This window comes from Ochlerotatus camptorhynchus, unplaced genomic scaffold (genome assembly GCF_037179485.1).
Source record: "Ochlerotatus camptorhynchus isolate MF236.1 unplaced genomic scaffold, CSIRO-AGI_Acam_v1.1 ptg000257l, whole genome shotgun sequence".
In the NCBI taxonomy this organism is placed as follows: Eukaryota; Metazoa; Arthropoda; class Insecta; order Diptera; family Culicidae; genus Ochlerotatus; species Ochlerotatus camptorhynchus.
In genome coordinates, this window is record NW_027040747.1 from 1,190,592 (window position 1) to 1,262,680 (window position 72,089).

The window sequence follows — 72,089 nt, forward strand, 5'->3', positions numbered from 1 at the left end:
TGCAGCTTCAACTTTCAACATGCACGATAAGTGGGAGAATGAATGAATTGAAAAATCGGCTTCCACCGAGTTGCTGCAGCAAACAGCACACAAGCAATCGACAAAAGGCAGAACGACTGCGCCATTTTGCCAGTCAAACCAACGTGCTTGCTTTGCACATTGAATGCAGAAAACGTACGCGATCACGCAGTCACAGTCGATATGCGATCCCCTTTCAAGCCCTGGTCCCTACACATCACCCTGATTTCAAAAATACCCATATTGTGGGGTATAAGACAGAATTTCCAAGTTTTTCTGTAACCGGAAATCACCATCTTGGATTTCAAAATGGGGCCAGACATCGATTTTCGGTCCTTTCACGTCACTCAGATTCCAAAAATTCCCATATTGTGGGGTATTTGACAGAATTTCCAAGTTTTTATGTAACCGGAAGCCGCCATCTTGGATTTCAAAATGGCGTCAGACATCGATATCCGGTCCCTACACGACACTCCGATTCCAAAAATACCCATTTTGTGTTGTATTTGGCAGAATGTCCAAGTTTTCTGTAACTGGAAGCCGCCATCTTGGATTGCAAAATGACGTCAAACATAGATTTCCAGTTCCTACACGTCACCCTGATTTCAAAAAAATACCTATATTGTGGGGTATTGAAAGTATTTTCCTGTTTTTCGTGAACCGGATGCCGCCATCTTGGATTTCAAAATGGCGTCAGACATGGATTTCCAGTTCTTACACGTCACCCTGATTCCAAAAATACCCATATTGTGGGGTATTTGACATTATTTTCCAGGTTTTCTGTAACCGGATGCCACCATCTTGGATTTCAAAATAGCATCAGGCATGGATTTCCGGCCCTACACGTCACTCCGATTCCAAAAATACCCATATTGTGGGGTATTGAAAGTATCTTCCAGTTTTTCATGAACCGGATGCCGCCATCTTGGATTTCAAAATGGCGTCAGACATGGGTTTCCGGTTCCTACATCTCACTCCGATTCCAAAGATGCCCATATTGTGGGATATTTCATAGTTTTTCCCAGATTCGCATAATCGCAAAAAAAAACTCGTTATTTGGAATTTACTTCGTAAAAAGAAAACTCGTTTATTTGGGATTTGCTTCGTAAAAAAAAAAACTTGTTATTTGGGATTTACTTCATAAAAAGAGGGACGTAAATTGAATACTGCGTAAAAAAAGACTTCGTAAACGGAGGTTTCAGTGTACCAGATTTGAAATTGATTGAGCTTGGTGGAGCAAAGTCGAACCACTGTAAAGTTTACTTACCTTACCATTCAGGGTAAGACCTGAGTATCCTCCTACACATCTCCATTCAAGTCGATCCGTGGCTGCACTCAGCGTTTATAAAGTACGCGATATTACACGTAGTTCAACAAGGGAAAACTTCGTGAGTCACATTAAATTTTTGGGAATTTTTCCATCACTGGAGGCACATCTCAGGTGCTGTCTGCAAAGGCTCTGCAGACTGCAGGTCGCCTTGCACCTGATCGATCCACTTTACACGCTGCGCACCTCTTCATCTTGTTCAAGTTCGGTCGCTATCGAGAATCATTTCCACCGGGCTGTCGTCCGACATTCTTACGACGTGCCCAGCCCACCATAGTCTTCCAATTTGCACGGTTTACGGTAGCTGGTTTGTCTAGTAGCTGGTGCAATGTAATATCCACTATTAGTATACAATTCCTCCTAAATATTGCGTGGAATAGGTTCAAAAATAATAAATCTATTAAAAACTCATTAAAAATTTAAAATTCATTCCGTCAGTTACGAAACTGAGAAACTCCAAATTGAGTTTTTTTTGTTCTATGCCAAAGTTGCCAATAACTGTCACGTGAAATTAGCTTTTATTAGGTTATGATTTTATTGCATTTATTAAAGCATCATTAATTTTTGAGTTCGCAAGCACATCTGTTTGCCATTTTCCCACAACCTTGAAATGAAAAGTTAATCAATATTCAGTTAACCATAAACATCCTCCAACGCCAAGGCAAATAACCTGCGGCGGAAGTCGATTTCAGATCGTATTATTCTTCCTGCTGACTTACCCTCCTTACGTTTTTTCTGGAACTCGTGTCTTCTCTCATCTTGGTGTTGAGTTCTTCCACAGTTATTGATTGGCATCACAATAATCAGACCGGACTCCCCAGCCCAGACGACTATCAGGGGGACCCGCCAACAAGCCATAAAATTTCTACCGACGTCAAACTTGACAATACAGTTCTGAAAAGGGTGCTGCTCATCGATACTATAATTCTCGCGTCACTTTTCTAATAGACCAATCTACATTGACGATTCTCTTCTTCGATTTTCTCTTCGTTAATAACTTGGCTGCATTCATATTGCAGACTGTTTTTTGTTTTGTTTTTGAAGCCGAGTTATTAACGAAAGAAAAAGTTTATTAAGATATTGTACCAGATTGGTCTATTTGAAAAGTGAGGCGAGAATTCCACGCAAGCACAAAGCAAAATCAATCGGCATAAAATCGAAATCCTGAACCTCGCCAAAACATGTCGTAAAACCATTTCAAATTTATTTCCCGTAGCCAGTAGATCTTTTTACCTATCTCGGATCAGAGAACTGGCAAAAAGTGACCGAGTGCATCTGATCTGCTAATAGAATAGTCAAGTGACGTCAACCTTCAAAAATTTCAGAAATTGCATCGATGAAATTGCTGGATGCTCATTAATCATTAAAATACTTGACATTTCCAAAGCTGTGTTTCCATTCCGAATGAAATATTGCAAAACACTGCATGCTCATGCTGGTGAATCATCACTATCGATTGAGTGAATCTTAATACAACAACCAGTATGATTCGACGAGGGGGTGGTGTTTTGAAATTTGACGAGACCATTCGAGGATAGGATTACCGTCCAGTGGTTAAATTATTTGGGACTCGGCAAATTGTGTAGATGGCTGATTTTTTGGAGACTTTACGACGACATAAAATACACGCCGCTGACTGTCTGTCTGTTGGCGGCTGTGTTCAGTGCATTTTTATTTATTACCTAAATATTGATGGTCGCAAATGTTGAAAATTTCGCTTAGAATGATGTCACACGACTTTTGACCAGTCATCCGATATGTATCTTATTGCAACGAAACGGTGGGAGTCGTTTTGACAAATTTTGACATTAGGCTGATTGCTCTACTGTATACGGCTGTAATACAAGGGAAAAAATTGTGATGGGATGATTTATTGAAAAGGAAACCATCAATTGTAGATTCAACACCTCTTGAACTGTGATTGCAAACATCAGAGAGCGAACAAGAATCAAACTGATGACGAAAGCATCCCAAGTTGACGCCTCGACACCTCGCATCATTCCCCAAACATTCTCGACAGCTGAAGGCCGTCGAATTTGCGCGTATTTACATTGGCAAATTGCCGCACTCATCCCCAGGGGTGTTCACACCGTGGGGGTCAAGCATCATTAATGCTCAGACACACGGCACAGGTACAGGTGGTAGAATTCTCAAGACACTCGTGGGTTGCATGCTTTATGATCAGCAAGGAACCATTGATCATGATTGCACCTCGCACCATCGCTTCGTGGCTGTAGACGCCCACCTCGGCGGACACTTGGACAGGTGATGAGAGAGTCTAACGGTTGGTATCGTAATCCTCCGTTCTAGCAGCAGCAACAGCAGCTTGAATGGAGGAGGAATAACGGCACATTTTTGAAACGTGATAGCAGAACGCTGACTGAAGATTGATATCCCATAACCCGGATTTAGAGAAGAAAAATCAGCGAGATTCTGATCTTTGATAAATCGTTGACAACTAGCTTTCAAAAATATTTCAAGATCCTGACTTCCAAAGTGGTTTCTAAATTTGAAAAGCAATGTGAGATTCTAATAGTGGGATAACATTTTCTTCATCCCTTTCTCATACTTGAACTAGAAAATAAGCAGAGGTTCGAGGAATTTAGAAAAAAATAAAAGCTCTGGATTTAGATTTTTTTAAATGACGGATTGATTGAAATTCTCGGAACTGTAATTTTTGTAAAAGTTTCAGGTCTATGTAAATTGATGGAGAAAAATTCATAACTTTGCCAATAATGTCAGCATCTATTTTGTACCAATCCAGAACTAAACTAAAGAATGAGTACCAACTAATAAAATGTAATCATCAGATTTTCTGCACAATTGACAGCCTTACAAAGTCTTATGCCAAGGAGCTTGTGCTGACCCTAACCCTAGGATCGGCCAACAGATTTTCGATTTGCATACTAGCACCATGTAGCATGTTCCGCAATCATCCCTGCAGGCATAGAACTATTAGCCGCAGGGCATCGATGGATTCAATCCTCCTAACAATGTACCCATAACAACCTCCGAGCGGCGTCTGTGTTTAAGGGGATGCAGCCTCCGAACCGACGCAAAACCGAACCAACAAAGCGAATCACATAAAATACCGCCAAAACAGCAGCAGCGACGATCATCATCATCGCTCACCGGCCAAAACTCAGCATAGTCATCACTCTTCTCGAATGTATCTAAACAATCGACACGGTGAAAAATGCATCTCCACCAACTAAATCCCCACCTAATTGGAAATTTTCCACAGTGCCAGTATCAAGAATCGCGACACCTCAGGCCTCAGCGTCCATTCCATCTACTACATCTGCGCCTACTATCAACCATCAAGAATCATTCATTGCAAACCGAACTGGCGAAGATGATCGTTTTCCCCCCTGCGGGCGATCGGGGCGTTACGTGCCTTCTAGTATCGGTTGATATTCTTGCGCGGGCCGTCGAGTGGAAAAGAAGAAAAATACTCGCTCGTACTGTCGGGTGGTGAAATCCAAAGTTCCTTCCTATCTGCTTTCTGGTGCTTGGTGTGAAGGGTTTTGCGTGATTATTTTTTTTGGAGAATGTAACCGATCGGAAAAAGGTGGAAAACGAAAACCTACAACTTTTCAGATGACTAATGCCATGTTAATTATTGTAATGCGTTGAAGTGATTTTTAGACATGATAACGATTCTGTGATACAGCTAGATTGTAGAACAAAGCTCTGTGAGGAGTTGAAAGTGATTGCTTAACCTATGCCGGTGAATCAATGATTAACCATCAGCTTATACCGCAGTACGAAAAACCGAACAGCAGTCAGATACGCCTGTCGAATTAGCAAGGATAGTTTGCAAGAAGTCCTTTCAAAATGAAGACAAACATATTCGTAAGTATGAATTAAACTCCATCAATGGTGCGGTGATCAACTTTATTCTAGGGAATGGAGATATGATAGGGCAGAACTTCAGCATATGTACCTATTTCCGTCATATCGAGCAGAAACATTAAAAAGTCAATGATTTCGATATGAACGAATCAATCATACGTTTGGTACAATAGTTAAGTTCATACGATACAACACAAAATCTACGAGAACACATAGGGTAGATACTTCGTCGTAAACGCCTTTTTCTGTTATATCGAGCAGAAATCATAAATAATATCATTGATTTATTGTTTTTTTTTTTTACCTTCACCAAAATCGTTCAAAATCATGTGTCATCAATTATTTTCTGAGGAATGAACCTGGCCAAAAAACTAACTAGCAAGTGTATTTCGAGTGGGAACGGAACTTGGAAATCCAAATTTATCACCCATGATTTGGACTTATAGAATGCTTTAAAACCTTGATAAAACTATATTAAGTGGGTTCAGTCCATATGTAAATAATGAGTTTGTACAAATCATCTTCTTCTGGTATCCATTTCTGGCTTACTAAAATCAATAGAAATGACTTTCTACTCAAAGTGCATTGGAAAAAACACACACACGCTTAGTTCAAAAAATCATCGAACGTAAACATTACAGAGAACTGTTCAATGCAGATCACAACCTTCACTTGGTTCGTGAATCAAGAGCTACAAGAAACGGATTACCACTATATTATTTCGAAATGCTCCGTAGGTTTCCTTCCACCTGGTTACTCCATCTTATCCCAACCCCAATGTATCGCAATCCTAGACTCTCACCTTTATTCGTAAAAAAAAAACTATAAGGGACAGCCCTATGGGGTTGTACGCAATGGTGCCGTAGGACTACGTGGTCGTATATAATAATTGTTATTTGTTAACTGCAGCTTGTGATTTGTGTAGGAATTTATACTGTTTATACTCTCTTAAGTATGACTATGATTGTCCTGAAAAGAACCTTTTGATATGAATTTTAGTTAGGACATAGCATAGCATGCACAAATCGTGGGTGGCTATAAATGGTCAACTAATACGTTTTGCATCGAATTATACACTTGGCCACATCCTTACAATCGTAGGGGAAGGGAGGGAAAGTTAATCCAACATCTACTTAAGAAGGTGCAGAGAACCCTACCTTCATAGATGTCATAGGAAGGGAAGAGTTGTGTTAGTGGGAGGGTAAATGATTAGGAAACTGTATTCGTCAATACAGAGGATTTGATGAATCAGTAATAAAAATGGAATGTAAATAGATAAAATGAAAAGATCTCACCCGAATGGCTTACTGACTTTGCAACGTCATGTTTTCAGAAATACTTTATATAATTTTCCTTGAGCCACCGCAATCACTGATATTGCTCTTCTAGCTTATATATTTGTTCTACTTTTACGCACAAAAGATTGCAGGAATTTTAGTTAGGACATGTTCAGAAATTTAACTCTTTTGGAAAATCTTGGTTGCTCTGAAAAGGGCCGATGGTAGTGTACAGGCTTAAAGCCTATGGAAGATGATGATGACGTGTAGGCAGCTGGATCAGCAAATCGGACCGGACAATCCCATGTTCTTGGGTTCAATGATTGTGCACTCGCAAGAGTCTCGGCCCGTCTGCTGCTGGACAGGGGTTGAAGTGGTGTCTGCGACAGGTTGGAAGGCCGCAAAATATCAGCTAAAGCTCTTCCCCTTTTTAGTTTTTCTCGTTAAATTCCTTCTCTCAACAAGTTGGTAAATCTTAGCCTTTAGCAGAAAGACGCTCTCTACTGCGCTAAATCAAGTGAGTAGACATAAGAAGGGATGTCGGTTACACGCTCAAATAATTGAAAATTCGATAAATATTTAACCGAATAGCTGGAAAAATCTTTAGATTAATCGTTAATCGAATAACTGGACGTTCATGTTTTTTGGTGGTCCTTCGAAAATGTTGAACAGTAGAATTGCAACCAACAAATGTAACCCAAGAACCAAAAACGGTGCGATGCTAGTTTTCATTGCTATGACAACGACTGAATTAGAGGGCTTAGAAGCAGAGGGGTGAAAGTCAATTCTCTTCATAGATTTCCTTTTTTGATGACCATGGCTTCACTAACCTATTTCACACTATGTCCGCTATGCTCTTCTGTCATCCAGAACAACAAACGTATCAATGAATGTGTTTGCCGTCGAGTTATTATCGAAACAGAAAGTCGATGAAGAGAATCGATCAAAATCACTTGCACCCCTGATTCCAAGTTTGGTTACAAGATTACAACTCTGAAGAGCATTTTGTGTGGTCGTTGGGGGCGTGTGGTTCTGAATATGACGATGAGTGTGCAAAATGTTACGCAACTACATCCTCCCTACACGCCCGAAGATCGGAGGCGAATGCCACTTCGACTTGTTTCGTCTAGAAACGTTTCTCTGATGACTTTGTTGGGGAAACAGCATATGCATGTGAGTAATTGGTGGATTTGTTAGTTATTTCGACGCTTTTGGACAATGCTTGACATTTACCATTTTTCAATAGTTTCAATGCGTGGAAATATTTCTGATCGATTGGTGATCAAATTATTGAAATTGGTCCAAGGGCAGCTGAGTTATTAACGTTCAAAATCTTTCATAATTTCGTTAAATGTTCCATTTTTCTTTTTCACAAAGTGTACCTCCATATAGAAATCACAGACGTAGTCCTAGTCCTACATCAAAATGTGAAAAAACTCCTTTAATGTAGTATGTAAGCCGGTTTTTTGTAAATCATAGGTCTTTTGATCAAGTGAATTCTAGACAGAAACATTAAAAAGTTGGTGCTTTGCACTTTTCTGAAGCGGAAGTGGCGACTTCATTGCCCCGAAACATCTCTACGGGTAACCAGGGCTGGAAAGCACCTCAGAGCGTTAGCAAAGCAACTTTGTGGATACATCTCACAACACTCGACAGAGAGTGTGTGGTTCTCCCATTTACTTGGCACACTCTTTTCCAACTAATCTGTGAGAAAGCGATCAACACAATGAGCGGTACACTCCGTGCGGCCCACGAAGCGCTAATGTCTTCTTTGAATTCTTTGCAGACATCGCACACCACGACTGCATGCATAGAAGGGCATAACGAAGAAAATTTTTGTCTTTTTGTTGGGTTTCCCATTTGCAACCCTACACTGAGTGGCGCTGTTTGCGTCGGAGCCGTCAGAGCGATGCTTACATATTGAGCTTTCGTTATTACTGGATGTGTGTCTGTTTTCTCTTCTCCGTAGCGTTACACTTGCGCAGGGTGAAACACAAGCAAACTTTGTTTTTGCTTTATTTTCTCTTTGTATGTTTCAGAAAATCAGTACATTGCGCGTATTGAGTGATCAGATGACAGCCCTGCAGGTAACCCATTCTCCTTCCATTTAGAGTTGACAAATTAAAAAAAAACATGTCACGGAAAACGGCAGTCTTTTGGACAATTAAATTGCAGAATGAATATGAGTAGTTTATGTTTTTTTTGCATTTAAGATACAATAATTAATCTTTTAAATGTGTCGAACCTCTTAACGGAATCTCTTTATGATGAGCTTTGAGCGTGTTGTTTTTTTTTTTATTTAAATGTTCTAAATTCAAAATAAATTACATTTCATTTTAACCTAGGTGCTCCAGTTACTACAGTAACTTACCAGCCTTAATTGTTATGATACACAGCTAAAAAAAGTAGTGTAAATTTCCGTTACTATGATGCACATAAATGGAGCGTCATAAATCATACAAATTTACATTATAAATCGTGTAAATTTATGAGACATGTCATGCAATATTCCATATATTGTATGCAACTTTCCACCTTTGTTTGCAACATTTCTTGCAAGCTGCTAGTTTACGTGAAAAGGAAGTTTACATGCATGAATGTTTGCATGCATGGATGTTTACATCACCAGTAAAATTCAGATTTTTAGTGTGTATATATCTATATGTTTTAACATTGTTCCTGTCTTGGCAATTCAGTATTTTAAACAGTTTTTTTTAAACCTGCATGTCAGTATAACAACTGAAATCTTGAAACTTAAATCTAAAACTAAATCTTATCTAGGTATAAAGGGAATTAATCGTTGCAATTTTATATATTTGTTACATTTGGCTTGAACGCCCTCAATGTGATATTTAAAAGTTAATTTTTGGTCAAGTATTAATCCAAGATATTTCACTTGGTTTGACCAGGAAATTGGAACTCCGTTCATAGTGACTATGTGACTACTACTAGGTTTCAAAAACGAAGCCCTAGGCTTGTGTGGAAATATTATAAGTTGAGTTTTGGAAGCGTTGGGAGAAATCTTCCATTTTTGTAAATAGGAAGAGAAAATATCTAAACTTTTCTGCAGTCTGCTGCAAATAACACGAAGACTTCTTCCTTTAGCGGAAATGCCTGTGTCATCAGCGAACAAAGATTTGTGGCAACCCTGAGGCAAATCAGGGAGGTCCGAAGTGAAAATGTTATACAATATAGGCCCAAGAATGCTACCCTGAGGAACTCCTGCTCTAACAGGTAGTCGATTAGATTTGGAAGTTTGATAATTTACCAGCAGAGTTCTGTTTGTTAAATAATTTTGAACTTATTTCATAATATAAAGAGGAAAATTAAACTTTTTCAATTTAGCAATCAAACCTTAATGCCAAACACTGTCGAATGTTTTTTCTATGTCTAGAAGAGTAACTCCAGTTGAGTGGCCTTCAGATTTGTTTGAACGAATTAAATTGGTAACTCTTAAGAGTTGATGAGTAGTTGAATGCCCATGGCGAAATCCAAACTGCTCATTTGCAAAAATTGAGTTCGTATTGATGTGAAGCATCATTCTATTCAAAATTATCTTTTCAAAAAGTTTACTTATTGAAGAAAGCAAACTTATTGAACGGTAACTAGAAGCTTCAGCTGGATTTTTATCCGGCTTCAAAATTGGAACAACTTTTACATTTTTCCATTTATCAGGAAAGTATGCCAAATGGAAACATCTGTTATATAATTTTACAAGAAAGACAAGGTACTCTCTGGGAGTTTTTTTATGAGGATATAGAAAATTCCATCATCACCTGGAGCTTTTATATTATGAACCTTTTTAGTTATATACCTTACTTCGTCAAAATCAGTCCCCAAGGAATCATCAATCTGGTTCTCAATAGGACTAGTAAAACCCAAACTGGAATTATGGGAACTCTCGAATTGCTTAGCAAGTTTCTGAGCTTTTTCCAAATTTGTGATCAAAATTTGACCACCTTCTTTAAACGCTGGAATAGGCTTTTGAGGTTTTTTCAAAATTTGTGTGAGTTTCCAAAAGGGTTTGGAATTCGGGTCTAACTTAGAAACATTATTTTCAAAAGTTTTGTTCCTGACGGCAGAGAATCGCTTTTTAATTTGTTTTTGCAAATCCCACCAGATAGCTTTCATGGCAGGATCGCGTATTCTTTGATATTGTCTTCTACGGACATTTTTAAGAAGGATCAAGAGCTGAAGATCGTCGTCTATTATAATTGAATCGAATTTAACCTCGCATTTTGGTACTGAGGCAGCTCTTGCTTCAACTATTGAAGTAGTCAGAGATTCAAGAGCATAATTAATTTCAGCTTTGGTTTGCGAAGGAATGTTTGGATCGAAGTTATATTCCATAAATGTTCGATATTGCTCCCAATCAGCTCTATGGTAATTGTAAGTAGAGCTGTTGGGTTTACAAATTATTTCTCGGGATATTTCAAAATTTACTGGAAGGTGATCAGAACCGAAGTCAGCATGGGTAACCAATTGGCTACAAAGTTGACATAAATCAGTTAAGACCAAATCAATAGTTGAGGGATTTCTTGCAGAAGAAAAGCATGTTGGGCTGTTTGGATATTAAATACAGTAATAACCTGCAGAACAATCATCAAACAGAATATTACCATTGGAATCTCTTTGAGCATTATTTCATGAGCGGTGTTTTGCATTAAAATCACCAATAATGAAGAATTTAGACCTATGACCGGTAAGTTTCTGAAGGTCACCCTTGAGAAAATTGTTTTGCTGGCCTACGCATTGGAATGGCAAATAGGCAGCTATAAACATAAGTTGTCCAAATTTTGTTTCAACAGAAACTCCCAAAGTTTCAAAAACTTTGGTTTCAAATGAAGAAAGAATTTTATGTTTGATTCGTCTATGAAGAATGATGGCAACGCCACCATGAGCATGTTGGTTTATTTTCTTTTAATTCCGTTATAATTGCTTATATTTTGACAGATACGCGTATTTCGGCTACAACTTGCAGACTTCATCAGTGCCAAGTATTCAACACCACTGAAGAATCCATCTTTTTTTTTCACTACATGGTTCTAAGGATGCAAACAGGGTTACTTCCACTCACTTCGCTATAAAAAATGTTTTTCGGAACTATGGAATCATTGGCTGCAATTATGAAAGTTTGTACTTGTCAGAAACAAGAACAGGTTGGAAGGTATGTATTTGACACATAGAACCTGTCGATTTCACTTTCAGTGCGTCACAATCAGCGAATTTATGACTCGTGAGCAGGGGTTGAAACAGTTGACGTTTTTTACTACACTCGCTTCGTTGTCGTGGGCGACAGTCTGTTTGTATTCGAACACTCATGCTCTACCGTCGTCTCTCTCACACAACACGAGTGGTAGAATAACATTCGAACTAAAAGAAAATTATCAAAATAGCTATCATTTGACATGTGTGATTTCGTTGTAATTCCTCAATTTGGTGTAAATCAAACCATTTCTGATCAGAAATATTATTACTAGGACATCATTGCTTGCTATTTTCAGAATTCACACAAGCACAACATCAGCAGCTCTTATTATGAGAAAAACTAAAATACATACATCCGTGACGGTCTTCGGCGACAGTGTCGTATGATAGAGCCTGTCATATGACATTTTAGTTTGGTACTGTACTATGATAGCTTGTTTTGCAAGTGTCGGAGGCAAAGGCAGTCAATTATCACAGAAAATGTGTCGACTACCGTGACCGCTTACAAGACTGCTCGTGAGCGTTCACTCAGAGTGAGCGCTCACGAATCGTAAAATCACTGATTGTGACGCACTGAAAGCAATAATGACAGGTTTTATGTGTTAAACACCTAGTTTACAACCTTATCTTGTGACATACAACTACAAACTATCATTATAATATCTAATGATTTCATAATTCCGAAAAACAATTTTTTATAGCAAGTGAGTGGAAGCAAGCCTGGATGCAAACTCTTCCTCTTAGCGATTCAGGCAAATCAAAGGAAATAGCTCACATTTTTTAAATCGCTAGGCTTAATGGGTATCAAGAAAAAACAATTCAAGCAGTAATCGATAAAAGAACAAGGGATGATTTTAGGCGTACTTCGACAACTCTTACACCAGTAACTGAGGGCTTAATAGGGTAACGGTAAATTTCGACAAAAACATTACCAAACCATTGATTTCGAAGTTTAGAAGTTTTGGCCTAGATTTAGTATTAGCAGCATGACAAATCTGCTGAAGTCACTGTTAGGATCAACAAAAGATTCAATAAATTTCTTACAGAAAGCCGGAGTCTACAAAATCTCTTGTCCAGATTGCAATAAAATCTACATTGATCAGGCGAAAAGGATTTTGGAAACAAGGTTTAAGGAGCACATCGCAGAGGTACAAAGGCTACCAAAGAGATGGATAAAGGACTTCATTGTGAATTTAAATCCAAGGTTGCAGAACATATCTTTACAAAGGGGCACAATTTGACAAAGGATAACATTATTATCCTGCGGAGTGTATTTTCGCCTTGGAAGCTAGACGTAGCAGAAAGTTTAAAAATATTTAAACATAATCCATCAACATTGCTTAATAGAGATCAAAGAAACGGATACTCGAGAGTCTTTAGCATGCTACCTAAAACCACATATCGTAGCATGCCTCTACCTCTTGGAGACTAAATTTAGGTACCTGGTTAGGTAAATTGCGACATGGCAGTGGATACTTGCTGATTTTTGTACCTATTTGCAGCAAAAGAAGAAAAAGAAGAAGAAGAAGAATAGATCAAGTATATAGTTGATAGTTCCGTTATAGTATGGTACTGTGAAAATTTAATGTAGAAAATAGATAGCGGGCAAAGCAATATTTTGAGGAAGGTACGAATCGGGTCGAGCATCCCTGTGAAACAATCAATAGAACCGTTTCCGCTCATCCAAGGTTCATGCGCGAATCGCCGAATCTCCCCACTACCCTTCATCAACGGATGAGTTTGATAAAGGGGATACTCGACCCGATCCGTAAGTTCCTCAAAATTTTCCTTTGCTCGCTTTCTACTTTCTATATACAATTTTTACACCGCTCCGTAACCACATTACATAATCTGTTCATGTCGCGAATCATTTCAAATTCTGCATACTTTTCATGAAAATCTGCAAAAGAATCTTACATTTCCCGGATGGGTGTAAGCACAATATCCAAATTATTGTACACATTTGCAATCAATCATTATTTATTCGCACATTCACGCCTCTCCGAATAGCTACTTAAGTGGTCAAGCGAGGACTTATTTAAGCATTCAATAAGTAAATAACACGTGCCATTTGTATTGCATGCACTTTCCATTCAACCCAATTGTCGCTTTTAGGAAATTTTCGACCATAGCGTCTCTTATTCACGATATTTAAATCCACGTATACGACACATCTTCATTCAAGTAAGATGAAGAAATGATGATAACGTTAATTATTACTCGATTCTTCTCGCACGCTCATTCAAACGAATGCTTTCCTCACACCTCAAATCACACCTCAAACAAGGGATCATATGGATTCCCATAGATCACACACCAGCAGCTCCGTTCGATTCACGTTGTTGTATGCTAAACGACCAATCGAGTAGACCATAAATCCTAGCAATAGGCTGTCTGATCGGATGTCGTGGCTCGACTGGACTGAGGGGCACGATTCTGAGCTTAGCGATGCTACACAATACTGGCGGCACTTTTGAATAAATTCAATTGCTTCATTACTGTGTGCATTAATTTCCATTTACGACTACTTTATTGATAACATCAATCATCTTCGGTTGAAATTGAAAGTGAAAATCGTAATCGGATTTACATTGGCAAATTTATCATTTTTCAGGTAAACACAACACCAAAATGGCAAAAATGTTTTAATTAGGTGCTTGTAAATGGAAAGTCAAAGGATGGACTGTCGTCCACCTTGTGCAGTCGTGACACGATTGCCTCGAATGACATCCGCTGTTTTTTTTTGTGTTCAAACCACATCGCTCTTCACGCCACAGATGGCGAGATTGATTCTCGCCTTATCAAATTATTAGCACAAGTCCGCTGGGAGTCTCACCTTCTGCACTCAGCGGTTGGTTTGCCCTACAGAGGTACATCATCTGTTTGACATAGCTAATTTCGTGACTCGCAATGTTTACCGAAGTCGTTTGACATTATTCAGCGCATCTGCGAATACTAGCTGAGATGAAGAGTTTGTCGTAATCGTTTGCGATCGATGATGGCGATCATCACCGTACTTATGCCGGGTTTTATGTAAATAAAGAAGCTAGAAAAATGCTACTTGGAGCCCCGCGCTTGGCGCGTTTGATAGCTATATGTCATCCCGGATGTCATGCAGCTTTTAGAACTTAGCACTAGCTCAAGAACCCCGTCGATCGATGGAAATGGAAATTAATTCTGTCAAGTGTCTAGTGCAAATTTATACAGATGCAAAATGAGGTGCGAATTTGACACCTTTCAGCGAAAAGATTGGAGGTCGTCTTTAATTTTAGAAAGAATTTAACAACGGTAGCGTATTGACGGTTAAATAAATGAAAGCATGGAAGCGCAGGCAGATCTTTTAACGGGTTTGGGCTAGCTACGTAGATTACACATAGTTTATTCAACTCGATAGTGATGGAACCGTTGATGTGAAGAAATATCAGACTTCGGCACAGCGAAGCTATGAAAGTTCACTTGAACGGACCGTCAATCAAAGCTAAGAATATAATGTATTTAGTTTGATTCTCTAACTTGATATTCATTTTGCGATTATTGAATTGTGGAGAGTTGAATGTGGCATTTAGGCCGACATCACATTCATTTCTCCTATACTAAAAATATTTGAAAAAAGATTTCCAAAATTTAAGAAAATCAGATTTTTCTATAGAAGTATGAAAAAATGAATATTAAAAATTCTTTTCTCTATATCATCATGAACAAATTTGGACTCTTGACTGGGCTTGTCATGATGATAACTCATGGTTACTCCATAACTAATAAGCTCTGATAACCGATTTGTTTTGTTTTTTTTTTTTCAAATTAAAACTAACTGGGCTCAGAAATATCAATCTACATGTTTCTGTTATAAAAGCTGTGCACAAACATGTATAAGGGATGTTTTGGACATTACTGTGCGCTCATATCAGCAAAACTGCACTGCAAACATACACTGAGGCAAATAAACATAAGAATTGCATAAGGCTCGCCTTATGAATGAGACATATGGATTTCATAAACGTGACTTATGAATGATGTTGGTCCAACATGAGGTAGCTCTTATACGCCTTCAACCATTTCATTTTCCTAAGCGTAATCTCAACGTCCATAGTTCGGTTCCAGTCTGCTGCTCCATTTTATTATTTGTTTGGCAACATTATTTTTCCCAAGGCAAATCAATGAAATTCATGATTTATTGTGGCTAAAATTTATACAGGATTCATATGGAATTCTCACTGTACTAACTTAATCCATATGGAATAAATATAGTACAAGTTCAAGAAAAAGCATTTTAAAAGTATCCTGTGACAGATATGTTATGAAAAATGTACTGCATTTATCTCGTATAAAATTTGTTGCGCGCATCATGTTTAAACAAAGAAAAAGTTAGATTCTAACGGTTAAACACGAAATAAATCTGGACACGAACATATTGTAGAGGTTTAAAAATTTATTCTATTTTTCATAGTTCAATGTAGCTTCAACAGCTTTACATAAGTAGGTATTATGATTATTTCAAGACCATTGTTTAAGTCTTCCTTCTTACCATAGGCCATTGCTCGAACTTTTCTTCGTACACGGCCCATCATCATTTGCACGAGCCCTGTTCCCACTTGTTTAGCTACCAAATTCCATTACTGTTTGAAACCCTTCAGATCAATTGCATTTCCATCCTTTTTCTTCAGTATGTGCTTCACAATTGATCAGCATTCCTCAATTGGCCTTAGTTCCGAAGTATTTGCCGGATTCATCTTCTTGGCAACCACTGTGACGCCATTTTCGCTGTGCCACTGTTTGGTGGAATTTGAGAAAAGGCAGTAGTCTCTTCCGTAGGCACTTCTCCTGATAAATTTGCGGGTTCATTGTTCTATTTAGAAGCAACGAAAGTTTCGCTTTTTAGCCCACAATTGCAGATTACTTGCCAGACAAGGAGCTTTTCGGGGAATTTCGACTTCTTTAAATTTTTACAATCTTCCGGTCAACCGGGGTATAAAGTTCCAACCCAAGAATTTGACCAAAAACTGCCAGGAGCAGATAGACCGGGATTTTCGTTTCGAGCGTGCAGGATCAAATCGTGACGTACTTGCTCCGGTGAAGCCATGTAAACAAATGGAAATATCCTGACAACCAATGCCTACTGTGATTTTGTGCATTTTTAGCTTGATTCAATGAATTTTGAAAAAAAAAATACTCAAAAAATGCCTTAATGGCAGCGTTTCTAATGTGTATCGATTTTATTTGGACCAACTTTTGCATATATGTGCTCTTGAAGGTAAACAAATATGGTTCCACTCATCGTGATATCAGTCAGATAAACTACATATACAACTTTTGACATGGCATGCTTAAATTTAAATCTCTTTCCCTTTACCTCAATTACCATCCACATTTGTATGTATGTATGTAAGGTGATGATGATGATGATGATGATGATGGTCCCACCTCTTACCCCTACAAAGGTTTGAGCTGGACGATTTATCTTTAAGATAATTAAATATAAACATTTTAACCAGGTTAGCAAACAAAAACGAGCTGGTTACAGTTACAGATATAAATTCCCTCTAGACTTTACAGTTGCTTCACAGCAATATACATAAATGTGAAAAAGCTTAGGCGTCCACCTCTTAGTTCGCCTTTTTGTCCACCTAGAATATTCATAAGTATTACAAGCAATCAAGAGTTAATGAACAATCAACAAAGCATCCTATACACTAGCAACCCCGCAATGATGCTATTATAATTTTCAGCAATGTCAGGAATGCTCACGAACCCCCGACATTCAGCCAGAAAACTTAATACTAACTCAAAGTATCTTCCAAATAAGCTTCAAAGTTGCATTTTTTTTTTATCAAATGTTAAATTCAGTCCTCTATATCCGTAAAACGCGCGCGAGGCTCAAACCTTTGTAGACTACTACTTTTTTTTTTTTAACTACTACTTTAATTCAAATATAAAAAAAAATCCATCATCACCATCGTGGCGAACAAAATAGTTTTTGCAGTGCTACAATAATTATTAAAAAGTCGTTATGACAGCTATCCATACAAAATAATCCGTTATAAATAACTTCGTCAAGATACATACTTCGTCCATTCATAAAAAAAAAATAAAAATCACTGGATAACTGTTCAAAAGACAGTTTTAACGTGTGAAATACAATGTCTCTTGAATTCTGCTAATGTTGTTGCACGTTTAATATGTCTAGGCATCGAATTGAAAACATTTACTCCTTTAAAATACAATGAATTCTGTGAAGCGCAAGTCAAGAAATGTGGTGTTCTTATTTCATCCGCGTTTCTAGTATTATATCTATGAAAATCACTTCCTCTTTCAATTCGATCACACAAATATCGAGGCAGCAAACCATTTACTACTTTAAAAATGAACACCATAGTCAAATAAACTATTCTTTGCTTCACTGACAGCCATTTTAAAGCGTCCAGCATCAAAGTTGAGGAAGTGAATCTATTACATCGCAAAATCAAACGCATTATTTTATTCTGCAAACGCTGTAATCTCGATATTTGTGTTTCATTGGCTAGAAATAAAATGGATGGGCAAAAGTCTAGATGAGGAGAGATGATTGATTTGTATAGCTGTATTTTACTGGCAATAGTTAAATCGTTTTTCAGTCGACATAGAATTCCATACTTCTTGGCAATTTTCTTGATGACATTGTCAATGTGAGAGTTGAACTTAAGTTTGTCATCAATAATCACGCCAAGATATTTAATCTCCCGAACGCGATCAATAGCCTCATCATCAATTACCACGGAGACATTATCATTTACTCGGTTCCGCGAAATTACCATGAATTTAGTTTTACTTGTATTTAATTTCAACTGCTTACACTTCAACCATCTACTTAGAGAACGCAAATCTTCATTCAAATGTGAGACGGCAACTTCTAAATCCTTAGCTGCAATGAATAACACAGTATCATCTGCAAAAAGATTAATGTCGCAAAATCGTAAAACGCGTCGCAAATCATTAATATACATAATAAATAAAAGAGGCCCTAATACACTTCCCTGGGGCACTCCAAGGTTATTCCCTACGGGACTGGAAACAGAATCATTAAAAACAGTCCGTTGAGTTCTGTCAGATAAATAGCTTTCAAACCATTTATAAGCAGTACTCGTAATTCCAAAGCGCTTGATTGTACTTAACAGTAAGGGCCTAGAAATTGTTTCAAAAGCGCGTTTTAGATCCAAAAAAACAGCAACAGTCGTATCTTTACGCTCCAAGTTGTCTTTCCACTTTGCTAACACCAAATTCAACGCAGTTTCACAGGAATGACCTTCCCGATATCCTGATTGTTCTGGTATCAACAAAGAGTTGCTATTCAAATACTCCAACAGCTGGCCTTTAACAACAAGTTCTAAAATTTTCTCTAATGTGTGCAACATGTTGATGGGACGAAACTCTTCGGCTTTAATCGTTCCAGCAACTTTTTGAATAGGAACCACTAAGGATTCCTTCCAAATTTGTGGCACATGTCCAGTCTGCAAAGATTCATTAATAAGGTCCAGCAAGATGTTGCCAATGACATGAAAGCAATCTTGAATAACTCTAGAATTAACATTATCTACTCCAGCCGATTTTCCTAATGAAAAGCAAATAACTCTAAGTTCATCTAAAGTAATTTGGTGAAAACCTTCAAATCTACAACTACTATTAACTGGCTGTTTTATTTCGTCAGTTTCATCGACCAATTCAATGGATTGATTAATCAATGAAACACTTTCGACAAAATAATCATTAAACATAGATGCAATTACTGGTTCTGACTGTTCTAATGTGCCATTAAAAGTTATGGACCGCGGTTTGCAATTACTAGGTTTTAATAAAGATTTCAAAATTTTCCATAACTCTTTGCTGTTGTTTTGATGCTGATCAATCTTCCTCTGGACATATTCACAACGAGTTTGTTTTATCGATTGTGAATATTTATTACGCGCGATTGTGTACCTATTCCAATAATTATCATTATTTGATCTGCAAAACTTTTTGTACCATTTGTCCCTCTTACGTTTAAGACGCAAAAGTTCCAAATTGTACCAGCTGTTCGAGTTTTTCAAAGAAACAAACTTTTGCTCAACTAATTGATTGGTACACGTTTTCAAAGTGTTAGTTAGAACAGCTGCAGATTCATCTAAATTACCGGCCGCGAATGGAAAATCCACGCTTCTCTCAACAAGATTTGAAACATCCTGTTTCGAATATTTCCTCCAGCACTTCAATTTGACTAAGTCATCGTTATTATTGATATTATCTAATACATTAATCACTAAGGTCTCATGATCGGTTATTTTCAAATCAGCATCCGGAACTGAACAAATGGAATTAAAGTTCTACTGTGCCTGGAAATACGCGTATACTCATCTACCGTTTGTTTTAAATTGAAAAAATCAGCTAAACGCTTCAAATGATTCGAATTATGGTTGTCACGCCAATTAATATTAAAATCACCAGCTAATATATTTAATTTACTTGAATCAAGGAATGTCTCTAGCCAGTTCTCTAAAACATCAACAAAACGCTGGTCACTAGAACTGGGAGAATGATACAAAACACCATAATTACCCATCTTCATGCCACGCACAACTGTAATGCCCAAGAACCAGTTACCATCGATAACTTCGTTGATTCGAAGGTCGAATTGAATTGATTCTTTGACATAAATAGCAACACCGCCAGTGTGTCTAGAATGTGATAAACAAGCAGCAACAATATATCCCGGAATACTATACTGGTCAAAAGCTTCAGTTTCTACAATATGAGTTTCAGATAATAAAACTAAAAGAGGACGTTTTTCCTCAACAATCTGACGTAATGCTACGTAGTTTGTTGACAACCCCGCAATATTCAAATATAAAAAATCGAATTGATTCACATTCCTGGAACTTGGCTGCTATTTATTGAAACGCAAGCTGCTTTTCTTCTGTTCAAAAAGTCTTTTATAGAGCAAACATTCAGGACTAAATGCGGCATGGTTGACGTCCAAGTTCATTTTACGTTCTTTATTCATTTTCAAACAATTAACACATTTCAATACAGTTGACGTACACTCCGATGTTTTGTGTTGTTGGCTGCACCTAGAGCATCTCTCACAATTTTTGCAATCCATGCTCTTGTGCCCAAATTCTCCACATTTGAAACACCTCAATACATTAATCGCGGGAACTATAGAGCACCGATCAAACCCTACATTTACTTTTTTCGCGCATAACAAACATTTATACGTATCGAAATCGACTTCAATCACAACACTGAACTTGTTGTACGTGAAGCGTGGATTTTCAAACATGTTAACTACTTTTACATCATTTATAGCGATGTCTTCATTTTGACTTTTTAAATAGTCAATGAAGACATCGGAGGAATACTGATCGCTCATGCCCACTATTTTCAATCTCGACACCGAAGTGGGAACAACAGCACTATAGTTTTCACCCAGATTGCTTTCAATACCATTTTTGACATCACTTACATTTGCTCCTGTTGCACACTCAACAATAATGGAGCCATCTTTACCATTTCTAAAATTACTGATTTTGTGTGTTTTTGGATCCAACTGAGTTTTCAAAAACTTACGAGTGTCTTCGCAAGCTTGTTTGGACTCTTTCGGTTTAATCACAATGACCGGACGAGTCTTACGATTATCTTGTTTGTTACTGTTACTGTTATTTTTACTGTTACTGTTACTAACATGTTTACTTTTACTAGCACGACTGTCTCTTTTTACAACATCCGCAAAACTCGCATTTTCTTGAAAAACATCATCATTATCACTATTACTGATTACTAATTTACGTTTTTTGCGTCTGGTATTTTGGTCCGATTCCGACTGAATCGTCCTAGATACACTGCACTGATCATTCATTACCGCTAATTTGTTTTCCGCATCAATTTTAAAAAATGAACTTTTCATATTATCCAATTCCTCACAAATTAAATTTTCAAAACCATTTACATTTCGGCTTATATCTGCCATCCCGCTTTTAACCGCGATGTCTATCTGAGCAGCAATGTGATCTCGTATGCCAGTGATAGAGTCCGAGAGTTGAAAAACTTTCTTCATCTCTTCTTCTATCCTATTGACGCGCGAGATCAGATCATTCTGCTCGCCACAACACTGACCTGATAGACAGTTACCACATTTGAAAACAACATTTGCATTATCTGCTATTAGGCGCGCCGCAGTCTTAGTGAGTGCCGCACAATTGAAGTGGAACATTCCATTGCACGGACCTACACATGTGACTGGGAGCCCACTAATAGTAATAGACTCCTTGCAGACATTACACACATCCATATTACCACGCCAAATTAAACGCGCACACTGTTAGCAGTAGACATATACAGGGGAAGAGAACACAAAATAAAATTTTACCGCCGCAGCTCACTATACAAAATCAATAGCGCGCTGGGGGGAAAATCAAAATTAAATCCAAAACGAGTTGCTAGGCAACCGTTCTCTACTTATCCTGTTAAAAACAACACAACGGGCACGCGTTGGGATGATCCTTTCGCGGCACACGGCACTATTTCACACGAAATTATGTATTTATTTCCACAGCACAACTCAACAAAAACACTACTTTGTTCGCCATATCACAGGTAGCCACCACACCTTCGAAGATCTTGTCTTGTATGCAGCTCCACTTAATATCAAGATCAATTTGAGCTACCGATCTGAATTCACAATATCGCTGTATGAAGGGCCAAAAACGGAGGGGTGGACCCGTAAGCAGAGGCACTTACGCGAAATCCACGGGAATTTAAGAATATTCTTCCAACGATACGATCCAACAAATCGAATAACGCAAATCGCAATACTCATTAAGCTTCCTACAGGATGGTTTGTGAAGATGGGTGCGTCAATCTCTCTGAAACTGTTGGAGTAGAATTCACACCACCACAATCTAATCGGTAGGATAAAGAAAATGATAGTGTTTATTCCCTCCTAGACTCCGGTTGTGATACCACTCCAATCGTCCAGTTTCAGGTCCAATGATACTCTGATGCTCCCTCCCAACCCAGTTTTTATTTATATATAGTACATATATGTAATGGAGAAATTCAATATATCAGAACATTAAAATACATAATAATGAAAACACATTTATATGGATAAAAAACTGGTATTCTGTAATGAAAATAATAATTATTTTACAAACAATATGATGAACCTCTACGTCTCCTCAGCTCCCAATACAAGGAAGATGTAACCCTGAAATTTCAAGGTTATATTATGCAAATATATATTTTTAGCTCGAATGATACTTGATATTTTTGTGTTGTGTTATATTGTGGGAGTGGTTAGGATTAAACCCATGATATTCTGCTCATTAAGCAAAACCGATCTCTCTAGGGTTATCGAGCGTCTCAAAACCACAACACTCCACGGCAAAACATGATTAACCAAACAAACAATTTTAGCTGTAGATTAGCTTATACAGGTAAACATCAGCTGTATAAGCCCATTTTTAGCTGTATAAGCTAATTTGCAGCTAAAATTGTTAGTTGGGAAGTCCTCACTTGGTATGTAATGAACAACAGAAATACGCGATAATTCATATAGTTTCAGCGGCTGATGGTTAATTTTAAATATACTAACGGTACTGCCTACGGCGACTACGACGATGCCTACGACGACGACAACAGCGACCATTTGTCTAGGATATAACACCTATGCCCGGCACCTCGACTGCTATCTGTCACTGTTTGCAAAAATATCTAATAGTCACCTGGGAGGAGGTTTGCGTCTAGTGCTTTTTCCAGGTTCCTTTCACGGCCACCAGCTACCGCCCGTCCAGTCTTGGGCGTATCCAGCGAGGCATCCTTCAACTTTCTCACAATCTCCGACACTGGCGAGAGACCAGCAGACGATCACTTTTGCAAGCCGTAAACTCGCTGATTCACGGCAACGTTGGCTACCGAATCACCACCAAAACTCGCGACGGACACATTATCAGCACTTTCCCCTTTCGATTAAAAACAGCGAACCAACCTCTAATAAACATAAATTAAAATTATCACTCGCGATGCCACAAATTTCTGGTCCGGGAGAAAAAATCAAACAACGCAAAATCTTCTAATGCTTGCAAACATGATGACCTCAATTACCATCCACATTTGTCAGCAAGCTAGGACAACTTTTTAAGGAAGGTACAAATCGGTTTTTTCATCTCTCTTTACCAAACTCCCCCTTTGGAGAGGGATAGTTAGGGGTGTCCTGGAATTCTCAGTCAGACTACTTTCCGTAATAATGATGTGGAGTAAACATTGATTCCAATCCCAACAAGAATTCCAGAAGCATGACTGTCGCTATTCCCAGGGAAGGAAATTTTGATGTATTATTTAACGAGAAGCCACCGACTTAGCGCCACTCTCATAAGTGCTGCGGAGTTGGAGGTTCGGGAAGGGAAGTAAAGCCGTTGGACCCCGGTTTATGAGTTGATGGGTCGATAGGTAGGGTCCAGGCATAGAGGTAACTCTAAGACTAGAAGGTCCCGAAGAAACGTGCTCAAGTTTTTGGCTCAGCTCTGGGACCAATAGGCTAGTCAAGCAGTGTGCCAATTTATAATCATTAGTTTCGTATTGATTGTTGGTCCAGGTGTGGGAGCTGCATTCCTGGTGTCGGTAGCTTTGGTGCTCAGCACGGAAAACAAATCAAGAAGCATTATGAAGGTGGGAAATCATCATAGTGCTACAGTGCCGTCAACTTCCATGTCCATGGGGAGGGGAAGAACAGAGAAGTTCACGGATCTCTCGAATCATTATTGCAAATTCAGGTAATTTCAAAGATCTTTAGTAAAATCCAGAGAGTTTCGGACAAGTTCCGAGGGTTTCATGGCAGTGCCATGAACATCCGGAAACTTGTGACAACTTTAGCTCCTACAGCGTCATGAAAATTCTTAGAACTTCAGGTGCGTTTGATTAGCTTCATAATAATTGCAAGAACTTCACAGATTTTCTAAGAACAAAGCAGTGAAAACTTCAGTGGGTGTCAGGAAAGCTGCGATAACATCAGGCAAATTGCGAGAAACTTTAGGAAGAGCTTAGAATGACATGGCAATTTCAAAAATATAAAGGAAATTCCGAAAACATCAAGACCGTCCAGAACGTTTAGAACAACATGGACGGCTATGACTGTTCCAAATATTTCTGGAAAGTTTTGAGAACATCAGTGAATCCAAGAGTTTCAGAGCAGTTCTATTAAATTTAGGACCATGAGGGGAATCACCCATACAACTGTGTCTCGGGTGGTAAAATCGTTTAAGGAGTCCCAGACCTTTCGATTCGCGACGCGGCTCTGAAGGTAAAGTGTACCGCCTGGTTCGTTCAGCAAACCATGAAACGAGCTGGACTTCGTGTATTCAAGGTCCGGAAGGCACCGAACCAGCGTGATAAAAAAAAACACGGCGGCCAAATCTTGCGCAAGGAAGCTGTATCGAGAGTGGTTAACGAAACCGATGTGTGTGGTTATGGATGACGAAACCTACATCAAGGCAGACGCAAAGCAGATACCGGGGCTGAAGTTCTACGTTGCCAAAACACGGTTTGATGTTCCGGAAGACATAAGGAAGAAGAAAGTGGACAAATTCACCAAAAAATACTTGCTCTGGAATTGACAATTCGCTTCTACCCAAAAGTAGGTGAATATGATTATACTAAAGGTCAAAAGTAGGCAAAAATGAACTGGCCGCTGAATATTTTTTCTTATCGTGTATGTTTTTGTTTTTGAATCATCCTTTTGCCGCCTTTTGCATATCAGCTGATGGCTGCGAGCAGTGCAACCAGAACGACACATATGTTTTCTATAGAAGATTTCTAGGTTCATTTACTTTAATTTTTGTCTTGAGAAACAAAATAAGAAATTGTTTTAAGCATTTAATAGTGATGGTTTCTAAATTGAACACATTTTAAGCACCTTAAAAAGCAATAAAAGCATTGTTTTTACACACTTTGTTTCAATTTAATCGACAACACGGGATACGATGATAGATGATTCGTACACACACCTTCGTAATGCGGTGTGTAGAAAAAAGTTAAACAAAACAGTTTCAGTTTGCAAAATTATTCGCGGCTCGCGTTTTTAACGATGCAAATGATATTATTTAAGTAATTATCGTCATTAAAAGTGAATTAACTTGAAAGTGCTTGTAGAAGCACGTGTCGTAATTGTTTTTAGTGTGGTTCTGAGAAATGAAAGCTAGTGAAAACAGTTATTGAAATTTCATGCCCTGAGCAGAAGAAAATCTGCTGATCGTTCTTTTTAATGCAAATATTACCAATGCGTGAAGTAATTGGCAATATTTTGGTGGAAACATATTAAAATATGTATCCAGATCTTATTCATACAAGTCAGGCCCATTTTTTAAGGTATGTAATTAGTAATTTACTGTTTTGTAGAAGGATGTCTTTCGTACGCATACCAAAACACGTTTATTTAATGATTGTAGGGACAGCCATTGTTGCATGACGTGCCGTATCACCTTAAAATAAATGTTTGACGAACACTTTTGTCTGGTGCATTTTTTTTTTCGAGTACAGGCCTTACAAAGATTTTGAATAGGTCTACCTATAATGAAAGAACTTCGCCCGTTTGAACAATTTAGCTTTGAATGTTCATGACTGAAAAATCCATCAACGTCACGAGTCACGAATTTTGCACCAAACCATTCGAGCCTGGTTCTAACCTTAAACAATAATTCAACATCCGCATTCCAAACGATATCTGCTTGTAGAGGCCACCGTTTATGAATTTATTGGTGTACGATAAAATGTGTAAATGACAAGGTCCTGTGAATCACAGTTTTGAAAACATACCACACTAATTTTCCAATTCCAACGTTTCTACGTTAAAACTCACCCATTGTCTTCAGCTGATGTTTATTGAATAAATGCACGTCTTAACATTTACAACTTGATAAGCGTGCCATCGAATTGGGCCGATTATATTTTTTTAAAGAAGAACCGCCGTTCACTATGCTAATGTCAGTTCTGAAAGCAGCTTCTATGCTAATCGCATTTGTCTTGATTTGTGCGAGATCACCTTTGATCCGCTTTTCGATCCATTTGGAACACATTCAAATGGATATGACGCATTAATTTGACTGTTTGCACAATAAATTCTAGTCAATTTAAATAGAGACACAGCCACTGGCGCTAATCGAGTCAAGAGACATCAAGAGATCAATTTTATTAGGCGATCCAATTTATGACTTTCCAGCGTAATTCAAGGTGTTGAAAACTGTGCGCCACCGCCGGCGTCGGTCGTAGGAAGTGGAGCTCATTATCATACATCAATGTGGGGGGAAACGGCTTCGGTAAACATACAACCACATTAATTATCGCGTCTGTAGCGTCAGATGCCCAGGGGGGAAAGCCGGTTTGATAAGACAGAGCGGTTACAAATGAAGTGATAATAGTGACATTCAACTGATGATCGTCACCCACCATTGTCACGGAAGAAATGGAAAGGAAATCTATTACTCACCGGGGCAGTGCAGTGCTGGTGCTCCATGAACTAGACGCCGATCTCACCGGTCTTGGGGTACTGAAGGCTCATCAATTGAACTGTCATCGGAATCTGCCGGGCGGGAGAAGAATCACGTCAGAGGCAAATAATAAAACGATTAACGGCCTTAATGGTACGGGTGGGAGATGTAATGTGTCGAGAGGCAAGAAGTGTTTACATTGTTCATGAACAGCTGCTTTGACAAGTGCCGCAACGTCCGACGGAAGGGATGCTAATGTGGCGCCCGGTGATGGATCGGTGTTTTTGTTTAATTGATTACCCATGCGGGCTTGAGTAGCTTCACCTATATGTTTATCTTACTAAAATATGTAGTGACTAGATGAATCATTGACCTGTTGGTCAAGATCAGAATTGTTTTTTTTTTTCGTAGAAACTAATTTAACTCGTTATGTCAGTTGATTCGTTTTTTTCGATTGTAAAATTAACAAGTTATTATTGAAACATGGTATCGATTAAGCTTGACATTCACCATCGATAATGATGAAACCACGACGAAAAATGTCGTCGGCTAACGATGTGTCTGACAAATAAAAAACAAACAAGCCGTCGCTGATCAAACCAAACCTTGTAAAACTGCAACTGCACCGCAAGTACGTGATCGTTTAATCAAGATATGCTCCGGCTATACGAAGCTATCCCCAGTGGCATCTTATGCATGGATCTCGCGTGATAAGGCGTGGGCCCCCCATGGAACAGGCAATCTAGGCAATGTTCTTTTCCACACCCCAATCGTTGCGATGCGGGTGATAATTGTTTTCACAAGCATAAATTACATCGTCCAAACATAAATATCAGCTACCAAGGTGACCTTATAAATCCATGGCGAGGAAATGCAGATGTGTTTGCGATCTTGTAGTTAAATACTTTTTCGCGTGTACACACTACCGGTATGAGAAAATCTAATTGTTTGGATTAACAAAACAATCAGTTGGCAGCCTTAATGAAGTTATTTAGTTTTGCCGACGGTTTGCTTTGTTTTTGGAAGGTGTCGCTGTAGGAACTGATGATACTTTGTTGCTACTGAATGGAAGAGGACTAATGTGAAACTATTGACATTTCGCATATTGATTGACCTTCCGATGAGCGTACGACTGGTTCTGTTCTGAGTGGAAACTTGTTTCTTAAAATTGATTCTGAACCAGTTTGGAGTTGTTTTGATCATTGATTTGATGTGCATTTATAGCAACGTGATGCAATGAATGTCCCTAGCTACACATTATTGCTAGTCCGTGATAGATTAGAAGCAGTGAAACTCCAGTCCCAACCATTCGCAAGGTTCCTGCCTTGCACAAGTTCCTGCAAGTTTACCTGCCTTACAAAATAAAATTAAAGTATATTAACTCATAATACAGGTACATCTCGAATTTACGCACCCTTGATTATATGTACCCTCAAGTGCGTAAAATCGGTTTCGCTTACATTTGAGCTTGATTTGAGCTTGTGATGATAAGTCGAGTCCATTGGCGCAGCTAGAAAATTTATCTGGAGGGGCCTAGGGGGTCCTGTTGCATTTATTTTATTTTGCTAAACTACGGTTATATAAAATCTCGCGAAAATGTGATTCAATCAAATTTCTAAGAGTTTGAATTTTATAATTTGAACTCTTATCATTCAGAATATTAAAATAAAAATAGTTTTGATTTAATGATTTTGAAACTAAAAATGTGCAAGAATATTAGGAGACACGGGTAGGGTAGGTGCTGCTACTGTACCTTTCGACCAATGACAGTAATTGACGATGACAGAAGCACATACCGTGGTAGAGGTAACAATAGCTGCAATTTCCAAACCTACGACTGGATGCATTCCTTCAGATAACAACTTGAGTGCGGTAAAAATCGATAAAACTGTTTCAAACACATACCGGTCGGTAATCATCTCTTTTTGCCAGTTGTGGCGGAGGGAATACCCCCTCACCATCCAACAAGTTGGGTAAAGTTTCGTTTTCGAGTTTTTTTTTTATTTATTCAAAGGGGGGGATGTTTCTCAGAGTTTTGAACTATGTTAATTCATCGATTGAGTTTCCACTTGCTGCAATTACGGCATCCATACGCTTCCGGAATGCACGGCAGGTTTTAATAATGTAGTCTGGATCCATTTCTCTCCAAGTACGGGTCAATGTTTGTCTGAGGCTTGCTGTACTCGGGTGGCGTTTAGAACAGGCCTTGGCCTTCATGCCGCGCCATATTGAGTAATCCAGCGGATTAAGATCGGGACTGGATGGCGGCCGCATATCCTTCGCCCAGAACGGAAGATGTTCCTGCAACCACTTCTGAGTGCGGTTCGAGATGTGACACGGAGCCCCATCTTGTTGAAATACAACATTTGGCTTCGGACCGTACTGTTCATTGATCCACGGAAGAACATACTTACTTAAAATCCCGATGTAGACCTCCGTGTTGACCTTGCCGTCTTCTGGAATGAACACTGGGTCCATTTTGTTTGCCATCGGAAGCCACCAATCCAAACACCATAACGCTAGCAGGATGCTTGGTCAGATACACGTTCTTGTGCTCGTCGGCCACGTCTTTTACTGGAAGCGATCTAATATACCGGTCGGTTCTGGAATTTGATACGGGATCAACGGTAAACATGCTCTCGTCGGTGAACAGGACTACCGGATTTTTTCGCTTAAGGAAGTTCAAGATTTTCTTGCATCGTTCGACTCGTAGCTCCCAGATGCGGTTGGTAATCATGTGAGATTTTTTCCGTGCCCTCGACTTCGCCCCGCAATCTTCCTTTACGATCTTCCGTGCCGTAAAGTCACTGATCCCGTGTTCCTTTGCCATTTTCCTTATTGAACGCACTGGATTCACCCGAATCTTCCTTTTGATAGCAGCGATAACCCTCGGAACCCGATCTGACCTCAGATGACCTGTGGCCACCTTCACGGATAGTTGTTCTTTCTTTACTCGGTCAAAAACCCTTTTGACGGTGCACCGGGAGACTCCCACGGCGATTATAATGTCTTTTTGCGACATTTGCGCGTGGGACAAATCACGAATACGCTGCCACTTCGTCATGGTGCAACTGTCAAACTAAGTAAATCATTTTCTTTTATACACAGCCTACTACGGTATGAGCTATAGGTTACGTGCATCAGCGTTGCCAGATTGTTTTAAAGCTTATCGTTATCGAAGGAAATCGGTATTCATCGGTATTGACCATTTAATTAATTTTATATTTTTGCCGTTTCTGAAAGCGAAAATTTTAACGATGGTGACGACAGGGACTTGAGAGGAATTGCCCCTCAAGTGATCCAAATAGTGATAGTAGTTTTTCAATTAAATATCATTAAATGAAACCAAAATATGGAAAATCAGTCGAAATATCGAGCAGATTACATCGTAGTCGCTGCAGTGTTTTAATACTGAGAAAGCCATTAATCAAAGCATCATTTTAGCTTTTGTACAATGTTCGGAAAATTCCGGAAGAAAATTCCGGGGAAAGTTTTAATTAGTTTCTGAACAAAGCCGAAAAAACATCCAAAGAAAGACGTAAGAAGCTCTCCTGGATAAAGTTCGAAGAAAGTTCTAAGAGAAGTTGGAAAAACATCCGGGAAACTTCCAAGACACGAATTGAGAAACTTGTGGCGATAATTTAAATAAACCATCGGAAAAAATCGGATGTCACATCTAAAGAAAGCCAAAAAAAATTCGGAAACCGGTAGTAAATTTTCAGAACTAGCCATTTTCAGGGAAAGCCAGAAGAAGCATGGAAAAACCTTCCAATAGAAGTAAAAAAAAAACCTTTGGCTTATGGACAAACTTCGAGAAGAAGATGAAACAAATTTCTAGGAGAATTAATTGAACTTCCTGGAGAAGAAACTTTCTGGAGACGCTGGCAGAAACTTCCTAGGGTAGATTAGAAGAAACATCTGAAGAAAGTCATAAGCCAGAGCGCTTACGGAACAGTAAAAAAACAAGGACACAATTTCGGAAGAAAGAGATTCCTGGGGGATGTTCTAATCCCGAGTAGCACACTTTCATCACAATAAGTTACAGCAACTTGTTTATGACTGAAACAAGTCGTATATAAGTTTCTACAATTGATTTGTGACAAGCGTGCTACTAGGGATGATCCAAAAATATTTCCTGATATTCATAAAACATCCCTGAAGACTCCGCAATTTCCCTGAAGTTTTCGGAACATTCCTGAAATGCACTTAGGAATATTGCATAATTCCTAGGAATTACTTAAGAGTTCTTGTAATTTTCCTAAAATAAGGGGATGTTTTGGAGTTCTCTGGTCATCTTCGAAGCGCTTGGAACTTCCTTGATTATAATGAGACTTCCAGAATATCTCTAATCATCTTTGAAGGTCTCTGGACTTTCTTGAAGATTACAAAATCTCTTAAGTGCTCTCACAATTATCTTGAATTTATTGTAACATTTTTTTAACCCGATTTTTTAATTTTTTAAAGTTTTCGACTTTGGCATTAAACAGCATAGAACTTCCCATAAAATGTTCTCACAATGTTCTAATGTTCATATAACTTCCCTTACGTTTCCTAAATTTGCGTGAGCCCCTCAGGACATTGCTGAAGTTTTCGGAAATTGCCTGAGTTTCTCGGAACTCCTTTATAATTTCAGCAATTTCATTAATTAATTGATCTGTCCTGATCTTCTCTGAGCTTCACTAAAGTTTCTGAAAATCATTAAATTTCCCTGAATTTCTTTGGACTTGTGAAGTTTCCAAAATATTTATGATGTTTCCTTAAGTTCACTGGCGTTCGCTGGACTTTTCTGAAATTTCCGGGGTTTTTTTTTAAATTTTGACAGAAGTTATTAAAACTGTCTTTAATTAACCGAAACGTACACAAAAGTCTGCACTTTTCTGTAGTTTCAGAACTTCTTAAATGTTACTGCAGCTAGTGTGGATCCGCAATAAAAATATGATAGCATCCTTGAAGTTCCGGGAAAGTTGAATAAACTGGCGGGAGAAGATGAAAGAATCATTCGAGCGAAGGCTGAAGAAGCTTCCAAGGTAAGATAGAAGAAAACTCCAGGGAAAGTTGGATGAAACTTCAGGGAGTTAAAAAAATTAATAAAAACTCCCGGAAGTAAAATAATGTTTAAAAAATATTTTTCGATTCCCTAGGAATTACCGGAAAAGCCATCGACTATTTCTAGATTGATGGGTAGCCAAAAACGATGAGAAAATGCAAACATTAGTGGAAAGAGTATCAAGCATTTAATAAAAAAAATTAATAAACTTGGTTATTCAAAAAAAAAAAAACGGTGTAAATCGGTATGAAATCTTAAAAATCGGTATTCTGAGGAACCTTATCTGTATATCGGTATCTAGTTTGAAAATCGGTATAAATACCGATAAATCGGTATATCTGGCAACGCTGACGTGCATGCAAAGAAAACCAAAGCATTGTATGCACAGGTGAAACGGGAACCTTATTTGTACGATGGTGCAAACATTATCACTCATACGGTATATAACGCTATCTACAAATCCTGCTCATATGGATTGTTCCATCTGAGGGCAAACAATTAAACATGAATGGCACACTAGCGCCACCTGGTGAATGATTTTTTAGCTAAGCTCTTTACTTCAGAATAGGAATTGTACATCTAAACAACCATATCTAAGATGGAAATCTCTTATCCAGTCAATATGTTAAGTTACGACAAACAGTAAAAAATTAACGTCACATTAGCACCGCTTGGTGAGTGAATTCTGAACTAAACTATTTGTCCATTTGAACAATTTTTCAGAAAACGGTATCCTTCTATTAAGTCAAGATGTTAAGTTAGGCCAAACAATTCATAATGAATGTCACACTAGCGCTGCCTGGTTATTGAATTCTAAGCTAAAATATTTACCTTAAGATAGGTCTTGCCCATCTGAACAACTTTTTTGAAGAAGTGGATGAGCAGGATCTCTAGATAGCGTTTTATAACATGTATTTTCTTTAAGCGCCATCTAGTGAGAAAATTATGTCATATAGAAGAAATGGCTTTAATGTTAGCCAAGATTGGGCCCATCGCTAAAAATCTGCTATTTATCAATTTTATCTAGATGAACGCGTCATTTGAACGGTACTTATGTACATTTTTGGTCGCTATTGAAAATTTAGTCGGCATTTAGACCGATATTACATCCATTTCTTCTACTATCCATAGTATTTAAAAACCATCTATTCTTAAATATCGTTGCAAAAGGAAGCAACATCTTATATGGATGGGATCTCGTGATATAAACATTTGCAACATCAAATTATGCCACAATAAAGGTAAATATTTTTGATAACCCCTTTCCCGAGACATTCGATCCTCTAAAAAAAATCTGATAACTTGAACTACTAAATTTACTCTTCAAATCATTTGAAATTTCAGAAATCTATTTTAAATTTGTTAAGATACGGCAATTTGAATTTTGGGGTCAAATTGATTCCAGGGTTCAGGCAACGTAAGTTTTTCAATAAATAATTTCCAATAAATATGTTTTCAAGTTTTTGGAGCATATTTCATCTAATATTAAAGAGAACTGGTGGATGCACCTACTCACGAAAGAATTATTAAAATACATCGACAAATAAGAAAAAGTTACAGCCTTTCAAAGTGGACTGGGGTCAAACCATAGTCAAAAGATACAACATAATAAACACTTTATCTTCCGCTATCCAATGAGGCTCCTCCATCAGAACTGGAGCCGCTTCCAGTGGTTTCATTGTATGGCAGTTACGCCAACGGGTGACAGAGCGCTTCCATTGCAGCAATGGACGCAAAACGTGGTCAGCACTCACACACTCATCACTAAACGGTTGCTTTCCGAAGTCGACGACGCATCGACCGAAAGAACTGCTGATGATGAACAATGAAGCCATCCACAATGGTTGCTTCCAAGAAAACAGACGATCGCGTGGCACACATTGAGAGTGGCCTGCTATTGTCAACAGCCGAGGGAACACTGCAGTAGAAAAAGATAACTGAGATGGGAAACAACTTATTGTTGTAAATGGTGCAAAAATGAAAATTATGGAGGAAGCAACAGTTTTGATAAACTTTAATAGAACAAAGGAGCCAATGTCTTTACTAGTGCTCCATTGTGAAAACGACTTTCTTCCATTATTAGGTTTAACTTAGCCAGATTTTTGTTTATCCCAATTGGAAGAATTTCTTCTCGGAATCATTGGTAATCAATCATTTGAATCAGGAATCTGGCGGAAGTGCTGTAGCAAATTTAAGAGAGCGTTTCGGTAATGTATTTGAGAAGGATTTTTGTAAACTAATAAACGGTTTTAAAGCAGAGTTGGTGCGCTTGATTTGGAAGGTGCTTATGCGCAACTAGAACTGACGGAATGGTCCAAGAGTTTTGTGGGGATAATACTATGAAGGGTTCAGTCGCGCACGGAACCCCTTTGGATACGGTTGTGTTTTAAGTTTGTTGTCTGCTTTGTCCGTGCGTTCGCTTTCATAGTTTTCGGCTGCATTTGCCGGATTAGCGCTGGCACTCTGCCTCCCGGACGGTTATACGTGTGTGAATGGTGGTTTTCTCGCTTTCTGGGAAGTTTTAGATTTGAGAAAGAAAACGTGATTCATCATGTTTGCAAGCATCAGAAGATTTGGCGCTTTCTGCGTTGTTTGATTTTTTTTTTCTCCCTGACCAGATATTTGTGGCATCGCGAGTGATAATGTTTAGTTTCAGTTTATGTACGCGCTGCAAGGTGCGTGAAAGAGCTCAGTACGATCGGTGTTGATGTTGCAACTATTTTTGAAAAAAAAAAAAAAAAAATTAAGTGTTTTCGAACGAGATTGATATCGAAAGGGCAGCCCTAAGTATGCAGCTTTAGAATTGATAAAACGATCCATAAAATATTCAAAAACATTCCATTAAAAACATCCAAATGATCCATAAAACATCGGAGAAAATCCCTAAAAAAGTGTGGATGATCCATAAAAAATATCAATATTATCAATATTTTATGTAAAATTTAGCAATACAATTTCAACAATGTACCTCTAAATTTCTCAAAAATGAGCATTGAAATTGTACGAATTATCCATAAACATATTGCAATTGATCCATAAAACATTCAGCAATGAACCTTAAACTAAAGAAAGTGATCAAAAAAAAATCAAGTTTGCGCTCTTAAAAATATAGGCATGATCCATAAATTAGACGTAAATAATTCATGTTTAGGACACTGTTTTTAAAAATGTTGTTCCATAAACCTTGAAAAATTGCTCCACTGCATATCTACTTAGATTTATTGTCCTGCCCGTGTATTTTAGGTAGAGGTGCGCAGCGACGGGCAAGCGTCTAGAATTAGCTTCCAAAATAATATTCTATAATAATATTCTTAAGAAGCTTCCTATTGAAGCTTCATTTAGGAACTTCTTTAAGAAGCTTATTCTAGACGCTCGCCCATCGTTCCGCTCTTCTGACAAAAAAAAAACACGGGCAGAACAGTAAACCTGAGTAGCTACGCAGTTATGTAGAAATTTTCCAAGGTTTATGGATCAAATTTAAAAATGGGTTCAAAACATGAAAACATATTTATATTCCATAGATTATAATTGGAACACACCATAATAGGCACGTCTACCAATAACTGGAACACCTACCCTAGGTATGACCCATAAAATTAACATTTATTTTTCATATTTTCTTAAGAAAATTATTATACAAGAATTGGAGGCGAACCAGCCCAAGGCTGAAAGCCTCCCTAATAAAGATAAATTAAATGAATTAATTATTATACACACTAAAAAAGTCTGAATTTTACTGGTGATGTAAACATCCATGCATGCAAACATTCATGCATGTAATTTTCGTTTTCACGTAAATTAGCAGCTTGCAAGAAATGTTGCAAACAAAGGTGGAAAGTTGCATACAATATATGGAATATTGCATGACATGTCTCATAAATTTACACGATTTATAATGTAAATTTGTATGATTAATGACGCTCCATTTATGTGCATCATAGTAACGGAGATTTACATTACTTTTTTTTAGCTGTGTAGTAAGTAGCTCATTCTTAATCGTTGACGTGCCTAACTAAAATAATAATTGAATCCCTAAATCCTAAATCTAGCAAAATCTTTGTTGAAAGAGTGACGAAAGATAACTCTTGGTTTGAAAAAATCTCCCGCTCAGCCTCCTATCGCTTTTCTTGGAGGAATTTTTCTTCTTCCAGCGCTTTCTCCTTTGCACCTTTCTCCTGCTGCAACTGGTCTAGGGATTCCTCCAAGCTGACCTCATTGGTACTTCCTTTTCCAGATTCGGATCCGGCATCACTACTCGCACTATTCTTTCTGCTAGGTGGTTTCTTTGGAACAGACTTCTTGGTTCCTTTCGGTACCTTCAGCATATTTGTGCACTGCGAGCACGTCTACGGAACCTCCTTTACAGCTGTTGTCTCACCAGCACAACTATAATGGGTCCAAAAATCACAGACATCACACTAGACCATATCATCTACGTGGTCATCTCCTTCACAAAGCGTACAGTTTCGATCGCTGTTCCGTTCTTCACTTAAAGGTGGTGTTGATCCCTCTGACATTTTGAGGTTATATCCAATGTTGTTCTTCAAGAATGTTCGGATTAATGAAAGCAACTCCCTCAGAGCAGTCTCGTTTTGGACAGATTGAAGCTGAAATAGGTTTTATTATAAGCATTAAGATTGGTTTAGATTTTATATTAGTTTAATAAAAGCTTCAAGCTGTCCAAGCAAACGAGACTGCTCTGAGGAAGTTGCTTTCATTAATCCGAACATGGCTATATTTGTAAGTGCTCAAACTTGATTTTGGATCACTATGGATCACTTTCTTTAGTTTAAGGTTCACTGCTGAATGTGTTATGGATCAATTGCAATATGGGTAATTCGTACAATTTCAATGCTCATTCTTTAGAAATTTAGCGGTACATTTTTGCAATTGTGTTGCTAAATTTTACATAAAAAAGGATCATAGTGATATTTTTTATGGATCATTCACACTTTTTTAGGGATTTTCTCCGATATTTTATGGATCATTTGGATGTTTTTATGGAACGTTTTCAAATATTTTATGGATCATTTATTGGTTTTTATATTCAAAATTATGTTTGCCTATCGAAAGTGTACCAAAAGTGCTTCTGAACGTGTTTCGCAGTTGGGTGTGGTGCAATTCGCGGTTGTTTTCAGTGAAAATTCCATATCACAAATTTGTTCACCGAGTTCCCTTTTTTTGCCGTTCGACGACATCGGGACTGCGCTCCCGGATATATTGATTTGGTGAGTACGTTCCAGTTGAGGATTGTTCTTGTACATTTCTCGATTACATTTTCGAGGGGACGTGTCTGCTTTTGTGGGCAGTGCGTTTGATGGTCGGTTTGGTAGTATCCTTTTATAAATATAATGTCTCATGTCCAAATAACCTCGATTTTCGGTCTGTTGATTCAATACTTTGGTATTATATTAAGTGCCTCTGCTTACGGGCCCGTCCAACCCTTTTTGGCCCTTCATACAGCAGTATGTTGAATTCAGAATGATGACGGAATTTGATGTGGCTGTTGAGTGGAGCCGCATACAGGGCAAGACCCAAGCTAGGATGGTGGCTACTTACATACATACATACATACATAATACTATGAAGGGTTTGTACACCTACAATACCCTTCCGAAGAGATGTTATGCCTCAGAACATCCCGGCGGCGCTGACTGGGATTGAACCCAGGCCTGCTGCATCACCGGCACCGCTCAAGCAGATTTCGAGATGGAGCTCTCCAAAATCCATCATTTGAATCCATGAATTCTCAAAAGGATTCAAATTTAAATCTAAGAAAGGTATCATAAGAATTTAAGAAAATGTTTGGATGCCGTCACATCAGTCATGGGGAGTCAGAATAAATTAGCATCTAGATTTTCAAGAAACCAGGAGTGGGAACCAAAATTCTTTAACATTCAGCTATACACCCATAATATAATTATTATGGTTGGCATTTTAGCGTTTCATTGATGTCTTGAATAATCATTTTGAAATCAATCAGTCATTATCCAGATATTTCAAATCAGTATCCCATTCACACCGGTTCAACCACAAACAAACGATGCACAGTATTCACCCATCCACCCGTTTCCGGTTGTCCGTTGACCTCCCGGTAATTTGCATAACGCAATCCCACCCACTGAGCATCGGACATCATTAATGCATCCCGCAATCGCATCGGTGCTCATTTGAATGGCATTTTTATCGGCTGCTGTCTCTGCACCCGAAGATAAACAACAACAAACCATTTTCCACACCCTCTCGATTCCAGATGTGCATAATTCACACATTCTGCCCCATAAAAATGTCACACGGACTGGTCCATCACTACGCTTTAAGCACCCGTTTTATTGTGTTTTGTCTCCCGAAGCGGGATGATTCCCATAGTAAATTTGAACTAACCCAAACAAACCCTGTTTTTGTTTTTTTTTTTTTATGCAGATCCACATCGTCTTGCTGGTGTCAGCGGTCCGAGCAGCATCCAAGTATTACGACGGCCCCATCCGACCGTACGAGTTTGGCTTCAACATCGAAGGTCACCAGCATCGGAAAGAGTCGAAAGGTAAAGCGGGCACCACACGTATCAATAAGATCAATATGAATCGACAATATTACCACAGACAAACAGACGTAACTCTTCATTGTGTGTCTTCGTTCATGCATTTAACGGTTGATTTGAATATTATCAGTTCCGCGAACTACTCGCCGCAGCGCTGGCATCGGATCACTTTGACGTTTCCATACATTCGATAGAACTTTTATGCAATATTGTTTACGAGTTAGCGAGCAAGCTTGTTTTCCGCGAGAAGCCAGAGAGATGTCGTTACTGAGGTTATATGTTTTGAGATACTATGTTTTCAAGAACAAGTTTTTCAAAGAGTTACGTCTGTTTGTCTGTGATATTACCTTACACCACCAATATTAATAAATAGATGTGGGATGCGTGGAGTGCCCCTACACGAACAAAAATATTGTCAATAGAATTTTTTGACGCAAAATCAAAAAAGTTTGATTTTGTTTTTCAATATTTCCTCAGAAACTTTTGTTAGGAAGGTTGTGATTTGATTCGGAATACTCCATCGATTACAACAATTTTAGTGAGGAGCGGCCCTGTATTTTTGTATTGTTTAAAATACTGTCTTGGAAATATTGATGGAAATATTGACGAAACTTCTGTCGTGTGGGGTGCACTTAAGAGGCATTCGATGTCGTCTCAGAATATCCTTCGTCCACCGTATGATGTCATGTGGGCACTGCTAGAGAAACGGGTGCCTTATCAGGTTTCCAGCTATTTTTAGAGACGATTTTTATTTACCAACAATGTGGGAGTGGAGTTCGTGTGACGTTAGCAATCATCCAAATAAAAATGTAAATTTTGTCAATATAAAACTTGACGAGATTGAACTTTTGACCAAAACAAATCCATGAGCAGACAAACATTTGTTTGGTTGTCATTTAAATATGCAAACATCTATAGTTAAAATGCATTAACACCAATACCCTTCTTATTCTCATTCGGTCCTATGTATCCCATCGTTTGAACAAGTAAATTTCGAGTGAATTAATTTTGAATTCAAATTTTCCCCAAATCTTTCCAGACAAAAATGGCATCGTCATGGGAGAGTTCGGTTTCATCACGGCTGACAATGTGTACCACGTGACGGTTTACGCAACCGACGAGAATGGCAATTTCAAAATTGTCAGCATGAAAAACTACAAACTGGGACCGACAGCTCCCCCTCCTACCACCAGTGCCCCAACGACCACGACTGCGGCCCCCACCACCACCACGACTACATCGACCACCCCGCAACCCTTTAGAATAATCACCACTGCCAAGCCGCTGACGACTGCAAAACCATCGGGTTTCGCTGCCTGTTCCGGTTGCAAAATTCCTGAAACAACCACCACGGCACCAGCAACAACATCAACGACGGAACCCGCACTGCCCGAAACCAGTACCCAGTATGTTCCTCCATTCAAAATAGTCAACAAAAACGACATCGAAAGTGTTACTACAGCAAAACCCATCACTACCACTGCCTCTCCCTCGGCAAACGATAAATCAAAGTCCGATCCAGAGGAAACACCGCAAAAGCTCGTCGACAAACAACCAAACACGAAAGCTCCCAGCTCGAAAGAGTCGAAAAAACCTCAGCCACAGTCCCCCGATGGTATGCAAACGTTCAGCAAGCCACCGTCCTCCCAACCACTCGAACCACCACCCACCAACGAGGGCGGCAAGCCAGGCAACGCTGGAAACGTCCAAGCCGCCAATTTCAAACCATCCAAATCATCGTCGACTACACCACCTTCGGGCTCCGGTGGAAAGTTCGATCACGTCAACACTGCCAACATGATGATCCAGCACATTCTGAATGGTTTGCTGTACCGGTTCAACTACACCGTCGGCTACCACGGGCACCACGAGCAGGGAGACCGGCAGGGTAACAAGGAAGGAGGATACTACGCCGTCGGACGGGATGGCATTCGCCGAGGTGTAACGTACAAAGCGAATGAGTTTGGATTCCAGCCGCATATCAAATTCGAAAAGGTCAGCCCGGAGGAAACGCCCCGGGAGGATACGGAAAAGCAGGCCGGCCTGAAAGGGTTCGACTTCAAGTGGTTCTGGGGAGAGTCGTGATGGATGCCGTGATTGTGTGATTTGAAATTCCGTAGAAACAGTTCGATTGATGATAGTTGTATGTTTTAGGAATAAGATTCGCTGGAAAAGAATAATACTCAGAAAGTTTCGACTTGTACATAATCATATTTAAAAAGCATGTTCGATATTGTAGCCTAAATTTCGTCAAATAAAAACATCTTTATACATGGTATTTTCATGGAGGATTTTCACTGTTGGAAAAAAAATTGAGGTTGTGTTCTAATGCACGAAAATAGGTTTTTTTTATATCTTTATTAAGGAGACTTAATAGAAAAATAGAAACCTTGGCAATAATAAGCTGGTATCAAAAATACGTACGTAAAATTAGAATTTTGATAAAATTATTTGAACTTCTCAGATTTGATTGATCGGTTATGAGGACCAGTGCTGATAAAAATCATTCCTGCTACACTCAACTTAGCTGAAAACGAAGACAACATTTACAGATAGACCAACTACTCGCATGAATCTGAATTTTGACATAACAACATTCTCTTGATCAAGGCAACCTCTGAGCAGTGATGCCACATATACAGATTTATCTGTAATCATACAGATTTTTTTCAATATTTTGATACAGATATCTGTATATACAGATTACAGATTTACCTATTGAAGAAAGCAAACTTATTGGACGGTAGCTAGAAGCTTCAGCTGGATTTTTATCCGGCTTCAAAATTGGAACAACTTTTGCATTTTTCCATTTATCAGGAAAGTATGCCAAATGGAAACATCTGTTAAATAATTTTACCAAGAAAGACAAGGTACTCTCTGGGAGTTTTTTTGTTGAGGATATAGAAAATTCCATCATCACGTGGAGCTATCATATTATGAAACTTTGTAGTTATAGATCTTACTTCGTCCAAATCAATCCCCCAGGAATCATCAAGTAGTGCTATATCCTATCTTCATCTGTATGAGCTTTACTAGCATATCGGTCTTCCACATTGTGGGCGATCACGGTGTTATCATGATTATTGTTCCAGCCCAAAAGTTGTGCCAACGGAATGTCATCTTCATGAACACATTTTCTTCCAACGAATAGTCCAATTTTCATCCAAGAATTCCTGAATCACATCGTCGTGTAATTCTGCCCAGGCTTTTTGTACCCAAAAACATACTTCTTTTAATTAGATCTTGCTTCAGACATTCATCGGTGCTGTTATCCTTGTTGCGGGCGATCCCGAGCAGGAACAAATATCTCGAATATATAGAGAATATCATAAGAGGTAAAATACCAAAAAATAATAACAAAAAAATGTTCGCACAATACCAAACTATGATAATGCAATACCAGAACAATACCACACTGGCTGGGCTGATGGAGTAAACAGTTATCTAAAAGAGCAAAATGGCCTTGGGTGGTATCAGTCGTTCAGCAGCAAATCGTTGGACTCCTGGAACAAAGTCATTATGGAATCAGGTTTGGAACAGCTCACGTGTCATCCAGTCATTTTTTGTTACAGGAATTCAAACACTGTTGAATGCTCTGGGGTTACGGGATTTTCCAATAACCACCAATCCCAGTTTGTTGATTGTCGAAACATTATAACACGGCATGAATGTGATCATTTACCTGAGAATGTACCACTTTCTACTGTTTATCGTATTCTGGCATCCTTGACAACAGTTCGGAAGAGGGGTAGTGGAAAACCAGCCAATATAATGAATAAAAAAGGACTTGGATCGCTACACAACACGTTCAACAACAAAGACTCGATAATTCAGCGGGACTTCACGAAAAAATTCATGTGCCTGCAACCTCACATCTCTAAAACGTTGAAAAGGATAGGAATAGTTTGTCGAAAGAAATCGAGAGCTCTTGAATACACCGATCAACAAATTTCGAACGTGAAAATCCAAGAAATTACTCAGGAAAATATCTCGTTTTGGATGATGTAAGTTACTTTACTCTCTAAAAATCTCACATTCCTGGAAATGATCGATATTATTCAGATTCAGTACAACATCTCCAAATGTAAGATTCAAATTTAAACACAAGTTTGAACATAAAGGATATTGATGAAAGTGATACTCTATATCGTCATATCGGAGAGAGGAATTTCTAAGCCATGATTCAAGCAAAGCGGTTCGGCTATCAACCAAACAGTGTACTAAAATAAATGTCTGAAGAAAATTTTGATTCCATTTCTTTAAAAAAAATAGCGGCGCCAGTGGTCTGATTACCTCTAACCCCAGCAGGCCTGGGTTCAATCCCAGTCAGCGCTACCGGGATATTCTGAGGCATAACATCTCTGATCACGCCTTCCTTCGAAAGGGAAGTTTTTTGATGAGCCCAAATGAAAATTCTCATTTTTTATATAACGAATTCACACGTTATATAACATTTACATTCAATATTGAAAGGTTGGGAGTTTATTCAATTTCAAAACAATAACAAGAAGAAAAGCAAGATTGTGAACATTTTGAAAACAATCCCGATTCATTCTCATTGTAAATCATATGAGGCGTAAGCTCAAGAAGGGTTTTTTTCAAATTATCTAGTCTATTTGGAATTCAATTCTTCTAAGTATTTTCTAATTATTGTCCCAAAATTTCTATGGAACTATTCTTTATATTAAATTTGAATTTTACTTTCGAATTCCTTAAAATATTCTTAAGAATTTTCATAGAATTTCATTTTGAGTTTCCTTGAAATTCGCATAGGAATCGTATTGGAAAACTCAAGAATTCTTGTCCTCAGAACATCTATCAAACTCTCCTCATAATGTTCCAGTAATTCTAGCCAGAACTCCCAAAGAGTTCTATTCACAATTCTTTAAAAATACTTCCTCACAATTCTTATTCAATATTCTGAGGCATTCCCTAAGCCTTTTTCTAAAATACCCGTGAAATCATACTGCTCATGGACTGACGATAAAATTTCTACTCAGCATTCTCTTGGAATGCTTTCAGGATTCCTGGGATTCGTGTTACGCAATATACGAACGCGCCTCCGTTACCAACCGGCCCCCATCGAGACCCACCGTCACTGGCACTATACGATGTAGTCGCTGCAGCGCATAACTGTCAATATCAACGGAACAAAGGCACAGCACGGGATAGGAGGAATAGAATGGGGAGCCGTCAAAGCACGAAGAACAATCAGCAGCGGAAGTAAATATTGATTCGCGTGTTCGCATCCATTTATCAAATATGTTTTCTATTAAAACCTTATTTAAATAGTAGAACCTAAAATAATAAATTAAATTAGTTAGTTACTTAAAGTTAACCAGTACGGATTAGTGAATTATCACAGATTAGATTAGTTGGAGGTTTTTGGTGAATTTAAGAGGTTAATCGAGAGATCAAGAGTCCCATATACCTACTACCATGCGAAACCGCTTTCCGGACGTAGCGGAACAAATGGAAAACACTGAACGGAAAAAGACCACAACTGAAATAAAGTTTGTTTAAGTTTATGGAAATCTGTGCCTCCATCTTGTGGTCGTCTTCGGGAACAATTCCCTTGGAATTATTTACATGGTTTCAAAATAATTATATTAAAATATTTTTTTACTATTTCTTCAGAATTTTCTTTTTACCTTGGAATTTTTCTTAGAAATAAATTAAAGCTCTCCTCCTCTGAATTCTCATCAGAGCTACTTTTTGAATTCTTCTCGAAACACTCTTAGATTTCTCTTGAACATTTACCTGGAATCAAAAAGAATTAAATTTGAGGCATTCCTTAGAAGTTTTCCTCACAAATGAAATGGAAATTCCAGTCAAAACTCTCTTAGAATACCCCTGCTTTTATATCCTTAGAATTCCTTTTAAGTTCGTAACAAAATTCTTCAGAAATTGTCACAGAAATTCTTAAGGTAATGCCACGAATGCCAGAATCATGAAAATTTTCCAAGATTCAATATTTTGATATTTGTTTTTAAAGTCCGACATAACTATCTCCACCAGCTCAACCAACTAGCACCAATTTCAGTTGCTCCTGAAATCCCATTCTGGTATATGCTGATCCCTTGTTTAGATTATCAGCCATTCCATAGCAAAACGATATAGTGGTTCTCAAAATTTTGAAAAAAATGGAAATTTTGAAAAAAAATGGTAATTTTGTTCCTTATCGCAAAATATTAGACCCGTTTTTTTTTTTTTATTGTGTCATTAGAGTGACCATTTTCATGTTAGGGTGGCCAGGAAATCATTTTTTTTTTCAAATAAAAGGTATTAAAAAATATTTTTCAGAAAAATATAACTAGACTACCACGCGTCGTGACAATATTACAGTCGCTATAAATCAATGTGGTGTTTACATATACGCTGGTTCACTAGCGCTAGTGTAAAAGAACTGTACTTTAATGTAACCAGCACAATGTGAAAAAGGCATCAGCATTTACCAGCATGAGATTTCTAGAATAACTGAAATTCGTGCTAGTTCTTTGAGCTGCTAGCCTTCGTTCATACAGAGTTCACTCACTTGATAAAAAGTGACGCAAACTGCAGGATGAACACTTGAACACTATATCACAGACAAACAGACATAACACTCACAATCACATTCATCGCAAATAATATTTTAGTTGGGAATATGCTTGCATTTGTCATGGTGGCGCCACTGAAGCATTGAGCAAGCCACATTTAGAACTTATCAGTGATGCCAGTTCTTTTTCACGTCTAGTTAGTAGATGTCAGCTCTTGAAAATAATAAGTGGTCAAGGCATCCCACTGGAGACACATACCACATCTAACGAATGCAGAAAAAAGTTGTTGAATATTACATCAAAACTGCTGCACATTAGTCATTGCGTTCCTAATATTACGTTGTACGATGTACACAGAATTCGAGAACAAATTATGTTGATGACTATAATATTCTATAAATTTTTACCAGTTATTGATGTTCAATACTTTACCATGATCATTGATTGATACATATTTTTTTTTCTTCTGTTTACACATTAAAGTGATGAGCGGTGGTAGAAAGGGCACTAATAAGTGATGCATTACCTTGTTTAAAAACTTGTTTCCAGCAAAAGAAAAAGCACACTGAGCAAACATAACAAATCCCTAAAAAACGTCTTAGCTTCTGAGAATTTTTCCTACGAATCCGTATTTTTACAGAATTCAATCAATTCTATAGATCTTCGAAAAATTTCGTAGAACCTACATCACTGATTTCCATCTGTTTTGTTTTTATTCAACACAGCTGACGCGTTGACAGAACGAGGGAAAAGAAACTAGCGAAAAAATTGCATTCACGAGATATGCTCCGGTTGCAAAACATTGCTTGGGAATGTGGATGATAGATGGTGCTAGTGCGCATGCAAAATACGCTTGACGATATTTTTCGAAGAATTTTCTTCTAAGAGTTATGTCTGTTTGTCTGTGCCTATATGTTATTATTCATGAACATTTAGGGTTTATAATTAGTAAACATTGCCCGCAGCTTGAGGCACTTTTTCTCGAATGAGCGAACTCAAATCCATCGGTGCACACATGCAAGCTCAGTCATTCAAAACCACGGGACTGACATCAAATGTTTGCACTATAGGATTTCACAAATTAGACAGTACCCTTTTAACAGGTCTATACATTTATGGCCCATAACAAACTTGAACAACACATACGAACTTTGCGGCTGTATTGCATATTTCACAGCTGTAGCTTACACCGCATGTGTTTGTTTTGCGTTGGTTGTAAGTGTGTGGGTGAAAAATAGCAGACAACAGAAAAATGCTGGCTTAGCAGCCCCTATTTCAACAACAAAGAGTGGCCTGGCTGGCGGTTATGTTTTTGTTGCTATCATCTGCTCTTGTCTTTCTAGGGTTGCCAGTCTCCTGGTAGCAACACGGATTAATAAACGTGCTGACTGAGCTAACGAATGATTGCTCTGCTGTCAGTGACTTGTTCACTTCCCAATTATTTAGACTCTCACGATGAAGTGAATTTGTAGAAAAATTTCTGTCATATTCATACGAAAATCATTCATTGAACCTTACTGTTTTGTGCACTGAGAGAAACTTTAAATAAAAAGGCCTTGGAAAAAAAAATTTCATGTCATTTTTTTCAAGTTTCATGATTTTTTTTTTTTTGAATTTAAAGTTTTTATACGAATAAACTCATTACAATAGTAGAATATGATTCTTAAGGGCCACCTACATTAAATCCGTTAGCGTTGCGTTAACGTCAATTTGAAAGTTTGACAATAGATTTAGCTGTCACTTTGCCGCAACGCTTCAGATCTTGATCTAATATGGGTGGCCCTTTCAGGTCATTTAAAATCAAAATGCTCTTGGTGAGTAGTTTTCATTTTCAAAGGCAAGTTGTGATTCTCCATCCATAACTATAGGTTTTTCAAAATATAAATAAATGACGTCAAGAAGCTTGGACAGACAACTTGAACATCCAATAATAAGTGCGAAAACATTGTATGATTGGGCTGATAAGAGAAATACAAATTTCACAACAATAGCATTGTTTTTGTACGTCTCAAGATGAATACGAAGAGGTCGATGCAGAATGGGGTAACAGTTATCAGCAAACAAAAATGCTTCGTCTTGTAAAACAGTAGAATTAGATAAGTTGAGCATACCAAAAAGTTATACCCTGTCAATATGGCTTGAGATCAAAATTGATCCCAAGGTACAGACATAGATTTATTGTAGATAAATTTTTGATTCTATTTTCACTAGACAATAAATAGTAAAAACTGTCCGATGCTGGCTTTAAAAATCACTAAAATTTCAGCCAAGTATAACAGTCAGTAAAGCTTTGCAAATCCATGACTCAGAACAACCACTATTTCTTGATGCCCACCGCAAACGCGTGCAAGAACGAATTTTCAACCCACACCCGATCCGGGAATGTCAGACAAAATCAAACATTATTCCGAGACGCCGTATGACCGACCACGTTCACCGAGAAAAACAACGCACGGGTAAATACGCAGCGGTCTCGGGCTGTTGACACCATCGCCAAGTGAATGCCTCGTGCGGACGGAATTATCCTACGGGATGACATCAATTGCCATTACCACCGGTGTGTGCGCGGTCGATGTTTGCAACCCATTTTAATGGCACCTCTCCTAGAATGGTAACTTGACCCGATTAAATCGGAGAGTTGGCCCAACCCGTCCGTGCGACAAAGTTGGATTGCATTAATTTTAATTGAATTCTGCAACAATTGCGTGGTATCGACATAACAACGTGTGGATTCGTTAGGATTGTGGTGATTTTTCTTTTTCAATAATTTAGTGAGCACACAAACTTCGCAAACAAATCGTAAGTGCAGGTCTAGATCAACGAGCTCTCAACCTATTTCCAGACGAAAGCAAACAATTGAAAGTCGACTTGTAGGCTTCTATTTCTGTTGAACACTTAAGCAACTTGAGAACACTCAACAACCGGACTTCACTCCGGTAGATGTGTTCATTCATTGAGAAATATGGAAATTATGCTGATGTAGGGCATTTTCTGTATGACTGATGGCGTTTCGTCAAACAAGGGATCCGATCAACGAACTGGGTCAAAAATCAATCAAAATTCAAACGCCACCGAGACTGCAAATGTCCGTAACCAGTTTCCGATTGCGCAAACGTGGTCCCTCAGCTGATACGCCACATACTTTCGTCGTGAGGCAAATTACCTCATAGTAGTAGTCGCTCAATTCGTTACACTTGATACTACTTTCTGTCGCCTTTCGATCACCTCGTTAAGTAAGCCCCTTGTGTCTGCTCTGGCTATGCAAAACTAGCTTTGCCGGACAGTTTTACGTTGTTTAACATAGGTCGTCCCACGAGCCAAAATCGAATGCTAATTCTTCTGGCTGGTGCACCAGCGATCCAATCAGGCAGTGAATGATTGCCGGGACCGGAGACCTTCGCAAACTCTCCTTTTCGTTTGCTGGTGCAAAAACTTTCCTTCCAAAATCTGCGCTGCGGAATGCGCCTGCGAAGGTGGTGATGAATTTTAAAATCATGCTTGTAAACAAAGACTCCCGGGTTGCGGTCGATGCTTGCTTCGAGTGTGGTGAGCTACCGACTTTGGATGGTGTGTACTTTTGCGTGATAACTTCCACCGCTTTGCAGGGTAAACAAAACCTTCAAGTTGGAAAAATTGGATCCAACACAAACGACCCGTGGACTCCCACACAAAAAAATGTCGTGCCTAAACCAGAAAACAACTAGAATCAGTGCGGCTGAAAATCTTTATTTTGCGTCATTATCGCTTTACCATAAACTAGAAGTTACATACGCATTCCTACACCTATGGTAATAAACACTTCTGGATTTCAAATGCTTTGCTTTTAAACCTCAATCCATTGGCGTAGCAAATGGGGGACTTCAGGAGCTTGATGACTGAACTTTGTGAAAGCGAAAATTTATGTTATTGATGGTCAAGAGACGATGCAGCACCTGGTACATGAAAGTGGATTATCACTCGTATCTTTTCTAAATTTAAAATGTTTTAGTTGAATTTATTTTTTATTGAGTTCACTATCTGATTTATTGTTATTGTATTTTAAAATGTTTGAATGTGTTATTATTGACAATCTGAAAAGACGTGAAGGTTTTGTGCCTACGGGAGAAGAAATATTTCCCTTCACCATTCAAAAAATAAAAACAAACCCGTTAAACATATTCACGCCTCAGCATATTTAATCATTCTCACAACACTGAATCAACCATGGACCAGCATTCTAATCTACGATTCTTACTTACTTACTTAAGGGTCCTGTGCACCACCAGCGGTGCAAAGAGCCAACGTGAAAGACTTCCATCCTGGGCGGCTGCTCGCTTTTGCCTTGACCTGGGCCCAGGTCAGATTCCTATTGACTTGCTTAATTTCCTTATTGAGGCTCCGCTGCCATGAGCCCCTGGGTCTGCCTATGCTGCGATGTCCTGCCGGATTCCAATCCAGCAGATTTCGTTTCCGCCCCGTCGAAGTGTGTGGTCGACCCTCTGTGTGGCCTCCACTTTCGCTCTCGAATATCTGTTGCTATCGGCTTCTGATGACATCGTCGATGGAGCTCGGCATTCGAGATCCAGTTGTGAGGCCACCAGACATGAATTATATACCGCAGGCATCGGTTGATGAAGACCTGCAACTTTTGAGTGCTCTCCGCTGATACACACCATGTCTCGCTGGCGTATAACAACACAGATTTCACGTTCGAGTTGAAAATTCGGATTTTGGTGCGTTGTTTTATCTGGTTGGATCTCCATACGTTTCGTAAACTCGCAAAGGCAGCCCTAGCCTTCTTGATTCGTGCACCTATGTCGCTCTTGGTCCCGCCGTCCGACGCTTTTTGGCTTCCAAGATATTGGAAACTTTCGACCTTCCCCACTGCTTGCCCCGCTACCGTAAAGTTGGAAGGGTTGCCCGTGTTGATATCCAACGATTTGGTCTTGTTGACGTTGATGGTGAGACCCGCCGCAGAGGAGCGTTCGGCTAGGTCATTGAGCTTACTCTGCATATCAGAGCGCCGTTGTGCTAGTAGAGCAACATCATCAGCCAAATCGAAGTCGTTGAGATGCTCCATGGTGATAGGCTGCCAAAGCAGCCCACGGTTCAGTACACGGTCAATTGCACCTACCATGATCTCGTCGATTACGATGAGAAACAGTAGCGGTGATAGTATACATCCTTGTCTCACATCAGCGACTACCCGGATAGGGTCGGACAAGGCTCCGTTATGCAGAACTCTGCACGTGAAAGCTTCATACTGCGCTTCGATGAGGTTGACGATTTTATCCGGGACTCCCTTGCGTCTCAGGGCACCCCACAGATTCTCGTGATTGAGACGGTCGAAAGCTTTTTCGTAGTCAATGAATACCAAATAAAGGGACTCTTGGAATTCATTGACCTGCTCCATGATGATGCGGAACGTGACAATTTGGTCCACACACGATCTTCAGGCACGGAATCCTGCCTGCTGCCGTCGGAGAGTCGCGTCGATCTTCTCCTGTATCCGATTCAGGATAACTTTGCACATAACTTTGAGAACAATACACAGTAACATGATGCCTCGCCAATTTTCGCACACAGTCAGATCCCCCTTCTTTGGGACCTTCACTAAGATGCCCTGCATCCAGTTGGCCGGAAAAGTCGCGGTGTCCCATATATTACAGAATAATTGATGCAACATTTGTGCGGATAGCATGAGGTCAGCTTTGAGCATCTCTGCTGATATGCGATAGACCCCTGGAGCCTTGTTGGATTTCATGCTTCGGATAGCTGCTTCAATCTCCTGCAGTGATGGGGCCTCGGAATTGACGCGAGTGATGCGCCGCACCCTAGGCGGATCATGCCAAGATGTTGATGGCTGGTTGGCCGTCGAAACTTGAAGAAGTTGTTCGAAGTGCTCAAATCAGCGTTTCAGCTGGTCAGTGGTGTCGGCAGGCATGGAAAATCATTTACATTCATTTCCTAACTTTTTTTTTATCAACAGCAGTTCGCAAAATGATGTACAGAGCATTGTAGGTTTTGTTATTAGCTACAACTTTTGACTGTAACTTAAATCTGTATCTCTTATGCATCACGAACTAGAGTGGACAGAACTTGATACTGTTTTTCAGTGAATGTAAAATACATTCACTGAAAAACAGTAGTGACTTCTGTTCGCTCTGGTTCGTCATGCATAAGAGATACGAATTTGAGTTGTTTACAAAAGTTGTAGCTAATAAGAAAACCTATAATAATTCGACACAACATTTCGCAGAATTCTATTGATGAAAAAAGTTAGGAACAAATGAATGTAAATGAATGCACGAAATGAATGCAAATGATTTTCCATGCCTGGGTGTCGGTAAGCAATTGTCCAGTCGTGTCCTTTACTGGCATCCTCGGGTTCATCCTTGCTCCACTCAGGCGTCGTGAGATATCATAGAGGAGGTGTATATCGCCAGTGTTTGCGGCTTTCTCCCCTTCGTCGGCCAGGGATTTCACCCACGCGCACTTGTCCCTTCTGCAAGAGCGCTTGACTTCCTTCTCTAGAGCCGAGTACCGGTGACGGGCTTAGTTCTTGGCTCCTCTGGTTCTCGCTCGCTCTATCGCGGCTTTTGCTTCTCTACGCTTCTCAATCTTCCGCCAGGTTTCATCTGTGATCCACGCTTTCCTCTGGGTGCGCATCTCACCCAAGTTGTTCTCGCTTGTTTCTATAAAGGCATTTTTGATGGCCGTCCACTGTTCTTCTACGCTGCCACCTTCTGGAACGTCCGCAGCTCGAGTCTCAAGTTCTTCAACAAAAGACCTTTTTACCGCTGGATCTTCAAGTCGGCGTGTGTTGAACGAGTCTCTCCTCCCGTTGCTGGATCCGCGCCATGCGTAGGCGGATTTCGCCGATTAGAAGGTGATGGTCAGACGCGATGTCGGCGCTGCGTTTATTCCGGACATCAAGAAGGCTCCGTCTCCATTTTCGGCTGATGCAGATGTGGTCGATCTGATTTTCGGTATGTCCATCACGGGAAACCCACGGGACTTTGTGCACTGGCCGATGGGGGAAGAGCGAGCCCCCGATCACCATGTCGTTATTGCCACAAAATTCTGCAAACAGCTCACCGTTCTCGCTCATTTCGCCGAGACCATGGCGTCCCATGACACGCTGATAGTTCGTGTTGTCGGAGCCGATCTTCGCATTGAAGTCGCCAGTGTAGATCTTGATGTCACCCTCTGGAACCTTATCCACGACGGCATTCAGCTGACTGTAAAAATTCTCCTTGTCCTGTAGCTCGGCAGCATCGGTTGGCGCATAACATTGGATTATGTTAAGGTTGCGAACCCGTTTTCTAAATCTGGCAACGATTATCCTCTCATTAACAGGCTCCCACTTGATGAGCGCAGCACTTGCCTGGACGCAACTCCACGATGGCGGGGAACGTTTTCACCTCGAATACCAGAGTATAGTAGTACCTGTCCCGACGGCAGTTTGTGTTCTCCAAAGTTTGGCCAACGAACTTCACTCAGTCCCATGATTTCTAGCTTCATGCGTCGCGCCTCGTTGGTGAGTTGTGCCAGTTTACCCTGCTGGGCTAACGTCAATACATTCCATGATCCAATTCGTGTCCGTTGTTTTGCGCTAAAAGTCGTTGCCGTTAAATCAGTTCGATGTCGTTCTCTGTTGGTTTCTGTAACAATTGTAAAGGTTTCAGAGACAGTAGGTGGTTGGCCTAAGGTCTCCTATCCGCCGTGATGGGGCTGCCATCTTAGGTGTAGCTTCCGGGGAAGAGCATTTCTTATTCAGCCGCTGGATGCCAGTCAGACGCTGTTTGAGCCGCACCTCCATGGTGAACAGACGCTCGGGTTGGCGAAGCATTTCCTCTACCGCGCCAGTGTTTGCGTCGCACCTCCTCACTCTGCTATTGTCGGATTGACAACATTGCCCAGGCTACGCCAACCAGCTGTGTCCATGTTTCAGCTGGCAGTCTTTTGTGATCATATGACTCGTGGAGGCGTGAGGTAGGAACTTGTGAGGACCGGAGCTAGGTATATCGCTCCTTCCAGATTGTCACTCACCATTTTGTAGCCCCTCGAATTTGCCACTCGGTAATTTAAAGTTTTCTCGTAACGAAATCATTTTTATTACTTGATTACTTTCATCATATGTATATGAATTAGTTTCCTCGATTATCTTGACGGAGTTTTTCTTTATCAGAGTCACGCTTCGAATCTACGATTCCACACACTATAAATAACATTTGACACATTAGAACATCGTATCGATCCAAATGGATTGTGCATATGTTTAGGAACAACCGAATTTTAGGGCGAAAGGAGCAACAGGATCGAGGAGTTAACGTTTCTCAATTCCGGAATCTGAAGACTATTTTGAATAATGGGTTTAGGTAATGGGCAGCAACAACGGTAAACGGATAAATCATTTACAGGTTTTATTTATTAAATACATACTTTATATAATGATTGCCAGCAATCCCGGCTGCCCTACTAACAAAATCCATCCTTCCCGTGACACTTATGAGGGGTCGTAGAGTTCTCTACATCTCTATTAAGTAAGTGTCGGACTAACATTCCTCTCCCATGCCCACCAGATGCAAAGACGTGGCCAGGACAGCTTTAGTCTCTTGGAGGAAGACTCATCCTGTATCTAAGCGGTAGTGGTTAACCACAAATTACTACCTAATAACAACGGTTTGGAGCTCGTACCATTGTGCTACCTGGTTTATACTATGCTATGCTATGCTTTTGTTAAACTAGTTGCATTAAATTTGGGTGTAATTTGAGATCAAAAATAGAGGCCAAAAAAAAATTGCTTGGAAACAGAATTGAGGGTATACACACTAATCCAGGCCTCTGCTGTTTGATAATTTTTGAACTACGGAACTATTCGATAAAAGATAAAAAATAAGTGAAAAATTCAAAAATTACAAAATTTATTCCAAACTGGTACAGAGTTTGTTCAGTTACCCCCATTTAAAGGTAAAAAAAATGTCAATTTTATTGATTTCTTCCGCGTCATTTGAAATTTTGCCAACTGTTTGCAGCTATTCAAAACGCCAGTAAAATTTTACCCACTTCGGAGATCTGATTTCAGTGTGTAATATTGCAAATGCCAGCCTCCCTTCAAGAGTAAAAACCCTGCTACCTCAATGGCCTCATCGCTTAATCTGTGCCTGTACACACAACCTACACTGGCTCTTGGCAGCTGCCAGCATGTCAACCGGCTCCAGTCGCGATCTTAACTTCCAGCGCAATTCCATCGAATATCATTTGCCATTTTTCTATTGAGCCAGAAAGAAATCGACCACGCGGAATTGGTGGCTCCAAATCCCAACACGGTCGAACGAGTGTATTGACTTTCTACAAAAAAAAGAACCCCTGTGACGGATAATTAGACGGCTTCTCTCAGAGTTGACAGATGAGTGGGACGTTCGCCGTAATCCGTTCTAATTATTTTTTAACGATTTAACAATAAAATTTGTTCAGTTGGAAAAACAACTCCCCTTAAGAACAGCTCAAGTTCAATGTAACACAAAGCCAATTTTGTGCGACGACGCGACGGCAAAAGCAGCGCGAAGAAGAAAACAATCGGCAGGAGTCTTCCTACTACTGCTTGCGCGGGGTGCAGAACGGTAACTTTTACGACTGTACCGCATGCGACCGCTAGGGCGTGGGTGGTTCCTGAAAACCGATCGGGTGTGCTTGTGGGACCGGCCATATTTGGGATGGATTGTTGAAGGAATCAAGGTCTTGGCGTGAAACAAAACCAACCAGTCACGGGTCGTTTGTCCATCAACAATCGTTTCATGCAATTGGTCGGTTTGGTGGATGCGTGGGGATCAAGAGGGTTTTGAACCCAGCCTCAGTGGGCGCCAGGAGTATTTCGTTCAGGTATGATGAATAATGATTTGCTGTCATCAAATTAGCTGATCGGAAATATGCTACAACAAATCCTAAGCAATAACTAACGCTGTTGGATCTCCATTTCGTGGTAAGCTACGGTGTGAGATCTCCCACATCGAACTGTGGCCCTAAGTTGTAACGGTAAAGCAGCTGGTGCTGATAGAATCTGAATGGAACACTTGAAATACACCAATGAAGAAACACAAAAGGAAATCTGATACGAATGCCACGATGATGGTAAAGTGTCGTTAATAAATAATAATAATAATAATAACAAAAGGAAATTAACCTTTTTAGTGCATTGGGCTCATTTTCATGCAATTTGTTTCCTAATGCATTAGAAAGTTTAATAATATTTGGAAGAAAATGTAGATTTGGAGAAATTTGGTAGAGATCGAAATACCGGAGGACATGACTTAGACAAACAAGTTCCTATACCTAAAATTAGTTTTCCAAAGGGAGTACAGGATTTCAGACGGATAAGCCTGTGGAATGTGGGGTACAAACCAAACGCAAAGTGGATTAAAATCGTTTAAAGGAGTTTACCGGAGACCCGGATATTTACCAGGCGGCTTTTACTGAACGCACATCAAATGTTTGTTACGAGAAGAGTGCTCGAAGAGTATTGCGATGCAGGTACCTTATTATATGTTGCAGCAGATATCAGCAAAGCGTTCGACAATGTTAGTCTACATATATTGAAGGATATTTTAACCACATCCATCACATGTTCCATTACATCTTATAAATAGGGGGTAACAGTGTTTAACCCGTAAAAGCCCGGGAACTTGTATCTCAGAGATGCTATGGCAGAATCATCTGCAGGGTGGTACTCCCCCCAAGCCCCTCTCTCTTTGTTATATATTCAAGAATATGTTGGCACGGGGGTGTATTTTGCAATCTTTATCATATATCTTACTTATCATTGCGACAACATATTATTTTTTTCGTGGAACTTCCGGAAATGGTAGAGAACAATCATAAGACCACATGTCTACCATGGAATCGGTTCCGGATGTTCCGGATTATGGTTCCATATGGCCAAATTTATTATCTCAGATAATCATATCATGCGAAATATACATTCAAAACAACAACCATGGAACCATATGGTCACCGTATGACCAGTTCTGGATTTTCTGGATCATGGTTCCACATGGTCAAATTTGATATCTCTCATAACCATATCAATCGAGATATTAAATCACATGTAATCGGCAAAATATGACCAATGACACTCAAAACAACAACCAAGGAACCGTAGAACCAGTTCCGGATATTCCGGATCATCGTTCCACATGTATGTATGTATGTAAGGTAGCCACCATCCCTTCAAAGATCTTGTCTTGTATGCAGCTCCACTAAATAGCAAGATCAATTTGAGCTACCAATCTGAATTCACAATATCGCTGTATGAAGGGCCAAAAACGGAGGTGCGGACCCGTAAACAGAGAAACTTACGCGAAATCCACTGGAATTTAAGAATCTCCTTCCAAGGATACGAACCAACAAATCAAATAACGTAATTCACAATACTTATTAAGCTTCCTACAGGATAATTTGTAAAGAAGGGCGCGTCAATCTCACTGAAACTGTTGAAGTAGAATTCACACCACCACAATCGAATCCTTAGGATAAAGAAAATGATCCCACACTACAGAAGCATGAATTAATTTAATGAGATAATACGAATTAATTGTTTCTGAAATAACAAATTTTATAATAAAATAATTAAATATATTGCGCATTTCACACAAAATTGGACTAATAAGCGCGTTTTCACTTATTAAAAAGTGTGATAAAATTGCAAGTTTACGTCTAATCGTCTTGGTGTCTTCAGTGCACTTATTTCTTATGATGCAAGCAATAAGTGCTCCCAAGACATCAAAACGATTCGACGGAAATGTGCACTTCTATCACACTTTTTGCATTTTTGGGACAGTCCAGTTTCAGATGCAATCAGCAATAATAATAATAATAATAAGACAATGTAATGTAAAAAATTAAAGAACCAAAAAAAAAACAAAATAATTCTTTTTTTTTTAAATGACTGAAATCGAACCCACTCCTTATCCTTTGGTTGCATAACTGATCGTAACATATACCTACACGTGTTGAATTAAAATTGTGTACATAGTAATAACCTATTCAATTTGAAAGTGCATAGCTATAAAACCGCCCACTCAAGCGCACCTACATATCCATATGCACACCCGCAATATTTCTTTCAGCACATCGCCAACCTTTCCCTCTCATTCATTTGAATTCCCCGAAAACTGAAATAAATTCACAATTGAAGCAGCCGCTCCATTTCAGCTGTGAAAGCACAATGTCATGGAGTACAGGCCCGGCAATTCGAACTCACCTCTACCTCCACAACCTTTGAATCAACAACATGCAATGACAAGTCTGAAGTAACACCTGCTGCTACCCAAGAACCAGGAGGCAGTAGGCAAGATCACGGGCCTTATTTAAATACGGCCCGCCTGACGTATACATGGTGGAAAGAGACGGAAAATCGTGTTGTAAACAGCAAGACAAGAGCAAATGATAGCAACTAAAACATGACCGCCACCCAGGCCCCTGCCAAGAACAGTGGGAGAATAAAAGAGACGACAAGCTCGCATTAACGGACCTATCCCCCATGACACCGACAAAAGTATGCAGCTGTACTAATACAACTGCTACCGACTAGCAACAAACTTAAAGTGGACCCTACACGATTGCTTTTATTTTCAAAAATCGTATTATCAATACATTTTATATTGACGTCAATACATCGATGTTGACAATATTTATGTGTTCACATTATCAATATTATTGTCAATAATTCCCCTACACGTCAATATATACGAACATATATTTTCAACGGATGATGAATGAGACAGAGCTGCCAAATTCTATATGTAAATACAACCTTAATTAATGTAGTTATTGATTCAATTTATAATGGGTATTTAATCTATCATGCAATGGTGCACATAACTATCAAACAGGTTCAAATAAACTATTCAAAAATCTGGTGGTATCTTTTTATAATAAAGAATATGGACAGATCTCACAGGCATCGTTCAAATAATCTTGGTACCGCTGCCTTGCTTCAGATCGCTGCAACACTATCTCCACCGGTGCCCGTTCTAAAAAACACCAACATTGTTTTGACCTCCTTGAGCACTCTTTTGACGTAGGATTACGTCTTTCGGCAGCATATTGGGGGTGCAATTTCAAAAAACCAAAATCGATCGCATAACGAAAAGAGGTCAGGTTTTGACCACATATAACTCTGTCAATAGCAAATGGATTTTAATTCTAAACAAGTCAATCGATTGGAAATTTATCTACCAATCTGCTAAAATGAACACTTTATTAATTTTCAATAGGTCACTATTGAAAAATACACAAATGTCCAACTGTTGCAATGGTGATCAAAATTATCACCAATTGCCTGCAAACAGCGCATTCCCTAACACAGATTTAAAAATCGAATTCGAACCGGTCTCACTGAACGGTACTCATTCAATCACCGTGTGTGGTGGTGTCCGGTCGTCGGTGTTAGCAGCAGCAGCATCAGCAGCAGCAGTGCTTTCAACGTGTGGCGTTAACATTGTTCTTCAGGACACAACGAATGGCAGCCTGCAAGCAGCGAGCCCATATGAGCATCCATAGAAGGAGTAAGAAGCAGCACCGCTATGGATCGAAATCAGTTTCTTCGTGAGTCGCGGTGGGTCATCTATGGCAAGCGCGTCACCCTCGTTCCAAACAAAATGCAGCTCGCCAGCCTCATCCGTGTTGAACACCCTAATAGCTCAGCATTACTCAACCATTACGACAAAACGGTCCTTTTCAGGATCACCATAAATTATTGTTGTTTTAGAGTTCATTTTCATTGAACGTTCCCTCGTCTTTCTGCCAGCCACATCACCCCCAAAGCTCTTTGATAATGTACCCAGCAACCAAACGTTTATCTTCAAATGCGTAACAGTATTGAAGTAGTACATAAAAATTCTCGCAATGACCGAGAATCTCCTATTAAGAGTATTATGCCAAAAAATAACCTTGCCGAGTTCTCTTAATAGAAGGGGCTTAAAATTTGCATCAACAAGTATAAACGTAGGTACCGTCCGGTAGGCTCATATTCTGTATTTGATGTTTTTCCCTAATAAGGGAAATGGCTCTAATGTTGACCTATGGATCTAAGATTGGGCCCATCGCTAAAAATCTGCCATTTTATCTAGATGAACGCGTAATTGGGACAGTATTAATGGATATTTTTGGTCGCCATTGAAAATTTAATCGATTGCTGAATTTATGTATGGGCCCATATTAGGGGCATTTAGGCCGACATTACACCAATTTCCCCAACATATTTCATTTCCTCACCGCTATCATTGTTTTGTACAGTATTGTTATTAACTAGCTTCCAAGCTTCCAACCCATCGGTCCTTTCCAGGACCACAAATGACTAATAAAAGAGTAAACTATAGAGTAAGAGCTTGAATCCAAGACATATCGTCCAGAATTGGCTTGTACTACATGAACATCAACAGAGCACCTCACAAACACAACTCTCAAATTGCTTCCGAATTTCAACTTATCGAAATGTTTCACTGATAACGAGTTAAGAAATCAATTTAATATTTACCATACTTTTGCTATGCCATCATAACTTCCTTAATCCTACGTCAAATCTACGGTCGTGTCTTGGATACAACCTCTTACTTTTTTCACAACACTATACGGCATGCACACAACGATTGGGGCACGCGCTAAAATGTCGAACAGATTTGGTTTCGTTTTTAAACTATAACTATGAAGAACATAACAAATAGGGGAATTTACGTATTCTCGTCAATCTAAGCAGCGTCCGAACTTCTATTAGCGATTTCTCAGCGTCACACACATATATGACAGGTTTGTTTGTTGACATTTATCTGCTGCTTGCTGTTCTACCAATTCCAATCGCCAGAATTGATCAAAACGGGTTGAACATGTTTTTACAACGCTCCAAACTTCTCAGGTGAGTGTGACTATTGTCGGCAGTCTCTTTTTCTTCGGCACCCTTTCCATTTGAACTGCGTGTTAACCAGCTGTTCTATTATCGGCAACTCGAAATCAGCCGTATTTTGTAGTGTGTATATTTCATTTAAAGAAAAATGTGGCAGAACAGGATTGCACAGTCATAAAAATGTAATCAGATTGAAGCTGAAAAGGTAAGGAATCGGCTTAATACATTCAGCGAAGAGTTTTGATGGGAAAATACAGTGAAATTAACGTTTCAATTTCGGTTGCCGAAAACAGTCAATGGGTGCCGAAGCCATAATTTACCCTAGCTAATTTCAAATTTTCATTCCGATGTCGCGAATTCCAAGCACCCCGCCGACCGGGAGGCGGAGTACATTCCGGATCATGCTTCCACATGGTCAAATTTGATATCTATCTTAACCATATAAAGTGACATATCAAATCACATCTACTCGATGATATATGGCACATAAAATGACACCCAACCATCTCTCATAGCCACTTTAAAAGCGATATTCCGGATTGTTGTTCCATATGGTAGAAATGTCATGGTTATGACAAGTGAAGTATCAAATCACATCAGACATTTGTTCCATATAACCATGAAAACTAACTATTTTAAAATGGCTCACTACTTGACTAGCCTATTGGTACCAAGTACATCTATCAGCGTACTAAATTTTACTCGAAATTCTAGTCCTACACTATGTTTGTTTTGATTCGCTATGGAAGTTTGACAGATAAAATGAGAGGTTCGTGGATTTTCCTATATTTCGAGGGGTGCATCGATCAGCTTGGGACCGAATAGAGTACCAGAGCTGGGGCCTCCCTTAGCTCAGTCGGTAAAGGCGCAGCTACAAAGCAAGACCATGCTGGAGGTGGCTGGGTTCGATTCCCGGTCCGGCATAGGAATTTTTCGGGTTGGAAAATTTCTCCACTTCCCTGGGCATAGAAGTTTGATTGTACTTGCCTTGCCACACAATTAAACCAATGCAAAAATGGTACAGGCATCGAAAGTTCTCAATTAATAACTTTGGAAGTGCATCTAGAACACTAAGTTGAGAGCACGCAATAAGCTTATATGCGATATGCAATAAGCTTGTATGCGAAAAAGAAGAAGAAGAAGAAGCTGAGTCAAAAAGTTGAGCACGGTTCTTCGGGACCTTCTGGTCTTAGACCTACCTCTATGCCATGACCATCGTAATACTAGTTCCGATATTTTTGATTATGGTGGCAGTTGAAACATGAATAGAGTTAATCGACACCTTACAATAGGTTTCTGATGATCCAGGTAATAGGTTTACATTCTGCAATTTTTATGATCAATCATTATCATATAATATATAATCATTATCATATATAATATCATATCATATAATCTACTTGGTGAAATATTTATCACCACTTGTTTTTGGCTGTGTTACATCCCTTCTGGGACTTTACGCCAGTTTTCAACTTAGTTTTTTTAGCACATCCATAATTTTCCAGCCCGAATAATAAACAGGACTGAAAATCGAACCCAGCCACCTTCAGCATGGTCTTGTTTTATAGCTATAGCTAAGTCAATGACATTCAAATAAAAAAATCATTAATCAAATTGGACACCGTGATGATGGCTTCAGATGTTCAAAAAAACGTTTGTATACAGGCAAATCCGTTGTCTATTATTGGATATTCAGGAGTTGCCAAACATTTAAAATATGTATTAATAACTGTATTCATGGGTAAGGTGGTTCTAAATTCTCTATAAAACGATCTGCGTAGTTTATGGACAGATCTTAAGCAACTGTCAGTCCATCAGCCAATTTCATATACTCGATTAGAGGAAACCTTCTTCTACCTGATGGGATGTTAGGCACTAGGTATCTACATTCCACAAGACCAGTTTTTGAGAGTTTTTAAACCTTACCTTCCTCCTGCAAACAAGATCATCCATGTAAATATATTACAGTTTTGTAAGGACTGTGGGAATTCGTCAACCTCCCTTCCCCCTTAATCTGCCAACTTCCCTTCCTTGTTAATCCACCAATTTCCCTTTCCCCTAAATTTCATGAAATATTTCCATCCTGGGTGGATACTTGTTTTTACTCTGACCTGGGCCCTGGTCCAAATTCTATCGACTAGCTTAACGTTCTTATTGAGGCTCTTCTCTCAGCTCCGACTGCTGCCTCTGCTGCGATATCTTGCCTGGTTCTTATTAATTCAGCACTTGCTTTTGTTTCCGCCCCTCCATAGTGTATCGTCGATTTACCTTCACTTATGTTTCCGAAATTCTGTAAATATCCACTTCAGATCTGTCAAATTCAGTCCAGCTATATTATGCCATATATATTCGGCACATCTTATATCGGCTTTTTGGTAACCATGTGGCTCTATCATTGTTGTTTTGAGTGCCATTGGACATATTTCGTTGAGTAGATAAGATTTGAAATGGCAATGATAGATAACGAATTTGACCGTGTGGAGCCATAATTCGGGATATCCAGAACCGATTCTACGGTGGCCATAAAACTCTGTTATTAATTGTTAGAGCTATGGGTCATGTTTTGTGGCGTAGATCTGATTTGACATGTCACTTGATATAATTCCAAAAGATAACGAAATTTACCGTACGGAACCATTATCCGGTTTCCATTTTCACGGCCATTGGTTATATTTCGTAGAATAGATGAGATTTAATATGGAACTCGATATGGTTATGAGAGGTATCAAATTTAACCATATGGAACCATAATCAAGAATATTCAGAATCGGTTCTATTGTGACCATTTGGCTCTAAGGATGTCGTTTTACATGCCATTTATTATATTTCGTCGAGTAGATGTGATTTGATATGTCGCTTGATATGGTTATGAGTCATATCAAATATGACCATATGGAATCGTAATCCGGAATATCCAGAACTGGTTCTACGGTGGCCAAATGGCATTTTGATTGTTGTGTTGAGTGCCATTGAACATAGTTCGTCGAGCAGATGTGATTTGACATGTCGCTTTAAATGGTTATGGAGAGATATCAAATTTCACCATGTGGAACCATGATCCGAAATATCCAGAAATGGTCCTACGGTGACCATATGGTTCCATGGTTTTTTTTTTTTTTTTTGAGTATCATTTGTCATATTTTGCTGAGTAGATGTGATTTTTTTAACTCTTCATTTGTTTCAAATTCAAAATAAATTACATTTTATTTTAACCTAGGTGGCTTAATCCGGAATATCCGGAACCGGTTCTACGGTCGCCATATGGCTCTATGGTTATCATTTTGAGTGCCATTGGTCATATTTCATGGAGTAGATGTGATTTGATATGTCGCATGATTTTTGTTTATTTGTTTATTTATTTGTTTATTTGTATATTGAAAAATTCAACTGACAATTATTGTCTAAATGAATAAACCTTAAACTAAATAGTTACGTTCAACGGTACGGAAAAGGTCAAGCAACCAATGACGAAACACGTCAGCTGATATATTGAAGTCCAACATATAAAAGAAGGTGTTGAATTGCCGGCTGATTGCTAGAATTGGCTCGTGTCGTGTATAATTTCAGCGCCGTGGTTCCAAAAACAGAAAGTCGCGTTAACGAAGAGTTCTCTCAGGGGCATACATATTTAGCTGAAACAGCATGCTACATTTTTCGATGCTTAGACTGATCAAATTTCTTGAGCAACAGTCAGCAAAAATACCTAACTTTTTATAAATTTGTAGATTTTCGTATCGTCTGCATAGAAAACGCGGCATCCTGATGGTATCAGAAAGGTGACTTCGTTTAAAAAGATCGAAAACAGTAGCGGTTCTAGGTTACTGCCTTGCGAAACTCCCGAGTTGTTTGAGAAAACATCCGATTCCGACGCGCCAATCTTAACCCGTACATAGCGATTCACCAAGTAAGATCTGAACCAATCCACAGCCGTTGACGAGACGCCAAGTATTTCCAGCTTGGCAAGCAAGATATTATTGTCAACCGTGTCAAATGCAGCTTTTAGATCCATATACGCAGCATCGACTTGCCATCCTGTATCCATGCATCGCAAACAGTTACAAATAAACTGCACCAGGTTCCTGGACACGGAGCGCTTCGGGTAAAATCCGTGTTGTTCTGTATCAATATAATTTTTGCAGCACGCGAAAAGAGCATCATTTATGATAATCTCGAACAGTTTTGAGCAGGCACACAGGGAGGTGATTCCACGATAATTTGCGACATTCCGCTTATCTCTTTTTTTTGTAGACTGGGAATAGATAAGAGTGTTTCCAGCGGCAGGGGAACTCACATTGCTATGCCGAGAGATTGAATAGCCTCACAAGTGGAAAGCAGAGATTAGCTACACAACGTTTTAGAACTGATGACGGAATGCCGTCAGGTCCGGTGGCGAACGAGAGCTTCAGTTTGCGTGCTACAACTATCACCATGTCTTCTGAAATGCACGGAATATCGAAACTAAACACATCACCTGGCATCCCAACAGTAGTATACCGCACTTGTGTTGGCAAAGCGGAGAAATCGTGGAACACTTGCTTAAAATTACGAGCAAACAAGTCGCTTTTTTCTCTTTTGCTATTAGCCGAGTCATTCCCGAGAAACATGGAACAAGGCAACCCGGATTCCTTCCTTTTAGAGTTGACAAACGACCAAAAACTTTTCGGATTCGTGCGAAAGTTCGCTTCCGTGCAGCTCACGTGTCGATTATAGAGAAAACGATTGTAATTTCGATAACTTCCCAAGTAACATTTTAAGTTTTATGAAATACTACAAAGGTACTATAAAACAACATTCATAAAACCCTGGTCAAGACTGCTTTGCCATTGATGCATCCACCAAAACCTTATTGATGCTAGAATCTGTCTAGTTGGCCCACCCTGGAGAAGGTTCTGAAGGGTGTATTTTCGAAGCTCTTCAAGATTGATTCACTGCAAAATGGTTGTTCGATAAACGCATTGAGATCCATTTGAAAACTGTATTTAAGCTACAATAAAAGCTATTTGGCAACAATTAAAACCATTATCTGAGCCATTTACCCTAGCTGCTTGCTGAGTTCACTAGAAAAACAACATTCAAGATAAAAAAGGATTCATAAATACCATCCGATCTTATAAAAATAATTAAGACTGATCTATTAAAATCCTGCCGAATTTTCAAAATTATAAAATAGTTCTCATGAAGTGGGCTAGTTATAGGTGCCAAATAAAATTTGATGTGAAATGTACGTGAAAACATCGAAAAACTTGAGTCCGCCCACGGAAAACATCGATTTTACTAATTATTTTACATTAAGAAAAAAAAATATATTCTTCAGATCGATCATAAAGCATAGCCGAGATTTTTGTTTCTCATGATTTTTGTTTTCTAAATATTTTCTCATTGCTCAATTAACTAAAATAAAGTTATATCCAAGGAAATATAGATTGAAAATCGAAGATTGTAAAAAACAAACAAAATAATTGTAACATGGCGGAGGCATACAAGTTGATCCTCATGGGCCTACAAAATGTTAAACGTCAAAGTTTGTTTATCTTTCGATAGTTGCACTGTGCGATTCAGCGTTCTTCCAGGCGATTCTCTCCCGATGGCTTGGAAGCAGTTACTCAGAAAATGTTCACAACATTTCGCATTTCGCACAGCTGTAACCTCGATCATTCCCGAAAAGATCCCCTTCTTCCGGATGGTTCTGGAAGTGCACCATTAAACGATGCAGGAATGTACGGTTGAATGATTTTTTTTCCAAGTGATGACCCTTTCGCCGAATGAAATCGCAGCTATGGATCGGAAACCAACTAGTGTCCGCTAACTGACATTTTTAGTGGTTTGCGGTCGGTACTGACACAAGTTATTCCGATCTTCATCGATTCGCAAGGTCTGGAGAAGGCTGGTCTGTTTTCAGACTGTTTTGACAATGTTCTATGAATTTGAGGACCACGCTCACTTCACTCTTCTCAACCAGATGCTCAGTCGTTGATGGTACCCGTTCTGCAGGACGTGCTGATTCTTCTAAAGGACTAAATTTTACTGAAATCGACTTCCCTTCGGTCGTTAGCATCGTTTGAATTTTTCCTCCAACTATGTTTATCATTCGAGATATCCTTGTCATAAATTTGGTTTTTATTCACTGTGAGGATCCATCCTTAAAATTCAATTTGTAAACAGAGGAGATTTTACGATACACTTTTAAAAGCCTTAAAGGCAACAATATATGCCTTTTGCTCTCATTTAAAACCTAATGGTTTTATGATTGCTTTTATAATGATAGAACAGGTTTATAGAGTATTTTATCAAGACATTAATAAAAAATTGCTAATGAAGTTTATGATTGATTTATAGAACAGTTTTATGGTGGGATTGAGAACTACTTTAAATGTAATTTTAAAACAAGACAGTTTTTGACTTCTCGCCAGACAGTAAAAGGTTTTTAAAACAGCAAAAAGGTGAACTACTAAGCTGGATTATTCATTGCCATTATAAAACCATCATAAATCAGAGTGGATGCCAAATGATTGCAGAATTGTTACTTGGGTTACGACTCGCAAAATTGAACAGTCGTTTGTAGTACGGCGAGCGAGAGTTACAATACTTTCGGAGGACGGCAGAACGTTGACGTTTTAGTACGCGTAGGCGTGAGTTAGACCATGGAGGCTTTCGCGAAGGTCGTCGTGCTGGGACCATGCTTGGCATGCACAGTTTTACACACCAACTGCTCATTTGTTAATAACATTTCACTCAGTTGTTGAAATTTAGTGTTCTTTAAAGTAGTTGATAAATTAGGATCATAGTTTACTGTAGACATGCAAAGAGTAGGTAAATCTTAGCTTTTGAATCAACAATAATGAAATTTTACATTTAAAGTCCGAGATGTGCAGCGAGCATTTCTCACTTCATTTTTGCAAAAAAAAAACAACTAGAATTAAAATCTCTTTTTTTTACGTATCTACCTAGCTTAAACTCTATTCTATCGACTGCTTCAAACAGAACTATCCGTTTTAAACGAAAAAACTACTTTTGAATTTCCAAAAAATAAAAACGTGACCTTTCTCCTTAATGACAAAACATATTCAATTTTCTTCGAAATAAGCACCTTAGCGTTTGCAACAGAACTAGCATCCCTTCTGTTTGATTGCTTTCACCATCTCACTGTTGACTACACTCGCATAGTACACCTTGTATCTTTTGCAAAAAAAAACAGAACCGTGTGGAATGTTTCACAGAACTTGTATCTCTATCCACTGCCCCGTCCGTACTATAAATCTCCGATTAATCCAATGACATTGCCAGCTCTGCAGCCCCGACCTTCATCAATCAAATCAGCTGTCTTCCGCCTACGACACGCCGCTAACGATTCGCTCATCGCTAGCGCCTCCGATAACCTACAAATCCATTTGCCCGCAATCAATTCCCACTTACTTACGCCCAGAAGAAGGCATCTCCAGGACAAACAAAAGTGACAGTGAGTAGTAGCCAATAAAACCGATCATAATCTATTATTCAGTTTTCCTTTTAAATTAATATCGTAAACGTGTGTCGCATGCCAAGATTATAAAACAGTCCATCCCGTAAATGTAAACAGCCACATATTGCGTTGACGAGCGCACAAAATCCGCAAAGCGCACCCTCACAAGCCGCTACGTGAATTCCGCGTGACATCTACTCATCACCATTAGGCGCAAACCTGACGACGACAGCGGCAAACCTCAAGCTACGAAGCTATGACGAACGGGTGTAATTAACAATTCCACCTCAAGTTCACTTTATTACTCTATCATCACGAGCATTCAAATGAGCTAGTAGAGCTGCTACCTGCCGCAGTACCTGTAACTGTTGTAGGAATTCGCCGCCGCCACCGTATAAAGTCATCTCTATTTATAAAAATGGTAGCAGAAGGTTTTCCTTCTTGGTGTATAGTGTGGTTTGACTTAACTTGGGCTGAAGTCTTGTACGGTGGAACAAACGATGGGGGTGGATCCACCTCACCGCTTACCTCACACCCGCTCAGGAAATTGTTTATTTTGATGATCCGTCCCTATGCAAGACGGAACAAACCCTAGCCAATCCATTCGATGATCTACGAATCACATCACGTCCACTGGTGAACAACAACCAACCGTCTGGATCGTCGATGGCAGGAGCTGTATGTTTGGGGGGGCCAAACACGCACGATCGATGATTCCTCGCAGAGCTCGGTAACAGTGACAGAGTTTGCTACGCGCGAGAAATTGGCAATTTCGTGCATTTTATTTGCATTGCCATTTACGGACCAACATGCAAGCCATGATTGCGAAAGTTACCCCTTACCCAAAACTAACTACACTTTCCGGTGCAGTTTCGTTCATCGCTTTCAAATGAGAAAAAAAAAAGACTTTCCGGGCTGTGCTTAGGCGGCGCGGCGGTAGATGTTGAAACGGGGTTCGTCGCTTATCGAATGTCGCAATCACTGTGAGCGCATTTTATTAGAAAATGCGACTGTTGGGTTATCTGTGTTCCGTTTAATGAGCAGTTCGAAGCTCTAGACCCTTGGAGTTTATGTTACAATGTCAATTTGAATGAGGTCCTATGAATTCGTCCAGCATCAAAGATTTGCAAGCACAATAACGTTCATATCGCACCAATTAACAAACTCAAACGCCGGCATTACCGACGATCTTGAACTTTCCGCCATATTCGTCAAATTCAACAAAACCCAACAAGACATATCGTTTATCTGGCCCAAAATCTAGATCATGTTTGAGCAAGCACTTCTCTCCAAACAATACTGACCCAGTACAAACCGCCAAATTTCTGACAACGAACCTATTAGCAACCCCACTAAACTGCTCTTTATGGACCATCAACACAGCAGCTGCCGAAAAGTAGCAGCGCCGCCACTCGAGAAGCAAACATAAAAATACTCGATTTATCGAGCGTCTCTCAATCTCAAGCCCGGTCCTCTTCAAACCTTTAACGAGAAGAAAAAAACATAATCAACAAATAAAGCCACACGCTGCCGACCGACCAACCAACCGACGACGCCTTCTCCACCCACCCACACTTGAAGTTGAGTTACCAGTAGTAAACCCTATTATATACCTAAACTGTGGGCTTCGATCGAGCGATGACTAAGGCGAACAGAAGCGAGTTGAAGAGAGTGACTTCACTAGGTCCCCTATACAGTGTTGTTCAGTTGAGAAGAGGGAATCAAAACAAAAACAAAAATACCGCTCACTTGGTTGAAGATTTACTCGCAGGAAAATCCGGAGAGTTACCACACTGGGTACAGTGAGTGGGTGATTTTGATGCCAGTGGTGAGCACCAATCGGCACGATGGGGTTGAGCCGGTTAGCAGGAGAAACGTAAAATGGGTATGAATATTAAACTTTATGACGGTAGGGTGATAATGATTTATCGTATTCATTGAGCTGACATCATTAAGGTTTCTTTTTATCATGTTGTGCGATGAGCATCTTAGAGCATCTCCACCGCTAGTTCTCATTTCGGTTGTTAAATGACGCCCCGAATGGGTCTCTATTTAGTTTTTTTTTTTTTTTTCCTTTGGTTTGTTTTTTCCGTCGATCTTGTTTTCCGTGCTGAGCACCAATGCTACCGACGTGCCAGGAAGGCAGCTCCCTCACCTGGACTTTACCTATCGATCCATCAACTCATGAACCGGGGACCAACGGCTTTACTTCCCATCCGAAGGAAGGCGTGATCAGAGATGTTATGCCTCAGAACATCCCGGCTGCGCCGACTGGGATTGAACCCAGGCCTGCTGGGGTGAGATATAATCACGCTTACCACTACACCACCGGCGCCGTTGCCTATTTAGTTTAGAAACCTGACAAAACTCGATTTCCCACCGCTTGGTTTGGTATAATTATAGAAACTCAAACTCCCATCGTGGGTTGCCAAATAACATCTTCGTCTTGGTTTTGATTTGTTTTTTTGACGTAGGACTACGTCTGTGATTTCTATATGGGGGTACACTTTGTGAAAACCGAAAATGGAACATGTAACAAAATTATGAAAGATTTTGAACGTTAATAACTCAGCTGTCCCTGAGCCAATTTCAATAACTTTATCACCAATCGATCAGAAATATTTCTAGCAATGCTTCCGACTGATGATTTTTAACGAGAACTATTGAAATAGTGATAATGTCAAGCATTGTCCAATGTACAAATAAAAAGTGACAATATTACCACTGTTTTCATGAAATAAACATTCTTCCCAAACCCAGTCGCCATAATCGAGTACCACTTGGTTGCACATTATTCTGCTTTAACCGCACTGCTGTCTAGCCTCAACTCATTCTCACTTCGGACGCAACAGTAAGGTGACGACCTATTAGGTAGTTCACTCATCTACTTAGCAGGCAACAATGACTGGTCGTGGCAAAGAAGGAAAAGGTCTAGGTAAAGAAGGCGCCAAACGTCATCGCAAGGTTATTCGTGATAACCGCCATCCGTCGTCTGGCTCGCCATGACGGTGTCAAACGCATCTCCGGTCTGATCTACGAGAAACCACAAGTTGTGCTGAACGTGTTCCTGGGAAGTGTAATCCGTGATACTGTCACCTACTCTGAACACGCCAAGCGTAAGTGGCCATGAATGTCGTCTACGCTTTGCAGCGACAGACGCACTCTGTGCGGTTTCGGGGGTTAAATCATCATTGCCAACAGAACAGTGAAGAGTTGGAATAGAATATATCTGTGCCTGTTTGTCCATATTCAGAACCACACACCCCCAACGACAACACAAAATGCTCTCCAGAGTTGTAATCTTGTAACCAAACATGAAAGCAGGGGTGCAATTGATTTTGATCGATTCTCTTCATCAACTTTCTCTTTGAAAAAATTACTACAATTTTGGTACGTCTACAATTCAAAAAAGGAAAGAGTTAGGATCGTTAAGTTAAACGAACTAAATGCTTTTCACATTTGTCCTACGTCAAGCTTCCGTTCGTGGCCCTAGGCACAGACCCTTCTACTTTTTTTAGGTTTTGTTTACTTTTTCTCTAGATTTTATTCTGTTGCTGTTGCTGCTGTTCGTCGGAGGCAAAATAATAACAGTCGGAAGGAAAGGCTGTTATTGGTGAGTAAATGTGAATTAATTGTTTTTTAATTACTTGTTTTTTCTTTAGGAAATGGAACTAGTCCGAAGCCGGATCCCGGCAGGGATTCCGAAGCTGGATCCCGGCAGGGAGTTTGAAACCGGATCTCTTTGAAGGTGAGTGAATGTATTTAAAAAAAAAGTTAATAGGATTGAAAGTGGACCCCGATGGAAATCCGATGACGGATTTCGTATACGGATCCCGATGGGGAAACCGAATACCGATCCCGATGGGGAAACCGAATACGGGTCCCAATGGGGAAACCCAATATGGATCCCGATGGGGAAACCGAATATGGATCCCAATGGGGAAACCCAATATGGATCTAAATCCCCATCGGGACCCGTATTTGGTTTCCCTATCGAGATCCGTTTTGGGTTTCCCCATTGGGACCCGTATTTGGTTTCCCCATCGGGATCGGTATTCGGTTTCCCCATCGGGATCCGTATTCGCTTTCCATAACAGAATCCGTATTGGGTTTCGCCAACGGATTCCGTATTCGGTTTTTCCATAGAAATCCGTCTACAGAATCTCCATTGGGACCGGTATTCGGTTTATCCATCGAGATCCGTATATGGAATCCGTCTACGGAACGCGTAATCGGGATCCGTCTACGTAAGCCGTCATTAGGATTCGTCTACGTAAGCCGTCATCGGGATCCGTCTACGAAACCCGTCATCGGATTCCGTCTACGAAACCCGTCATCGGATTCCGTCTATGGAATCCGTCATCGGATTTCCATCGGGGTCCACTTCGACTTCATTTTAGCTTTTAGAAATCACATTCACTTACCTGCAAAGAGATTCGGCTTCAAACT

At 39.4% G+C, this 72,089-nt stretch overlaps 1 protein-coding gene across 1 annotated transcript; it reads left to right on the top strand.

Moving 5' to 3' along the window:
* The first annotated feature begins 4,699 nt into the window (after positions 1-4,699).
* On the top strand, positions 4,700-41,039 carry l(3)mbn (lethal (3) malignant blood neoplasm). Its single transcript, XM_065226649.1, has 3 exons — positions 4,700-5,200; positions 38,644-38,764; positions 39,801-41,039. The coding sequence occupies exons 1-3, from the start codon at positions 5,183-5,185 to the stop codon at positions 40,844-40,846; spliced, it is 1,185 nt and encodes a 394-aa protein (XP_065082721.1). The 5' UTR covers positions 4,700-5,182; the 3' UTR covers positions 40,847-41,039.
* The last annotated feature ends 31,050 nt before the right edge of the window (positions 41,040-72,089 follow it).